A 64092-nucleotide genomic window follows, 5' to 3' on the forward strand; every position below is an offset into this window, starting at 1 on the left:
ACAGTATGACAAATGTGACAATAACTTCCCTCAGGCCACCAGGCAGCCCCCATTAGTTCCATTCTGGGGATCATTTCCTGCTGGTGTTGCTAATCTAGCTTCTCCATTTCCCCCAAACTTCCCCCTAAAAATTCTCCAATCCCTTAGCCTCTGAAGTAATAACCACTCGATAACCACTGAAACCATCCTGAAGGGGAGGAGGAACCCACTGACAGCTTCAAATTATCTCTGACTCCCCATTGACCCATTATCTCCCCTCAGACCTGCAGCAGGCCACAGTCTGAAGAGGAAGTCCCCCTTTCAACCACAGGTCGTAAGCTGGCTCCTTTCTCCCAGCATCCTACCATGAATGGAAGGAGGAAGATGGAGGACCTCTTCATTTCCTTCCATAGCACAGCTCACAAAGGATGCTGCTGTGCAAACTGATCACTTCAGGAGCAAAACAAGTGCATAGCCAACCTGCTCAGCAACCTGATGTGACAGCATGCTGATCTGGCACAAACCTGAACTGCAGGGCTAGAGGAATACCAACACCTGCATAAAAAGCATGGAGATATCCGTAAACAATAGACTTGTTTTGAAGATGCATAAATCTCACAGCATAAATACTGGCATCACTAGTTATTTTCTTAATGTTCACATATATGCCTGCCCAGTCCTTCACAAACTGGCCAGAAGTCTCTGCCTTCTCCTATAATGTTGCCAAAACCCTGCAACTGTCTTCCAGTGTTGAAGCTAAAAAGAAGCTAATGTCATCTAGGGAGCTTCCTCCCCCTTGGTGGGCGAAAAACAGCAAAACGCCATCTCTCTCTTACTATACTTATTCTGTCTCTATTTAAGCTCTTTGCTAAACCAGTAGTGAGGATTACTTCACAGTGTTTGGTGCTTTCTTGTTGGTGATTGAGCCTTTTTGCTGATTTGGAGCCTTTGTTTTGACTTGGTTGGGCTAAGACTGAGTAGAGTAAGGATTTTTATCTTTTCCCTGACAACAGTGAATTTAATTATTTTACAAGGCACAGACAATAGATACATAAGCAGAAAAAACATGTGAAAAGTATTTTAGTTTGGATCAGGAGTGCAAAGTGAATCTCGCAAATGTCCCCTCTTACAATACTTTGGTTTGCATCTGGTGAAGCAGATTTGGAGTTCATAAACTACATTGTTTGATGTTAGATGAATATAAACCTTTACAAGCTATGAACACATCTGGTCTGTTCTACTAAGGGATATTCAGTCCATTTGACTATACCACTAGTGTGAAGTAAACCAAAAAAAGAAACAAAATATAGATAGAGTGGGCATCAGGTCTTTAACACCGACCATTTCACTTTATGGATCTACTCCTATTGTTTTACATCACTTGCTACTGCTGACATAAACTTGGATGAATAGGGATCTTCCAACAACTCAACCTCCATGACTGCTAAATGGAAATGTTAAGTGAATTGTGAGTATGATGGAGTAGGAAACAGGAATTAAGAGCTACCCTTACTGTTTAGAGCAGGATGGCTTAACTCAGGGAGATGAGTTCATGCAATGAATTGCAGAAGAGCAACTAGTAAACTAAAATGATATGTGGGAGGCAGAAGGACTGAGCACAAGAAAAACAAAGGGAGAAAGGGAGAGAGAGGGAGAGGCAGTGAAAGACAGGGAAGGAAAGAACGAAAGGAGGAAGGAAGGAAGGTAGGAAGGAAGGGAGAAAAAAAATGTGGAAAAAAAAGCCAAGGGAAACAAAGCAGAGCAGAAGGTTCTTTTACATTCCCTGCTCCATCTGCTGGGGCAGCCTAGAATAGCTTGTCACATTCAAGCCGATTGTATTGTAGTAATTTTCTGCTGGCTTATATAACTATCTTTCTCTAAATAGTTATTTAGCAATATTAAGCAGTATCATTTTTGTAACCAGAGCAGAGCTTTGCTTGATTTCTCCCTGTTCAATGTTCAAATGCCTGTAATTAACCTTTTAAGTATAATAGAATAGTTTAGAAACTGTTGTTTTGTTATCAAATGATACTACTCAACCATGAGCTTAAAAGAAAAATGCTTGCTTTGAAAACATGCAAGTTGCTGCACTGAATGAGTAGTAGTAACTCTAGATTTTTTTATTCTGCATCTAGTATCCATTTTGTTCTCATGCTTGGGTCCCCAACTCAATTCTCTTTTGTCACCACTCTCATTTTTTGCTCTTATTTTCAGGTTGTTGTCTATGGCAGAAAAAGTAATTTACTTAGATCTTGCTACTCTGAATTGCTAGTCATGCAAACATAGATTTTGTGATTCCCTTTTCTATAGTTTTAGGGAAACCTGTCAAGACTGCAGCACATTATTAAAATACTCTCATTCAAATGAAAGAAAGGATGGTATTCTTTCCTGAGATTTAGTTTATAACACTTCATATTAGAGGAAAGAGCGTGTCATTGTATGACCCAAGTTTTAATAGAAAGACTAATAAATTTTAAATTGACATTCCAAAAGAACAAGGAAAATCCCAGAGAGAAAATGAATTGATATAGTGTAAGGAAACAAAGTTCAGTGTTTGATATATAAGCACATTCAGAGGATGCTCTGAGATAAAAATATAAACATATAAGCATACAAATATTAGCTTGTTCATTCAAGGAAACATCTTCCCCTATAACATTAAACTCAGTTTGAAATGCTGAGGGGCAACTGTCTTGAAACACGATTCAAATAAAACCAGTTCCCAAGGCTGCCTAACTTGCTAATCAATCAGTGTCGATTACCCCAATGCAGACACAATGCCATGCACATGCAGAATGCTTCATAAGGCAAAAAACCAACATGTCCAGAGAAATCACAAAGGTCTCAGAGGACAGAAGAGCCGTACCTCTACTATACTACATTCAGACAATATATAGGAAAAAAAATCGGTATAGTATTTTCCTATAGCTAGAGCTAGATGACTCACAAATTTTGCAGAAGGCAAAGTACAATGTAAGCAAAATCTGCCATTTGAACAACTATGACAGCTGCTAATATAGAGTGGTAGACTGCTACTGCAATAGTATTAAACTGTTATAGATTATATAGCTCACTAAATACTTCAATGGGTCAATGAAGCATTGTTCTCTATGGCATATTTAATGTCATTTTATTCAGATTCTTGAAATACTCGATCCTTGTTTAGGTACACAAGACTACCACCATTTCCACTGGCCTAAGAAAACAGAAGACATGGTGAAAAGAATAGTTTAGGGATTTACTGGATTTACTTTGGGTTAAAGTCTCTGCAAAAGAGACTACGTTTCTGGCAAGATCAGCTGATAACAGCAACTAGTTTACACTGTTGCTACAGAGCTCTGAAATGATGGTGAAAAGAAGGTGGGATCAGAAAAGGCAACAATCAAGCAGTATCACAATTCCATTCCCTAGTACCATTTTTTTTCCTTAAGGGGAAACACAGAAAAAAAAGGAGTGGAGCAGCAATGAGGTACTATACTGCTTGACTACCCTTAACTGCTCACTGCTGGCACAGGTCTGTGCCTGAGCACAGCCAGGAACCAGTACTGACCTTTGAAAAACAGAAGGGGTTAATGAGATGGATTGATTTCTGGACATATATTGTCAAGTCAACACTGATACTGGACAAGGATCTTCAATTTCTAGACTGTGACCCTAGAAAAGCCAGGTTTTCACCCCAGCCCTCAGGAAACTCAGCAATGTTACCCAGCATGGCTGCACAGGCAGTGATCCACTGCTTGCAAAATACCTACACTCTGAACAAACTGAGGTGTTCCTTCTCCAGAAACTCATAGTATAATAACTATCATAAACCCTACAGTTATGTGTAAAGACAAATATATTCCTTTAAATGGATACCATTATGTTTCCAAGGGGCACTAAGCATAAATATTATTAATACTTTATAGAAATAGGAAACACAAATACTGAGTAACAAAGTTCAATGACTGCTGTAGAATACAATATACAAGTGCTGCTTCAATAGGTTTACCAGTAGGTGGTGATGTGCAATTATTTAATCAGTTATTTCCTAGTTACAAAAGATTTTGAGCTACTAGCAGCTACACTGTGGGATTTCTGCATTTTTGTCTCATGCTTTCCTTCCATATTGCTCCATCTTTTGAAATATCTTTTACATGTTTCACAGCTGCAATGTGTCAGAAACTCCTCTTGATCTTTTGTGTTACTATACTGTTGCTCTCGCACTGCTTTTTGTGTTGTTTTTGCATTGTTTCTATATTTTTCATCTATTGATGAAAAATATTAACCATTCTCAGAAAATATGCAAGAGGAAAAAGTAAATCCTTTCTTCATAGGGTGTATCTCTTGTTGACTTCCACTAAATAAACCAATTTTATAGTTAGTTGTCTATAAATTTGCTGTTTATTGCCGCAGGTAATCGGCAGGCTGTTGTAATTTAGTTACGCCCTTCTGTGCTCCAGTGTACTCCTGAGTTATGAGGCTATTAGTAACTGTGGTAAAAAAGATACACTTCAGTTTGCCTATCTAGTATTGTCTGTTTAAACACCATGGGTGGATCATGGTGAATGAAAACCATATGGATATAACATATGAGTTGAAGCCAGAGTTTGGATTGATATTGAGTTGCTTCTGAGCAGCTGTGCAAAATAAGCCAGAAGTCCCCTCACAGACTTCAAGAATCAAAGTAACTCCTTTCCAAAAGCGAGCTGGGCATGTTTGCTTTACAGGCAGAGTATTGGCTCCATGGATGCAATTATGGCATCCATGACCTTCCATCAGTGAAGGAGAGGTGTGGGACAAGTGGCAGGCTCTTTGCATAGCCAATGAGCATACCAAGGAGAAAAAGCTTTTGGAGCCTTTGAGGGGAGAACATGGTACAAAGTAACTCTGCATCAAGGTAATCCTGACCAAGTCCTGGCCCAGAATACTCAACAAAACCCTTATATCTGCTGATCCTCCAACCAGCATGTGCAGTTGTAGTCACCCTGAGATGGAAGTGGACACTGAGCATGTCTCACCGGCTAAAATGTCAGCTTGCTGCTTTGTCTGCATTCATGTCCTCTTTGAGCTGCTCTTTTTTGGACTGCTTGTAGCTCAGCATTCATTAGGGCTTAAAGAAAAGATCAAATAATAGGTGTTAAAAAGTTAACCCCATGTCCCATTAACTTATGCTAACTATTGTTGAACTGTACAGCAGTACATTGGTGAGTTTCTCCACTGTTCTTAAGGGATCAACACCCAAGACTGGCATATTCAGAACTGTAAAGGTCTCATTTATTTAAATGTACATAGTGCTTTGTTCCCACCGGTATCATTGGCCTGGGACAACTGTTGAGTCCGAGTCATGTTGGTTCTTTTTTACTGACATTCCTCTTACCATTTATGCCAGAAGTCTGCTTCACAAAGCAGGACAAAGCTAGATTATGATTTTTTTGACTGTATCTGTACCCTCTTCGGGTTGCCTTTTCAGGTCTGGGGCAAAACATAAAGTGTTGCAGAAAATATACTGTCCATTGATCAGAGTAGTGGCCATCGTCTGTGGCTGCAGGCAGTCTGGAAGAACCACCTGGGCAGCATGGTGCCTCTGAGCTCTGCTATATGAATTGGAAGGCAACTGGCTGAGCTTTGGCTGGGGAAGTGGGACCTGTGTCCAGCCAGATGATATATCTCTGTCTTTTTGAAACTGAAGAACTTTAGAAAATGATATGCAGAGCTTCAAGGTGCCCTACTGATGTTAGTGAAAAATCAGGTACGTGTAAAATCCAGTGGTATAAATGAGTGGAGAATCATACTTCTCATCTGCTGAATTTCTGTAAATATCTGTGGCAGACAATGCTACTGCTTACACTTATTACAGTACATACATCATAGGCCACAGCCTACTATAGTACTGACTAGCTTTGGACTATAACTGGCTTATTTAAGAAACTAGGTGGGAGATAATTTTGTATTATTAAGCACCTCAAACAGTGTGAGAGTAACTCCGTTCTGTTGTTATAGTCATTTATCAAAGGTACTGCAAAATAGAGGTCTCTTAAATGGAAAAGAGGGGGTACATTTGATTTTGCTACCAAAAAGACCAACTATTTAAGGCAGACTACCAAAGAGCCCTTACTTATACCAGGTTACACTTTCAATGCTATTATGCATGTTCAAATCAGAAAAGAAGGCGGACAGATTTCAGAGTAGTCACTCCATTTGTTGTGGCAGCAGAATGGCATTTGTAAATGCTATTCTCTTCATACTGTGGTATCTAACCAAAATACATAAGGAAAAGGCAGATATAACTGACAGCTTTACCTGCTGCAACACATTACAGTATGAGGAGACACGGGTATAGATTGCTGGATAAACATTATTGTGTTGTTAGACACAAAACTGATAGACTTCCTGCTTTCTTGTTAAGTGTTATTTGGACATAAAAAGGCTGAGGCATATACATGTGCAATAGCGGAAGTAGACACAAACATAATAAAATGTTCATACTTGTTTAGGATGAAGAAATGAGAGTATTTTGTCAGAAATGACATCCAGAACTGAAATTTCCCGTAATGAGAATAAGCAGGAAATGAGAAAGTGAATTATATAAAATGATTCTGTCTACCAAGCTCACTGTGGCAGATGAAAAGGAATTTTTTTTAGGGAAATGAAAGAAACACATCCATCTAAAAGGGAATGGGATAGGAGACTGAATCTTGACCTGACATGCCAAAGGAGGTGTCTGTTAGATTAAATGAGGGCAAAATTCAACATAGTAAAAAGTACATTTTTCTCAGAAAAGAAATTAAAAATTGCCTCCAATCTAACTGTTTTGTATGGTTACTCTATGTCTTATTACCTACCTTGGGTTGAAGCCAGAGAAACATTCCCATCCATCAGATTTGCACTTTGATGCCTTCAGTGTTGTACTTGAAGTGGTAGACTTTGGCAAAAGGTCCAAGCCTTTACTGTTTTATCACCCTGCTGTAAGGACATCAGCAAAAACAGGTATAAAAGTGAACTTGAAAACAAACCAGAAGTTTTTTCTCTTAGAAACATTAGTACCTGAGATACTCATGAGACATCACTATATAATGTCTGAACCTCCTGCAGGATGGCTGCATGCCAGTACTATGGTGAAGCTAAAGTATGAGCCCTCACTACTTAGCAGCTGAAAGGAAAAAAATTTTCCTTTATGATAAGGGTTAAATCCTTATTGCAATAGAAGTAATATAGCCATGTCCTGTTTTCAGTGGTGATCCAACAACCCTCATTATGGTAAGTCATGGAATGTGTTCATTTCAATCAAGAAAAGCACTGTCACACAATAAAATAGTTCTCCTTTTTTCCCTTAACTTCTCTTAAAGTCTTTAATCGAAAGACAAGAGGTGATTTCTATTTAATAATCACTAAATTAACCCCAGATTACCCTCTCTCCCCTCTGAACACCAAGAGTACTCTCCTTCTCACAGCAGAGGTCTTGAGGGAAAAAAGCAGGGAGGAGCCTGACTTATTCTTTACCAAATAACAGTACACCCGGGAATACCTGTGGCACTGATTTTTGGGCAGCAGGAATACCTTCAGTGGTTATTTTATGCCTAGGTATCTCCAGCCCAGAGCTAACAGACTGTTTGTTCCAACCTCTCCCTTCTTGGCCCCTCAGGATCTGAACTAATTGTAATGTGATATACAGCTCTGCATAAGCTTTGTTCTCCAAGCAAATCATTTTTTTATGATCTTCTCACAGACATCTCTGTCCCAAACCTTTGACTCCACCTCACCTACTAAGAAGGCTACTCACAACTCATTTAAAGCCAAAATGAGTCTATTGAGAAGAAGAATTTAGTCAACACTGCTGTGTAATATCCTGCCACTGGATCTACTTGGAAGGTGCAGGAGATTAGGATAGCTATTGCTCTGATGTGGAGGATGTATCTTAGCTTGTAGTCTTCTGGGGGGGGCGGATCTCTGTGGTGCAACAGGCAGCATGTTTGGCTGTTGACTGAAAGACTGGTGGTTCGAGCCCACTCGCGGATGGTGCCCCCATGGTGGGGTGCCTGGGGGACAGTGCTGCTCCACACAATGGCTTTTGCATTAGGAAGAGTGTTGCCAGCAGATCGAGGGAGGTGATCCCGCCCCTCTACTCAGCCCTGGGGAGGCCTCATCTCGAGTACTTCATCCAGTTCTGGGCTCCCCAGGACAAGAGAGACATGGAGCTACTGGAGAGAGTGCAGTGTAGGGCTACAAAGATGATCAGAGGGCTGGAGCACCTGCCCTATGAGGAACAGCTGCGAGAGCTGGGCCTCTTCAGCCTGGGGAAGAGAAGGCTGAGGGGGGATCTGATCAATGTGTACAAGTACCTGAAGGGAGGGTGTCAAGGGGACGAGGCCAAACTCTTTTCAGTTGTCCCGTGTGACAGGACAAGAGGCAATGGGCAGAAATTGAAGCACAGGAAGTTCCACCTGACCGTGAGGGGGAAATTCTTCCCTGTGGGAGTGATGGAGCACTCGAAGAGGTTGCCCGGAGGTTGTGGAGTCTCCTTCCCTGGAGATATTCAAAACCTGCCTGGATGCAATCCTGTCTACCATGCTCTAGGTGAACCTGCTTGAGCAGGCAGGTTAGACTAGATGACCTCAAGAGGTCTGTTCCTACCTCAACCATTCTGTGATTCTGTGGTTCTGTAATGATGCACGTAGGCAAGGGAAAGACTTGGAGCTTGGGAGCTAAGGTAATAAAATGATTTTGAGTTTTAAAACACAGATGTATGGAATCAGAGGCACGTAGTGAGGCATGTAGAACTAAAATTTAGGGTGGTTTCTGAGATAAGAAAAGGAAGCTTCTGGATGATTTCTATCATTGGAGCAGTAGGACAATGTAAGGTTTGTGATATCTCTTTAAAGGAGACCTCTGAGCAAAAGTGACTGGTTAAATGGAGAATTAGAAAGGCCTTAGTAGTCTATGAACATGGAAAGGAATGCTGAAAGGAATGCACTAGAAAAATTAAGGAGCTTGGTCTTCTAGGTCTTCTGAAAATCCAATATGTTCCTCAGAGATTTTCTGGAACAGGACTAGAGGCCATATTCAAAGGCCATATAGTTGGCTGAACTGGTGCTATACAGTTTGGGGCAAAGACAAAAGGTTAAAAAAAAAAAGGAGAAGATAAAAGGTGAATTGGAGATGGAAGAGGATCCAAAAACATTGAGGAACAATGTGGTGGTTGAATTCTGCTTTTTTCTCTCCTGCTCTGTATCATAGAAAGCCCCATTTTCCCCTTTCTACTAGAGAAACTTTGTTAGAGAGAGTAAGTCCCTTTCTTTAGCAAGCTTTTTTTCCCCCAACCAAATCTTACCCATGCATATTAGAGCCTAGTTTATCCACAAGAAAGAGAAGGGAGGAGATGAGTAGGCTTGTAGCTGAAGTACAGCAGTAAATTTATCCACCATTTAGTTCAGCCTGTATCCACTGGACACCTGTCAGTAGCCATTTCATTTATTGCTAAACTTGAACTATAAACTGTAGTTGGTAAATCTCTGAGATAGATCAAAACACATCTGAGAGACCTTCAAATTATCAACTATTACAGCTGTTTGATTACTTTGGAACTGCTACTGATACGCGATATTAGCTCAAGGTCATGTCTGCAACCGTCTAGATCAACGAAACTCTCTACAGAAGGATGCCATGACAAAGACAAAATAGACTGTCCAGAAATAGTTAATTAATAGCTTGTTAAGTTGACTGAATTCCATTACATAACTGATGCACCTACTGCATATAAAAAGTGAACTGTCTTCTGTACCATTCTCAGCCACCTGGTCTTCTGTCATACTGGCAGTTACCACGTTTTCCACCTGGAAGTTTTTGGGCATTGATCTAAAATGTTTGTAACATCTTGGATCTGGGTAACAGTGACAATACTCTGTTGTGTTTTTTGGTTTATTATACGAAGGAGGAGGAGGCGGTAAGAAATCTTTTTAAAATGCATCTTAGCGTACTCAACCTTTATTTCTGTCAAATATAGTGTGTGAGATTAAAAGCAGTATAATCTAAGGAATATCAAGTTGACAGGTGCAGGATAATGCAGGCAACATTGTAGCTCAGACTTTTGAGAGATTTGTGTTACTTTTTCGTGTACGGGCTTTTTAAAAATAGTGAGGTAATGCTTAGACATAGGTGTAGATACAAATCTGTAAGTCTGTACCTGCATAAAGGAGGTAAATAAATATTAATATGCATGTTCTGATTTCCTAAAGTATGAGGCTATAGTTTTACCTGCATTATAATCACAGCTAATACCCACTTATTTCTAATATAGTCTAATACCTACTTACATCCCTAGCTACATGCTTTTAATAGAGATAATACTTGTATTGTATACTGTGTCGAATACCTATTTTTTAAAAAGCAGGAACTTAAGCATTTATCCTACTGGTTTGTGCCACCTTTACGGAAAGAAAAAGTAATTTGTGTACCTATTGTAACTTTATATTTTTAGCAGTCTTTTTTAAAAAATTTTCTTTAAAAGTTTAATAAAAAAGGCATAAAATAGTTAACTTTTTATCATATCCAATAGGATCATACTAGAAGAGCAAAAGTATTGTTTGGAAGTTATTTTATCATCCTTTTTTCAACTTACACATTGAAGTAGTTATTTGACTTTCAGATTAAAACATGTCATCTAAGCATAGGTTTAACTATAAGCATGTGCTTCATGATGCTTTGCCTGACAGACTATTATGCTTACTGAAGATCATGGCAAAATTCCCATTGTTTTCAGCATTGCAGGATCTACTCCAAATGGGACATACCAATAATAACAACCTTTCTACACTCAGAAAACTATTCCTCTTGGTATTCAAATTGAATTGCACAAGGACATATCAAACAATATTAATGGGATGATTTATTTATTTATTTATGGGTCAATCATGTATCTGTGCATGTAAGTTATGCCAGTGGAAACAATGTTGTATTTAACCAGATGAAATATAAACTCCTGTGGCAGGGGGGAAAAAAAAGGTGATGTAGACAAACTGTGTTCTATTATGTTTATTGAAATGCATAAAGTTATTCTTACTAGTATACCATATATCTCATAACAGACTTACTGTTCATGGTGGGGGGAAATTCTTTGTCAACAGTATAGCAGAAAACAAACATTACAAGAAGTCTAGCATCAGCACTTAGCTGGTACTCTTGGAGGAGACATATTGATGCACACTTTTAAATTAAACATTCATTTGCATTTTGTAGGCGACGAGGTGAACCACCACTTGAAAATGGGTTCCTTCCATACCTGGGCTGTGCCTTGCAGTTTGGTGCCAACCCTCTCGAATTCCTCAGGGAAAAGCAGAAGCAGCATGGCCACATTTTTACTTGCCAAGTAGCTGGAAAATACATTCATTTCCTCACTGACCCTTTTTCATACCATTCATTGATACGCCAAGGAAAACACTTGGACTGGAAAAAGTTCCATTTTACTACTTCTGCCAAGGTAGTATTTTAAAAATGGTTATAATATTTAACATGCGAAATACCTGCTATCAGATCAGACAGTACCATGTTAATCTGTACATAACTTCATAGCATAACTACATCTTTGAAATATAATTTGTTTCATATTTCTGCACTTTATCAGTTTAAAAGACAGTGGTCTTATTTTTTTCTCTCTTTTTTTTACAATGGAAAGGGAATTTGCGGTCATTTAGATTATCCAAGAATGACATTATCTAGTCACATAGTATCCCAGATTGCTAAAGTGAATATAGAGTTAGCATCCTATGCAAAATGATATGTAGCTTGCTGAAGGTGAAAACTTCTTCATGAGCTATTCACCCCTATGGAAGATTGTATGTTAATGCCTTAAAAAATGATGTAACATGATAAAAGCTCAATCAGATTTTTACTGAAGCAAGCAAAAAGGCTCCTGTTGATGTCAGTGAGATTTGAAGAAAGCCTTAGGTAACTATGTCTGTTTATTTACAAGCACCTATCAGAATCTCTTTTTGTTTGCCTACTTAACAGCCACTATGGTTCGCTGAGAAAGTACCAGTTCTAGTATTAATAGTCCTTGTTATGCTTTCCTCTAGTAAGCTATGAAGTTATACTTCGACTTTAATTTCTGTTAGACTTTTTCACCAAGGTTATGATAGGTCTTAATTACTGTATATACAATTTATTTTTTGACAGGCTTTTGGGCACGGTAGTATTGACCCAATAGAGGGAAACACTACCGAAAATTTTCATCAGACTTTCATTAGAACTCTTCAAGGTAATGCTTTAGATCCCCTCATTGAAGCAATGATGGAAAACCTACAATATGTCATGCTGCAATCAAGAACATCGAAACTCCAGCCTAATACCTGGGTGACAGAAGGACTTTATGCATTCTGTTGCCGAGTGATGTTTGAGTCTGGCTTTTTAACACTTTTTGGTACAGAATTTAATTCAAGTCATGATAAAAATCTGTCAAAGCAGGAAACTGAGAGAGCTCATATCCTAAATGCCCTTGAAAACTTCAAGGAATTTGATAAGATCTTTCCAGCCCTTGTGGCAGGCCTGCCAATTCATTTGTTCAAGAGTGCCCACAGTGCACGTGAGAAGTTGGGAGAGGCACTGCTCCACAAGAACCTACTGAAGAGGAACAAGCTCTCCGAGCTTGTCACCCTCCGCATGTTCCTGAACGACACTCTGTCAACCTTTGATGACAAGGAAAAAGCAAAAACCCATGTGGCAGTGCTGTGGGCGTCACAAGCCAACACCATTCCTGCCACTTTCTGGAGCTTGTTCTATCTTATTAAGTAAGTTCCAATGCTTATTTTCTCCAAATGAGAAAAATAATGTTTGTTATTTTTCAGAAACTAGGTCACTATTACAGGCAAATTCTGCTGCTTGATACCTCTTCAATGTCAAAGTCAAAAAGCTTGCTGATTACAACTGCAGTGGCACGTTGTTGTGGCCTTCCACAGAACCCCCCTCACTCACCTCTGACCAAGCAATGGTACCACAGAGGAATTCCACAGGATGTTTTTTTTTTTTAAAAAAAACACTCTAAAACAATATCTTGAGTCCTAGCATAAAAATAGTGTGTACAACACTTCATCAGTGAAAACTTTGGAGTAAATCTACACAGTGTGACCTTAAAAGTACTGGTGGCAGTCAGAATATTAAATTTATTGAAGGCTCCCAGTGCAATGGGAAAGTTTTAGACTATTTCCCTAGATTAGGCGAAATAAGCTTTAACCTAATTCTTCTTTTCACAACTACTTAATAGAAAAGAGTTTATACATTGACTAATCTACTGAATTTGAAGGAACTATGTAGACATACACCAAGAATCTGATGGCAACTCCCTGCCACTCTCCTTCCCAGCTCTGCAGCAGTGTTGTTACATGTGAATAAAGCTGTTGCAGCAGAATGAAGAGCCAGGCCCAAAACCTTGCATTCGTACATGGTGAATGCACAGTTTTGCATGGTTTAAGGCCTGCGATTTTGAGTTTCCCTTAAGATATATGTCAACATTCCTTAATAGAAGGCGACATTCAAAGCCTTATGTGGGTCAGAATTCTTGTACCTAATTTCTCAAGTTTCCAGACTAGACTGTCCTATGTAGTATTTTCCTACAATCTGGGGATGTGTACAGTGTAGACTGTGATTACTGGGCTTGTTATTCATGAGAGGAGTGCACAATTTAGGTAATACTGTTACATGTCCATTTTAGAATGAGTGAGCATAGATTGTAATCTACCACTGCATGACTAACTCTATGTACGTATCTAAATCTCTGACATTTTTACTTAGCCAGTGGATTGCATTCTATTCATATCTAGAATATCATTCTATTCATATGCTAATAATTGAAGTTCTCTGGGACTTTTCATGCCAAGAGCCTCACTGGCTTTAACTCTTCTGGTCTTGGAGTCTTTTAGTACTCTGATCGTGTCTTTATAACAATGGCAGTACTGCATCCCATATTGCTAATTAAACGTATTTCACCATAACTCCTATATTCTATGTTTGAAAGAAAGTCAAGAAAGTGAAGGATACTATGTTGATTTTAGTATTAGAAAGATTCTTTTCAGATAGACAGATAGATAGAACATTGCCAGTAGTAGTAGTACATCTCTAAGGAAAAATGATGTTGTAAAACTGATCTGGTTCCAAGCTTTTTACCTGCCATAAGGCTATTGCTTAACCTACGATCAATTGTTTCATTTCTTTTTCTTGGCATTGCTTTTACTGAGATCACTATTTATTTAATTGCTTTTAGTGACATCACTATTTATTTAACTGTGTTATGCACATTAGTTCTGTCCCACTCATCACTGGAGATAAAATCAAATATGTGGAGTTCTTTTCCACTTTTGAAGCTAAGGTATCTTTGCCAATAAATGAAAAACTGTAATTACATAAGTGGATTTTGTGGCAACATTTTCATTTTAGAAGGTTGTACTTGTCAGCTAACAAACTGAATTTTAGTCAGGAAGTAAATGAAAGGCAAAACCCCTTTTTATACTATTCTGAAGTACGAGATCATGTTATATTTTTGCTATTTTGATTTTAGGAGTCCAGAAGCAATGAGAGCTGCTACTGAAGAAGTGCAAACTGTTTTGGAAAGTGCTGGAGAAAAGATCAGCTTAGACAGAAAAAATATTTCCTTGAACCGAAAACATTTGGATAATATGCCCGTACTAGGTATGACTATTTTACTGAGCAGTACAAGAAATCACCCTGCAATGTTCAGAATCTCCTATTTTTTATCTTATAAAAGCTTATAACTAAATTATTATTAGCCAGTAAACACCAAAACAAAATTCTTAAACATTCCTTAGCAATGACTAAACCAACCAGTCTTCCCAATGTCCCAGGTAGTACTGAGAATATCAGAATTTGAATGAATAGTACTTTTTCCTAGGTTACGGCATGTATGAAAACTGCTACACAGCTTCATAGCATTGAAGACCCACAGCTAATTCACAGCAATATTTTTTAGTAATGACTTAAGATCAAAGAAAAGAGTGTTGTCAGATTTTATGTTCCAACTCTTACTATGTGAAGCAAGATGTTCTAATACCACTACATGTATTTCTTCTTAATGTTCTGCAAATGATAGGTACGTTTTTCCAAAACGTCAAAGTTTAAAAAGAAAACAATTTATGCTGAGATTGTTTTTGTTAGTACTGTTTTCTATGCATCTCCTCTAGGTTTCAGAAAGTCCTGTTCATTGCAGTAAAAATGTCTCTGACTTTCAAATATTTTGTTGCATCAACTATGATGATATTGCATCAACTGATGATGTTTACATCATTCTAGAGAAAAATAGGTTATGACCTAAGTGTTATCTGCAGAAAAGATAATAATGCTAACAACAAATGAGAAAGATATTTTCTTAGACATATGTAAAGTTATTGTTAAATTATATCTTTAAGTAAATGCAAGGTTTGATAGTAGGTTTGGAATAGTTCAAAACATTTGACCTCCCTCAGGGACATACGTATGTTATTTCCATGTTAATCTTTTTTTTCCCCTCTCCCTATAGATAGCATCATCAAGGAAGCAATGAGGTTATCAAGTGCCTCCATGACTTTCCGAGTTGCTAAGGAGGATTTCACATTGCACTTAGAGAAGGAGTTTTATAACATTCGCAGAGATGATATCATAGCTCTTTATCCTCAACTGTTGCACTTTGATCCAGAAATCTATGCTGATCCCTTGGTATGTGCTTATTACAATGCATTCAACTCCAGGCTATAGCAGGAAATAATATGCACCTTACTAAAACATTTATCAGTACTTCCACCATGGCTGGTTCTCTATTCTGCCCAAGACAGTCTATTCCTTTCCCTGGAGAGTCAATAGGCAAGAGAACTGTCCTGCGCAATGCCTGCTGCGAGGGGCTCTTCCTTCCCTGTCTGCATTTTATGTCTTAATGGTAGTAACCAGTTCTCAGAGGTATTCAAATATTAAGTACCTTTTAAATGGATTTTATTACAGACATTCAAGTATGATCGCTATCTTGATGAGAACGGAGAAGAAAAGACCGACTTCTACCGCAATGGTCGCAAGTTAAAATATTATTACATGCCATTTGGGACAGGAATTGCAAAGTGTCCTGGTAGGCTATTTGCTGTCCATGAAATTAAACAATTTTTGACTTTGATACTTTCATATTTTGAGATAGAGCTTGTGGATAGTAATGTGCAATGTCCATCTTTAGACCAATCCCGTGCAGGACTGGGTATTTTACAACCAACCAATGATGTTGATTTCAGGTACAGATTGAAATTTGCATGAAAATATATATTATATATGATACATATAAACTATATACTACATACCCACCTCATAAAACATAAACTTTGTATATATATTTTTTATATATATAAATGTTATAAGACTGAGAGAAAAATCTGAAGGAAGATGCTAATTTATCAGTCTAACAGAAAATGCATAAATTATACCATTATGGTACTGGAATGCAGTGGGGATAATGCCCAATGCTGTTACATGTTTCCCCTTTTACCAAATGCAAGTTGAGATCTTGAATTTGTGCAGCTACAATAGCTCTTTTCTTCTGCTAGCAAATACTTTTCCAGAGCAATACAGTTAGAATTTTGTCCCCTAGTTCAAAATAATTTTCAAAATTCAACGACAATTAAAATTTTGCCTCTTTTATAACTGAAACATTTGGGGTTTTTTCCTCTTCCATAGGTAAAATAACACTTTTATTTTAAAAAGGCAGACTGAGTGTGGGGAGAGGGAGTTGCCAGGGGAAGTATCTTTATGTTTTCATGAAAAACTAGAGAAAGACTTGAAGAAAATCTACAAACCTTTCACGTTCTAGTGAAGCTGCAAAGACTTGTATTATATGCATTGTAATATATTTCTTTTCAAAAAGTTGTAAATATATTAAAATAAATGATATTGGCTGAACATAACGTACCTTAGCCATTTGTCATTTCAGTGTGTTACATTCTCAATGTTTTACTTGCTAATTCAAAGCCAGCTGGGTCAGCTTTAAACCGGCCAGTTCAAATGCCAGTACAGAGATAAATTAATGGCCATTCATATGTTAACTAGTGAGTTTGGCTGGATTTTGCAGTCTTCTGTAAACTCCATACTTCCATGGTTTAATGTTTTCTTTCCATTCCCTTGGCCTACGTAAAACTGAAGTATTAAATAGGTCCTAAAGCTGATCTGACATTCAGCCACCCAAGGAATACCTACAGAATTGAACTGTGGTGAAGGTTAATAACACCACAGAATGCATCAAACAGAATAAAATCAAGTTTTGAACACTGTGGGATGGCTACTGGTGTTATCCCCAAATGCTGATGCTCTCAGAGACGGCACAGGAAATACAAAAGCAATGTCTCCATGTTTGCATTGACTATTTGGTACTTTTTACTCCTTCCCTTATTATATAATAATCCAGATCTGCTGGAATTATGTTTTCCTGGCTTTGATTTTGACTGATTCTATCTTATTTCCACAGCCTTCTCCACTACACTGACAGTGTATACATGAGGTCAGATGGTTGTATAGTGTGTTTTCTTTCCCAAGACTTACAAACACACTCTTCCCTCAACTACTAAATATTCCCCTTACTATATTTATTTTCTCTTCCCATTGTATACTGGTTTTGAAGTCAGTGCTAGCATTACTGTTGACAATCTAGAACAAGAAGTGCTTCATTGCAACTTGCATAAACCTCTACAAATTTCTAATGTAAATCATCTAAACTGATATCCTTAGAACTGTATTTGCAATTAAAATAGGTATATGCACTTTTTTTATTTGTAGTGCACATTGTTTCACATAATAATTTACTTTCCTTTAAGAATGATTTCTCTCCACATGCAAAGTACATGCACACACAGGCACACGGACGCAGACACAGACACACAAACACGCACACAGATCTTCCATGAAATTTTAATAAATTCAAGTTCAGTAGGAAAAAGGAGTACTCCTGCTGAAGCAGATATGACTGAGGAACGGTCAGGAGATCTCCCAAGGCATCTTGTGGCTGAGTCGTTATGATCTATCTCAGAATGTGCCCCAGAAACTTCTTCAACAAATAAAAATGCTGCATAAATACTTAGCTCAAGGATAGCTCTTTAGGCCTCCCAAAACTACACAGTCATTCTGGGCCAAAAGCCAGTATTATTCTAAAGTGCAAATTTCATCCTAGAAGAAACTGGAAATCAACTAATGTTAAATAAAGTGGGTGGTGAGACAAGGTCCTCCAAGTTGGCTTGACCATGCTATTGCAGTTAAGCAAGATACTGTAACATTTAAAAAAGAAAGAAGAGCAGGGTTCTGGGTCATCTGGGTAAGGTCTATGACCATATAAGGCCACAGCTGGGCTGTCAATGTTCATGAGCTGCTTAGGGGCTGGTAACACCACAAAGCCACTCGGACATCAGGTTCTAGCCAGACTCCTTTTAAGCAGCCAGCCAATTTTTCCGTAAACTATTTATAAATATTCATAAATATATCCTCTTCAATCTACATCAGAGGATTATAACTTTAAGCTTGACTAGAAATATTTTTACAGACATCAGGCGCAGATTAAATTTATATGTACTAGGACTTTATTTTATAAATCTGTCTTCTATCCACATTCATTATGCAGCATGGGATTTAAAACAATTATCCAAATATTATCCAAATGTTCTCTATTTTGCCTTTGTTACTTGCTTATGCTTTTATATATAAAAAACAAAAGCAGAGACCTAGTCTTTTATTAAAGAAAATTCCAACACTACATGTTTCTTTTCTCAACTCATCCTTTCAGTCATATTACGCACTTGATTTAAACCCTATTAAGAGCAAAGACAAAGACTTATTAAGACTTATTAAGATTTATTAAAGTTTATTAAGAGTATAGGGAAAGCTCCAGCTGCAGGCTAACAGTCTGTCCTGAACTCAAGTCTTTCTACAAAGGATTTATAACAACTTGATTTACAATATTATCTACTCCTCTGAGGCACCTGAGCCAACTGGAGGTTCATTCCCTTACAAATGCCATTATTCATTATGAAGACTATTTTCAAAACACAAAGGCAAGGTTCATGTAACACAGCCATCTTGTAGCAATAGGAATACAGATATGCATATTTTAAAATGGCCATCTCACATTGCTCTCCTACAGTGCTAATTCAAATATTTCCAGAAGCAATTGAGTCACAAGAACCTGCCACAGCAAGAGTATACGGAAGCAGATTTATTAAAATTTCTTTGAAATTTCTATTTTATTTGTGTACTTTGTATATTGAGGTAGATCATTTTTAAAGGAAAGCTGCTCATCATGTGCATCAGTATGCACTACAAATATAAAAAAGAACTGAAGCAGCTAGGCTATTCCCAGACTGACTAACCAACCACATTGCAGATAGAGGCAGGCACAAGGGTCCCTATCCATTCCACGCAAGTCCAATGCCTTCACTGAGGAAGTACCAGCAAAAAGCAGAGCTGTCATCAGACCATAAACATGCTACTCCATGTTTGGCTCAAGTGCTCCTATGGTCCTACCAAATCCCCTGCAGGAGCACAGCACTCACCACTCACCTTCCCACCACCTCTCTTTTGCTGGGATAGGAATTCTGAGTAGGAGCCTGGATCCATAATCTGTGAATTGCTATTCACTGGGAAAGAAACATAGAAAAACAGAGGCAAGCAACTCTTTTTGCCTCGCTCTGAAGTCCTGAAAACATAAGAAGCATATCAGCAACTCTTCAGAGGTCTTTATGGAGTTATGCTACAGAGCTGACCTAGTGTTATGTAGCTGAAAAGAGCTGGTATAATCTCCAGGAGTGAGTTAATATGATTTATTTCACATTTGCTGGTTTTTATCTAAACTGTCTTTTTTAAACTCAGGCAGTCATTTTTAAACTAGGGATTTTGAGGTTTATCACTGTCCCCTCCTTGGTTTTCTGTTTCCCAGTCACTCTTGTGCTCCTGCTGCAGCACTGCGGCTCCTTTCTGCTTCCTAAAGGCAGGGCCAATTTTTCCTTACCTTCTTGCATACTCACCACATATACATTGCAAAATCTGTACTATACTGAAGTTAGAAATTCAACGTAAAGAAGCACTGGGAGGCTTACAGTCTTCAGCTGCAGGTCTGCTCCTGCTTCCTGTCAGGATCTACTGCTGCCTTCCCTTTACAGCTAGGTTAGGAAACCCTAGGGCTAACTAGATCCTGTGGATTTCCTGAGAATTGCAGTTTCACATAAGCTACAGGAATGTCAAATGTACTCAGGACTATAAACTGCATTTTTATCATATGGGCTTCCTTTCAGCCCACTAGTGTGAAGCAGCCCTGTGAGGATCTGAATCACAGTGGGCAGTGTGATTTCTCTGATGTGATGATATGACTATTCTATTACATTTCGAATGTCTTCATATTATCATCATCATCATTAGAGTGAATTTTTACAAAAAAGCCTCAATGATATAGGATAATTCATCATATATCTCATCCTACTGTCTAGTGTAAGTGTACATCAAATACAGGCTTGAAGGTGGATGGAAATTCAAGTCAATTTAATTCCCTCTTGGTAGAAATTAAAATAAACCTTTAGATAATAAAACTGATCTGCAGCTGAGTTGCAGGAGACTGGGGAGGACCAAATTTCCCAGCAGCCTTCTACTACTCTCAAAATCAGACCGTGAGTCTGATATAGTACAGAAGAGGCATCAACAGCTCTAGTGCTTTGGTCTCTCTTGTACTCCACATTATTAATGCTCCTCCTTTCACCTGTAGTTACTCAAAAATTTTGAATTTTTTGTCCTACCCAGATTAGCTGAGAGACCATGATAGTAAGGTTTATAGGTGAGTTTAATAGGCCCGTCAAACTGAAGCAATTTTGTCAAAGACCCTTCTAAAACAGTTTGCACATGTTAAGAAAATGTAAAGGTTAATGCCAGATCCACCATTGGTATAAAAGCTCTTTGTACTCCTTCTTTAGAAAAGTTTGTACCTGAACACACTGTATTAATAGAAATGAGAGGAAAAAGAGTGCTCTCTTTCCACTCTGTGACAAAAGAAATACACATGAACAGTTCAAAGTTTTGAGCAGAGATTTTATTTTTTTAGCAGTATGGTTGCACATAAATGTTTTGGTTTGCTGTCATGGCTGCTAATTTTCTACCTTCAGTTAAACCTCTGTTACCAGGGTCACACAGATATAAGTGAGGGGAGAAGGCGGTACAAAGTCTGTGGCTGCTATGCCTCGGCTAATATAATCAAATACTTCATCAATCAATACTCATCTGCCTTGCCAAGGTCACGGACACCGCAAGGTTATTAGAGGACAATTCTGTTTGCTGACTCTCCAAATAGCAATACTTTTCTTAAGATTAGAGACAAAAAGCAGACCAAGAACAATTAAAAAATATTAGGCAGACCCAGTCTGGATGGAGTAGGCAGCCTACTGCATGGACGTGCAAGTATTTTACATAACTACTAGGTAAAATATATATATATAAATATGGGAAAAATGGAGCTAAGACTCTTTCTCCCAAGTGAGTATTATAGCTATTCTCTAGAGGAGTAAGAGTCAGCAGTAACTCATGAGAGAGGTGCAAGTATATTATGGATGAGGCACACTAAGGAGTTTAAGTGCATATGGTTTTTTGTACCCAAGATAGCTGGTGTCTCTGCACAGCAATCTTGGGAATAACACACAGGCAGCTGAGTGAGAGCAGGTGGCCTAAATCTGAGCAGAAAGAGGTATTTTGACTGAAGCAGATGGGGTGTGAATAGTGAAAATGTTTTACAGTTTTCAGGCTAAAAGAAATCTTTACATTTCCAACCATGGAGTTCTTGGAAGTGACTCAATGTCCTTCCTAATGAAGAAGGACGTGTTAGAAGACAAGGCACAGCTCTTACACTTCTGAAATTGTGCTGGTCACAGCTGCTATTCACCAGCTGCGACTCATCCACAGAGATACTAAATCAGACAACCTTCTGCTGGATGCTGGGAGACATGTAAAATTATCCTGGATGTGGTTTAACCAGCTCGTTCCCAGCAGAGTGAGTGTGAAGTAGCAGCAGACACGTTTGGAGGTAGCCAAAAGGGTTTAGGAGGACAGGGCATGGATGGGGATTTTGGTAGTTTTGGCTCTCAGTGGTTGAGGAAATTAAGGAACTGACCCCGTGAGCTGCAACGCACTGGCAATTTTCTCAAAGTACAGCTGCAGAAGACTGGGAACTGTTTTGATAGGATGAAGCTAAAACCAGCATAGACAAATTTTAAAAGGAACAAGCTGCCATTGCGCTGGGTGGGGACAGAGTCTGTGAGGCTTGCTTTGAGGTGATCTCCAGTGGTGGAGAAAGGCGAGCATGGATCCTGAGGGACTGAGGCTGAAAACGACAACTCTTCCCGGTCAAAACTAAAGCAGTCTCGTGCTCGAACAGAAGCAAAAATATAAGCACTTAGTAACAGAGCTGCCTCCAAGTTCAGACAGCCAATCTTCAATGTCCAAACGATATTTTTGGTGACTGCAATTTGGGACAAAGGTTTTCAAGTCCTACCTAATGTTTTAAAATCCTTTTTGGATCCTAATGTAGAGGATATCAGGATAAACTGTTGTTTATATTATTGACTTTTCATGTTAACAGTTTCTGAAGGGGGAAAAAAGAAGAAAAGACGATATTTTTCAGGAAGTATGGAATAAATTTTGGTGACAACTATAGCTTAGGTCAACAAGGTACTTAAAGATATCGTTCATGGTCTCAATGTAAATAGATAGCTGTAGCAGTATAAACAGGCATCTACTGTTCATGAGCAGAGTGCTGTCAGCAGGCTGAAGGTAGGGCCAAGGTTTGCTCCCATTTACACCACCACAACTAGAGTTATATCAACAGAGTTGCATAGGATGCAGAGGGGGTTGCACATAATTATGCTTGCAGTTGCTCCTTTTTAGCTAGTTGTATAAGGGAGGTTTGGTGGTAAAAGCAGGCATTGCCTCAGAGTAACTTTAGGATTAAACAATAAAAAGGTTACATATTATTAAATGGACTATTGTCAGTGTAAATACACACCTTGCTAACTGTTGTTGACTTTAGTTTGCTCTCTGCCAAGAGAGCCAACTCTGTGGGACAACACTTAAAATCAAATGATCTTCACGTGTCATGAAAAGAGAAAGAGGTCACTTCAGCCCAACGCATTGCAGAGCTACAGATTTTTTAAAAGTTCATTTTACATGATTCACTGATAAAAATTATCCTGCATTCTCCGCTTGTCTTTTTAAAGATAAGTCATTTCTGAAATACAATTCATCAACTAGAAGGATCCCATAGCGATTTTGAAAGATTAAATCATCTTGATTGATTTGAGCCACTCTTGTTTTGAAGACACTTCAGTGTGAGGATCTATATCAATATTTTTCAGTTGCATTTGTGTAACAGTTAATGGGAAGGAGCTCGGTCTCCAACAACTGCAGACTTTGGATGTATAAATATCCACAAAAACATCGTAAGACCACAGTTTGGCATCAGGTCAGACTAAAGGTCCATTTAACCCTAGCTTTCTGTTTCTAATAATATCCCACATGTGCCTACAAAAGCATATAGGATTAGGACAAACATACAATGAAACTTCTTCAGGTTCTGTGTAATGGATCAGTTCCCAAAGGTGCTAAGCCTTCCGGCACTAGCCCTTTTCAGGAAAAGGGCTGATTTTCTGTGAGGTTTTGGAGGCCTTTGAGAGGCCTCTGGCCTTGCATTAAATGCTGAAGTAACAGGCTGCGTGAAGCACCAGCTTGCAGGAACACAGAGCATCCCTGTGATTTGCCTATGCCAGATACAGCCTGACCAATCTTACTTTTCACTTGGTTTGTAGATGCTTCAATGTTAGCTCCTTTCTGTCTCTTCTCAGCTCGTGGTCTGTATGAATGTCTGGCCTGTATGTGTGGAGCACCTCTGAATGGTAAATCAGAGCCTGACAAAGAACTGGATATTAACATTTAGTTCTTCTGGCAGCTTTACCACTCACCTCTGCCAATTTTAGATGATCTCTTGAAGCATAGGATGAAGAAAGTTGCCCAAAGAGGCACATCAGCTGGGGAGAGATGATCTGGGCCTTGCTGACCTACTGTGCTCTCAGCTCTACTCTCTTCTTTAATGATAACTGTACTGCTCTCTTTAGTGGTGGGAGAAAGACCTCTTTGCTTTACATGACAGTTCAGCTTGACTGCTCTTTCCAGGTAAGTGCACCTTTCCTGAAGTTTCACAATCAAGGCAAGTTCTCTAAAAATACCTGCTCCACATCAAACTGACTTATTTCATGACTATGTCTTTTCTCAAACATAAGAACTTGGAGTAAGGAATAGCATCTTTACAAGGGTTAAAAACTACTGTTAAAAATTACAGAGGAAACCATTAACTCTGCAAACAATATTTAGTTATAGTGGTTCTGTTACTTATGCCTCATACTCTTGACACATTAGTTATTTCCATGCATTTTTCAGACAAAATGTGTAAAAAGAGCAAGACAATTGTTGTCCATTGCAGTTTTAAAATTGCACATCTGGAGTTAGAAGACATTCTCCTGTGTCTATAAAAGACTATCAAAGGACTTTTCCTGAAATTTGATGACATGATAAACCATGGACAGCTCTGCAGAAATCATAATCAGATGATATAGGTACAGCTATACCACAATCTAGAACACTGCAGAGTTATCTCTGACATTAGGTTCCTACTGGACATATTGCAATGCCAGAAGGTAAACACCTAGATGTAATTCCAAATACCCAAGCTAATTGCTGAGGCTTCTGGTGCAGCCTGAGGAGAGGTGGGGGCTGAGCAGCAACTGAATCTGACCTAAGATGTGGATTCTGCAGTTAAATGACACTGGCACGAGTTACATTCTTATTCTTTGGCCTCTCTGCTAAGAACATTTTTACTGTTGTTATTTATTATCAGTATTATTGCCAGGACCTCATAAGAATTACAAAAGCACAGAATAAAAGGACTATGCTTCTCCCAAAGAGTTCACAATCTAAGAAAAAGATAAGAGGCAAAGGCGAATAGGATCTCTCTAGAGGAGTGCAAGGAAACAGTGAAGCAGTGTTAGCAGCAAGCTACCTAGTGATCTGAATAGATGAGCAGCTTGGCTAATGTCAAGTTTACCACAGGCACTGAAAGCATCTTGATTAGGTCTGACCTAAAACACGACAACAGGACAGTGAATACCAGATGACAGATATGAAAGGAGTAAGCCATGATCTTCCTTGAAAGTGAAAAGCAGCTGTTTATCTTTGCTGCTATAAAGGAGGCAGGAGAAGAATGTGAGGGAGGAGGGATCACCAGCTAGATAAATGACCTTTGCAGCAAAATTATGAACAAATGTAGGTAGGACCAGAGGGCAAAATTACTGTAGTGACAGAAAGCAAGAAGTGTTTTGTTACAAGGATAGATGGGAAAGGAATAATTTAGAGAATAAAGGAATAATGCATAGAGAATAAGTTATGCATAAGCCAAGAGGTAACATTTTAATAAGAGGAGCAAAACTGCTCCTCAGAGACTGCTGATGGGTGACCAGGGTTGAGGATAAGATATTGGTTTTGAGGCTTGACCTGATTAAAAATATTGGGAAGATCCCTTGAGTGAAAAGGGTATAAATTCAAATGATGGGAAGCTAGAAAAACAACACTTAAGAAGCACTCCAGACTATAATAATAAATGGTGTGTTCAGCAAGCTCAGAGGCAAGTGAGAGGAATGACTGATCATGACATAACATGACATAAATTTCTGTTAGAGGGGGAAAAAAAAAAGGGAGCTGGGGACAACAGAGGTTAGGAAATGAGTGGGAGGCAGGAGAAGAAGAATGGACACGGGGACACTCATAAGCTACAATAGGATGAAGTCAAGAAGAAGAGGAGAGCCCAGTAAGGGTGCCAGTCAGTAGAAACCATGAACCTATGTTTCCAGAACAGATCTCAGACAGACCCTATTCCAAAGAGTGAATAACATACAGCAGACTGAATTCACAGGCATGTACTTATGCAAATATTTGCCAGCACTCTGATCAAAGTTATTAGGTGATAATGTTCAGCCCTGAACATTTTGCCTTGGAAGCTGGCCTTGAACAACATTTATTAAGGTTTTCCACTACTACTGCTATTGCTAAAGATCAGTACACCAAATTTCACTGCCAATTAACTTTGAACCTTTGTACAGAGGACTACCAGTAAGAATCTCCAGAAAATAATGTATTTTAAGCCTTCCAAGTAAAACATGTGCAACAATCAGCAGCACTGTATGGCCACTATTATAATTTATTTATTGCCAAATTCTGCTAGACAATAAAATAAAAAAAAAAAAAGGAAACAATTTTCACTGCTGGTTATGCTTAGTCATGGGAAAATTGTATTATTAATGTGGGTGTTTTTCCTACATTAACTGTCTTTTCGAATTCTTAACTTCAGTGTAGTTAGATTTTGCAATGCATATGCAGTGAGCGTACAAGAAGGAAAAAAATTGGGTACTACATATGTATGGAGTGAGATAGAAATAATATATAAGAAAAATAGAATATTAAATTGTACAGCTGAAGACTGCACAATTATTTATTTTAGAAAATTAAAATAAAAAAGCGCCCCATTTTCAGAGTGACAGAGTGCTAGAGCAGGAGTTAGCTCACAGATTAAGAAACCTACCTGTAGAACTGTACGTGAACTAGGTCTATAGTCAGTAGAGATCTAGACAATACAATCAGAGAGCTGAAAGTCAGCTGCTGCCTAAGTATGGGTGTCTACTTCAGGGTGAAATGAACAAAATGGTGGACTTAAATGACTGAAGTTGGTGAGGTTTGCCCACAAACAGGTGTCTAGAACCACTTGAAATGCCCTGTGGTACTCCATGCAATCTCTAGGGTCACTTCATAAAGATATGTTTCCTGTAAGTCAAATCTGTCAACTTCACGGCATCTTAGACACCTAAAGACTTCTCAGATCTCATTATGACAACTTAATCAAGCCCTGAATCTCCACTGACTAGAAGAGAAGCTTGGACACTTTTCTCCTATGTAAATGCATATAGGAGGATACTCATACGTCAGTGTCAGCCTCTGAAACTCTGAGAATGGGATTTGGTTCAAGGATTTTCAAAGGAACGCACACTTTGAATTCAGTTTTGGCCCATCAGCTCTTAAAAGAAATTTATATTTCTACAGAAACACAAGCTACTGATCACACAAAAGAATACATCTGTCCCAAAGACTTTTGCTCTGAATTGCACTCTGAAAGGGCACTGTGAAGAGATATTGTTCTTGGTTTAGGCATCACATCATAGATTTTGTGCACAAGCCAAGGGAGTCAAGACCACATGGATCTGGAAAAACATTTTGGCCACCAATGTTTTGTGGGGAAAAAAAAGAGCAAATTTTGGTCTATCAAAATCATTACATCTGGTTTGTTTTTTCCAAAATTGTTAGGGCTGGAAATAAAAACAAACCAAAATGGATTAATTCTTTCACTCTGCTCAGAATGAAACATTTATTTTCTTTTCTCTGTTTAAAAAGCTACTTCATTTCAAATATTACTTCAAATTAAAGCATTAAAATATGAAACATTATTTTTCACTTGATCTGCACCAGTTGTCAAGATGTGATTTGCTGAAGATTCTGGACTGTTTTGCTTCAGGTCAGATCTGCAGAATGGGCTCCATCCCATTCTTTCTGAAATTAATTATTTTCATAGCTTTGCCGGTACCTAGAACTTCTGCACTTTCTATTTTAACCATAGAACTGTTAGTTAACTTTGCGCTCATATACTGAAATCTACATAGACTCATACAGCTTCTTTTCCTTGAAAAGATTTCAAAGACATTTCTGTGGAGTTCTTTTGTACTAAAAGTTGCCCAAATCACTAGGGGATCAGTCTACTTCCAATCTTATCAATGTCAGCAGGAATTTTATCCAAAAATTCTATACGAAGAAAAACAATATGCAGTGTTCTTGAAAGTTGCCTCTGTATGTTTGACTAGGAGAGCAGAAAGTGGCTTTGTATATTTCTGTTAATTAAAATCCCCAGAGAGGCACGCGTCAGGATAGACTCCAAGAATGGATTTATATCTATTGCTGAACACACAAATATGGATCCATCAAACTACATAGAGACGTTCCATTCTATTGACATTACACTTTGGTATGCAGTCTCATGAATACAGTAGCCTTTCTGTCCAGATCAGTTGGTGAGATGCATGTTGCATAAACCCTCTACAGTAAAGCTTAGGTGCAGAGCTATATCTTTTGTTTATTTTAAAATGTGTCAGAAATTAAATCAAATTCCTATTCACAAAGTGAAGTCATTGATCGTCACTTTGTTTGCTGTGTATCAAGTCCCTCTTGTAAGAGTTGTCACGGGTGTCAATGATCCCAACAAATGATGCACATTTAAAATGAAAAGATAGAGATTTGGGGACTTCTGCTTGTTTTTCCTCAGCCAAGTCATTCACTACCTCCTACTCAGTATTTCTCACCTCCAACTCCACAGATTTAAATTCAAGCTGATTTATTTGCTCCTTGCTAACTCTGGAGAGTAGGGTGAAAGACCTCTGAGGTACAAATGAACTCAAAGAGATAGAATAATTTAGGTTGCAAGCTATGATTCATCACTCCTACTTTAACCCAGTCTCTGGATACTGCAACCAGGGAAAAGAAAACTTCAAGGGACAGATACAGTTCTCAGGAAAAGTTCATAAGCAAAGTCACATTTTTCTGCTAGAGCTTTTTTGGCTCTTCCTTACTTCCTCACTTAGAAGATTCTATTGGCTCACAGAACGAGAATAACCCTCTGTTAACTTCTGCAGGAATCCAGACTGATGGTCTGCTTTAGGAAATCAGAAGCAAAAAACCACCACCACCACCATGGTGACGATGAAGCTCTCCCACAGACTGTGTTATCTGCAGGTTTTGGCATGTCATTGGTTGACAGATCAGCTCCAATAACAACTAAAATCTCATTACTGGCATGAAACTATGAGACTGAGTCAAAAATACTGGCAAAATGCTCTGACCTCAGGTTAAAGCTGGTAAATGTCCCCTTAGTCAAAAGTAGTGAGGAAAGAGGGAGGCCCTAAGCAACTTTTTTCATCATCCTAACATTCAAAAGACAGAAAAGCAATGGGGGGGGACCTATAATAATCTACTATTAAGTGAGAACCAGGCACCCCCTACTATCTTGATAACCTTAACCCTTTGTCCTTACCATTCCCTTCTTATATCTACTATAATATTTGCAGCCAGCTTCACTGGAAACACCCCTCACATTTACAATATTTTAGTTTGTTCTGTGTAAGGGGAAAAAGCTCATGCTTCTAAAACAAATCCTGTATTTTCTTCCTCTCCCTATAGATTAAAGGGCTTTGTTCTGGCCAGAGAGGGGCTGAGAAACAGCCAGATACAAATACATTCAGAGTAACAGCAACAGAGAAGCAGCACACAAGATATTCAAGTTCTTTGATTGGGAAAATTTAGCTTAGCTATGGCAAAAAAGATGGATCCTTGAGATGCAATCTATTGTGTTCTAGCCTCAAGAAAGTAAGTTTTAGGTAGAAAAGAAACTACAACATGATCAGCCTAAGTAGCCACCCAAGCAAAGCATTACTCACTCTTCCTCATCAGTCTAACACATGAAGTAGATTAGCTGCTGAAGGTCAAATAAAGTGAATGGAGGCACTACGTAATAGATTTTTAACTCTGAAAGCATGGAATGAAAACGTTGTCAGAAGACTCAATTTCAGTTACAGATGCTCAAATAGACAAGAATACAAGGAAGAAGTATGATATTTATGAAAAAAGAGTAACAATCATTCAACATGGGAAATGTAAACTGCAAGCTCAAAGAGTGCTACCATAGCTGGGGTAAGACAGCAGTATCTTTTCCTGCCATGTGTGTAACTTTTGCTAGCAGAAGACTACCTGATACAGGATACAATCAACTTCTCTCTCCTCTATCAAGAATGACAGAAGAAGAAAGGAAAAATCTGCCCTACTGATTTGCTATTATCAGCTTCAATAGTGCTTGTAAACTTCTCCATGTAGAGGTAGACTAGAAGGAAAATTGAGATAATTACCATACTTGTAGAAATACTATTCAGTTGCACTATCTGAGCTTGCACATGCTACTATTCTAAGAAAATTAATAAAACTAAATGTGTATTTACTGGTGGCGTTGGCTATGAGTGAAGGCTATTTGGAAATCCCTGACTCCAGGTCACCTCTACCTTCTCTGCTTGCGCAGCAGACTGATTGGGTAATAAAGCCTATACAGCCAACTAAGGCAAACAGACCTTGCCAGGTTGGCCTGTTCTGACTTCAAGGGTTCAGCTAAAACTGAACTACCACTTCAAAAGAGAAAGAAATAGAAAACAAGCAATTCTCTTCCATATATTTTTCTCTACAATGAAGCTATAAATTGCATGCATCAATGCATCAGCTTGGAGATCCATGAAAAAGACAATTTAATTGCAATAATAACAGTTAATTTTGTAGACTTACTAGGAGCTAGAATTGGAGAAACCAATAATATACTCATTGATCTATTATTTTTTCAAAATTATATTGCAGTAAGGCCAGAAGATTGCAACACCCATTAGAAATCGTAAACACACAAAGAAACATGGCCCTAACCACAAAAAGCTAAGGATCGCAGCATTAAACCTGAAGCTAATTATTCTCATACATGCCCACACGTAGACAAGTTGTCTTTAGGGAATTACTTACGAGCATACAGGAACATTACATAGGAGCATAAGAATTTGCAGGCTCAAGCCTCTGACATGGAACTTAAAGGGATTTTCTGTACACAGATAACGTTTAGCTGTGTAAATAACAAGTAAAAGTTACTGAATGCAAGAGGTCAGTGCAGGTTTGAGGAGAAACATGGAGAATTAAAGTTTTTCCAAAATTTTTTTGAAATTCCAGTTTTCTCAAATTTATCTGTTGACAGTGTGACCTGCTCCATATCTGCATCATATAGGCAACCTAAACTTTACTTCTTAATTTGGAACACATGATATTACAAAAATATGGAAAAAAAAAGGCAAAACAATCCTCCAAAGGCTAAGGTATGCAACCACAGGAATACAAAAAGCACTATCTTAGTAAACCTCAAACATGATTAACATTCCCTGAGGGAGTCAAAGTTCAAAAGTGTTAGATAACCTATATAAGAAATCAAATGTGAACTATCAAGACAACACAGAATAGAAAACAAGCCTAGTGCAGCCTGGAATACAAAATGACTAACTGAATTTGCTAATAAACCAAGCCAAGAAATAATTCGTGAGGTAACTAACTGTGAACCTGAGGGAAAACAGCTGACCTTCTGAGAACCTTGAGGGCTGCAGTCCCTGGGCAAGAATTCTCTGCCAGCACCAGAAGCGGACTACAAAGAGAAGTTAAATTTTGATTATATGATTTTAATTGAGGCTCATCTATCAATATCCATTAAATAGAAGCAAGTGAAGTGCAATATTTAAAAGTGACATTGGGTGAAGTTTGAACAATCCAGATTTGCTTAATGTACCCAAGTTAAGCTTTTATTTATTTTACATTGTGGTTTTATGATAAAGAAATTGAAAGAAGAAAGGCTTTGAAGTAAAGTTTTGAAGTAAACTTAGTTTGTCCTCCACGTGAAATTATTTGGCAATTTTTAGACTTACTAGGAGCTAAAATTGGAGAAACCAATAATATACTCATTGATTTATTATTTTTTAGATCTAGCAAACAACAGGAATTGTATTTTTTTGGACAAAGAAAAAAAAAGATGACAATCAAAATTTTCAATATCAGCACCTAGTAAGACACTAAGAAATCCACAAACTAAACACAATTTTCACAATCCTACAAAAGTAATCTATTTTATTTAAACTTAACAAAATGCATGATATAGCAAAGTGGTTCCTGTGTGCTACCCTTTGGGAGTACTCAGTCACTAATATTTAAATGGTTTAAGAACTTACCTACATAAACAAATTAAGTTGGTCTGAAGTGAATTTATGAATATAAAGTAATAGCTCTTCCCAAATAATTCCCTAAAGGAAAGTTTAATTCCACAATTAAGACCATCTTGTTCAGTTTACCTTAGTCCAGTTCAGAATAAGATATCATCTTTCCTCAAAAAAGGGGCCAAATGTGCAGTTTATTAATCATAAGCATTTAACTCAAAACCAGGTAGCTACTAACAAATGGACTGGAACTGAATACCATTCCCACTTTTCAGTTTTACATGAGCAACTTCTGTTCATCAATTGTGTTAAATATTTAAGTTCGGCAGACTTTAGAGCGTCTGTAATGAAAATACTGAAGATGAATTTAACATTTCCAGCCTTTAGATATGCAAATTATTTCCCATAAAGAAATTTGGCATTTTGATGAATTTGGATATATTTCATAACTGTTTCTGCATCAAACCTAAGAATCTGTTTACTGTAAGTATGGCTAGGCAAGGCAAATTGCTTCTAAATATTAAGCCATTTAATTTTACCTTGTTGCCTAAGTAACAAAACCCCCAATAAATTGTGTTAATAATTAAGACATCTTACAAAAAGCCAGCATAACAATGAAGATTGAATGAAAATAGAACGCAGTGAAATTGACTTTCATTGTTGGTTCATTCAATAACTATAGAAAAAATGTGTTTTATTTTTGCTTTGAAAGTATTTGAACCACTTTTTTCAAGCTTCCAATTCTTAAGATGCTTTTCTCTTCTACAGACTTCTGTAATACTTTCCCCTCCACATCTTCTGAAGATAAGTGCTCAAGTCATCTCCACCATCATTTTCGTCCTGATAACCTACTTGTAATAAGCTCTTTCAACATATTTTCTTCAATCTTTAAATCTTTTTCATTGATTTTTGTACACAATTTCTAATGTTAAGAACCAGGACTAGCACACATAACTCATCAAGGATAGATACAGAGGTTAAAATCATCTCCCAAATCAAAAAGTCAAACTCTCTAAATCTCCAGAGAGTGCAAATAGTTCTGCTGCATTATTTTCCTATTCTGCTGTCCACCTACTTTTCAGAATCACAACTTTCCAGGCTAGTGTCTTCTGTAATTGGTGGTTCTAGACTTGTAACTTAATGTTTGTCTGTCTACGGATGCAGTTGATCTGACAGTTAGTTTACCAAATTTTCATCACGGTTGCTGTCTACTGTTATTTATCAATGCATTATGAATTGATGATTACCTGAATGAGACCAGTTCTAGTTCTAATCTCTTCAGGAACCCATTCTAACTGTAGCCATCCAATAGGAACTACAGAAATTTATTGCTTTCAGAATGCCAGGAATTCAGTATTCATTATTTCCAGACTTGCTGCTCTCACTCCCTCACCTGCCTGTAGAATGCTGCATGCCCACTCGAAGGCTTGTAAGCCTTAAATCATATGAGCAAGAGGAAGGAGCATCCCAGTCTACTCTCCTTGCAGAACAATGACATTTAAAAATCATTTGAGCTTTAGCTTTGTGCAAGCAGCTAAGCTAACAATAGCACCTCTGAGTACTTGCAGGCTCTTCCTTTATTATAGGAAGTTCATTTATTATAGGAGAGATCTTCACTAAGAGTGAGAACAGCATGACATAGTTGCTAATATATGCTAATTGTACAACTACTCTGACTTTGGCCTCTGCTCTTGTATAGAGAAGGGTTAGCATATAAAATATATGCATATTAAATGCCCATTCCTTTCCCTTTAGGCTTAAGAATTTGGCATGCAACAAAACCACTGCTTCATCACAACATAAACTGGGAAGAATAAAATGTTGCCTATGGTCTTTTAAGCTTAAAAGTTTAATTGCTATTGCACATGAAAAGAATTGATTTAAATCATGCAGATATTCAGATTATAAAACATAGGACTTCAAATACACGTTTAAATGTACATTTAAAATTTACTCATAAATATATGTACTTTGAGGTAAAAGTGTAATGTTAATCAAATATATTGACCAATGATAAGCAAAGTATAGATAAATAAATGCTGATATTTTCAGAAAAAAATAAATCAGTGAAGACAGTACTTTTAACATATATACTGGAACAAGAAATACAGCCCATTTACTCTCCTTCAGAGTGTGATCTACTCATCTGATATAAAGCTACAAATATTACAAATCTGTATACTATTAAAGCACAGTTGCCAGTTTTCCATGATGTAAGATTCCTACCTGCATACAGCAGTGTAGGGCCAAGTTATTTGAAAAAATATATAGTTTCAAAGATTAAACATGGAATTTAATCATACAGCTTCCAGAAGAGTATAATGAAAGTTGCACAACCAAATCCCCATTGAATACTACAAAATGCCTTTGGCCAAAATTCCAAATACAAAGACCTGACATTCAAGTCAAAAATACACGACCAAATAAAATATCTACATTTGTGCACCTAAGTGCAAAAACAGGTTCTGTGTTTGTGTACACAAATGTTTTTTTTTTTTGAGTTACTGAAGTAACCAGTCACATGAAGCGTTATGTAGCTGCACAAGGCTCGATTGCACATTCAAATTCAAAGTGACCACAGGCCAACTCTCACGAAATCTGAATCACAGTATTTCTCCAGATGTCAATGGTCTCTCCCATTTCTCTAACTCAGGGAAAAAAAAAAAAAAAGGAATCCTTATTTTCACCACAGGTAGAACAACTAGAATACAAATGAGAGCAATCTATTACATAGTCTGCAACAGCTGACCTTTGCATCTCTTGATACTGATTCATATTGGCCATGACACAGGGAAACGTACGTCAAATGTAGAATATAAATAATTATACTGTACCAACGAAACACTATAAACAGAATATACAAAACTTATATTAGGCCATTAACTATCTCTCAACCTACAAAATGGAATACTTTAATATTAATACAATTTGGAAGGTAAACATAACCTAAAAGCTAAGTTTTCAAATGGCTGTTTGTCAATGCAGCATAAAACATTTCTACAGTGCAAATCTTATCAGCTGAGTAAAAGATACTGTTCCCTTCAGAAAAATGCTCACCTCTCCCCCACCCAAAATAACTGAAGAGTAGAAAGTGATCTCTCATTCACATTTAGTACAAGGTACAGTTTGAAATTTGCTAACATAGGGAAGCTTAATTTTAACATTAAAAAAACTGAACAATTTGAGAAATTGAAATAAAATAAAATTACATATGGTACAGCTGGAAGATATTAAACCAAAAAATCTGATCTGTGGCAGTGGGGAGGGGAAAAAAGGACACTAATCTTTTGTTCTTTCACCTTTCTTAAATACTCTCCTATGACAACACAGCACACTCCCTACATTGTACAAATAGCTGTAAGATTATTTTAATTGCTGAAGAATCACAGTGTTAAGTATATCTGCTTCTTGTAGCGTCAGGTTTTCATCTGTTAGCTCTTTATTTGGAAAGGTAGTCACAAGAACAAAATCAGCTGTTGCACATGCTGGTCGGGACTGGATAATGAAATCTCGAATATCCTTAATCCTGTGGAAAGGATATGGACATGAAAACTGTGTATGATTTAATTTTTGCATAAATCTCTGAATATCAAGACGAGAGTACACAGAATTGTCTAAGAAACTAAACCATTTAAAATATCCTATTGGTTTAACTCTTCCACTTTGATCCAGATGACTAATTGTAGTAGCTTAGAATTCTGTTTCTTGCTTACAAAAACTGAAAAATAAAACCGAATTCGTGGTTTAATTTCTCAAATCATAAAAATAAAAGTTGTACAACAAAAAATTTGATAAGCTTTTTATTTTTCCTTTAAAATTAAACAAAGTCAAATAATTTAAATATTAGCTGTCAAAAAAACCATCCCTACTAATTAGTGTATGCTAAAGAGACTAAAGTATTAATGAAAGGAAGAATCTGATAATATATGTTGACAGTGATGAGAAGGTAGAGGGGAATAGCAATGTACTTGAAAAACACAAGGTTTCCCTTACTTTCAGTTAATAATGGAATAATTAATATAACTGTTCATAAGACAACCACAGCAACAGTATAACATAAGTCATTTATCTTTATAAGACAAGGATGAAAATTATATAGGATTTGATAGATTAAAATATATATATATATTTCTCACCAAAAATAGTAAGCTGAGTGTACTCTTTGATTCACTGTAACCAATAAGTAGGCATATTCATTGTAACCAAGTAAGCACTGACTAACTTTCTATCAGTCTTCTATATGGTTACTTATGATACACGCAATACACTTTAGTAGCTGATTTTGATCATACATATGCAAGAATAACAAAAAAAAATCCAAATCCAAGAGAAAGGTAATAATGATTAAATAAGCTTCTCTCAATATACCCCTGACTAGAGATTTCCACTCTTACTGGAAAGTTTACCACCTCTAGTTTTCAAGGGAGGCAAAAACCCATCATGGCTACCGATGCTTCCCAGCAGCTATATTGTTCAACTAAGTCATTTCTCCAGTAGATGCTGGGACGGAAAAGCCTGTACTATCAGGCCTGCTAAAATAGGACATTTACTGCAGCGTCTTCCTTACTAGTGCCATCTTAGCTAAAATTGGCTTTTTTTGGTCTGCATATGCTTTCAGGTAAAGATAGCTGCACTTTGGCTCTGCCTTTATTCTAAACCAATAAAAAACAGTTCAACTCTCAAAGTCATGTAATAGTGTTAACATGGGACTGGGTCCACAGTAAGCTCACCTTTGCAGCAGGACACAAACCTCAGTGTCAGCTGCCCTCTAACACAATGGTAAAGATTTAGGTCTAGGGCTGGCCTGAACCTACTTTGGAGCGTGGGTGGAATCACTGCACAAATCTCTGCTCAAAGTTCCCTCAGCCACACAGAACAGCAAGTGTAAAGCAGAGCTTTGCAGAACCTTGCACCAACACCACCTCTTCGGCAAATAAAATAGGTTGGCCAATACCACTCGTGGCAATGTCCCAACATTGATAAAACTGATGGCAAACTCCAATCAGTAGACTACTAACAGATCTAAAACCCCATCAAGTTCACACCCATTCCAGAGAGGAATCTAAAATCTAAAACAAAACAAAGGTTGGTTCTCAGTATTATCTCTAGTCTATACACCAGAATGACAGAATTGCAAATGAGCACATTATGCCTATATACCTTTCTCAGTACGGGCTGCAGCCTATACTTATTAACTATGCCCTGTTTGTCGTAGGCTCTCAAATATAATGAGAAAGTTGGTGTTCTTGAGTATGGGCCAAAGCACTTCTCTGCCTGTAGTATGGACTACATTCCAAGTTCAAACTACACTTCCTGATGTCTTACAATTAAGCATCCTCATAGCATCGTTCAAGTCAGTCCCAGGATCCTCCCGAGGAGGAAGGACTTGGGGTTATACAGACTTAAGGATGACAATATAGCAAGGTTGCCCATATTTGAGCTGCCCTAAGAACAGGACCTCATACCTAAACAAGACACTCATTATGGCTGGTCCTGTCTCTTTACAAATCACAGGACACATAACTGGTCAGGGAATTTTGACTTGAATCAAATACCTTGCATTTCCAATTACATAGACTTTGAAAGTGGAATTCTGTGCATCTCTTGTGAAAATGAACTGTAACACTTCAGCAGAGCTAGATTTTCTCCCTTTGGATGCATTGCTAATATTTACTTAATGATAAAACACAAACTTATCAAAATAAGCTACAGTTACCTGCATTGATGTGGCATCAATTTACCTGTGTGTATGGTTAAATCTTTGTATTAATCGGCTTCCATCTGCTAATCTAATTTGAATTTTAGTTGCTGGCATGGAATCATCTATGAGAACAGGTGCATTAAGAATGGATTTCTCCTCCTCTTCTGGGGAAGAAGGTGTGCTGACTATTTCAGGTGTAAGGCTAGAGAATTGGAGGGGGGAAAAAGGGAGTCATGAACAGAGCTGTCAGCAGAACTGAAGAATGTTCTAGCATCTTTTCCATTGGAATGCCTAACATATATAGTTAATACAAATGAGCAATGAAAATATTCTTAAAGTTATTTATGCATACCTTTCTAAATACAGAGACAGAAAGAATACTTTTATAGTTTATGATTTCAAATTTTTATATATATTTTCTTACAGCTGTGCAGATCATTATATTTGCATCTTTGTTTATGCTTATAGAGAATAAAATGAGTCCTTGATACTAAGCTTTATATGTTTTATCTTATAGATCATATTTATAAAATAATGACGTGCTATTATACTGGACTAAATTGACCCAAACTGCTTTAGTAACTGCTTTCATGAACACCATTTTGAGAGTCTGAGCATCTCATATCTTTTTAGAGCACATACAATACCAATGGATAACTGAAACTACCACATACTGAGACTGGAATTTTATTTAGTTTAGTATAAAAAATAAAGAGACTTGACTAGAGATAATCTTTTGGTTTCTACTTTAATTTCTTGCATCGTTAAGACTCGCAAGCCACCAGCACAAAAAAGCCACACAGCAGGTGCACAATTTTTGTTATACAGAACCTTTCTTATAAATCTTTCTTATAAAAAAATCTTCCATCTTCCCTATCTATTTTTTTAAAAATAACCTGAATAAGTGTCCAATTGAAGAAGTTACCATGTATAATTGCTTACTATGTCATCCCTACCACAGCCTACTGTTTTTTTTAGATCACTGATTGCAGGTTATTCTTGTCTCATTTTTTAAAAAGATAAGGCAGATTAAAGTAAATTAAATTACTTGAAAAGGCAGACCAGTAATACCTTTTTCTGTCAAACAAAGGTATTACATGAACAGAAAACTAGAAGTTAAGTGTGTACATTTCAACAACTAATAACAAACCCGCTGGGGAAAGGTGTTATGAAGCCTCTAATCTTTTTATTTTGAAAAGCTGATGACTGGTATTATTGGGGTCACATTTTTATGGGAGATGCACACATTAGGGTCACCTTTTGAATAAAGCCGTCTGAGATACACAGTCACAGGATCAGCTACACTACACACCTGCTATAGTTTTCAGAGCATCAGCCTACTCTTGTACCAGGATTACAAATGAAACAGAACTAGACAAAAAGCTTTTCTACATCATTAAACTTCAATTTATTTACTATATCCATAATTATATACTGTAGGCAGAGGTGACATTACAATTAGGGTAAGTCGAGAAGCTTCAGCCAGAGGTTAAGTTGCTTCCCTCCCACAATCCAGGCTTGGCTTTCTAATACTACTTCATCCAGGAGAGCATACACAATTTCTCTAGCTATCCAATTCTAAAAAATAGCTCCGACTATAGATTTTTGTGGCCTCATTCACAGTTTTAACTAAATCCTAGTGAGAATTAAGACATTTTAATATAACTTATGGTACACTTACATGCTGGATCAAAAAAAAAAAAAAATCCAAATGAGCTTATTGAATTAATTCCCTTTTTTAAAAAACAGACTTGCCTTGTATATGAGGTTACATTTCAGAACACAGTATTCTTACTGCTTCATTTTAGAGAAAAGATATTAGAGTTGCTTCTATACAAAATACCGTCATAAACATTAAGTCAAGCACGAGCATATTGCTGCAAGAGCATCTCCAATTCCTCTTGTGATGATCCCAGCAACAATGCACAGCATGCACCACACCTAATCCAGAATCAAGTATGTTCTCATTGGCCAACATCCCGTTACAATTAAGTTTTGCCTGTTTCTCGCTAAATGAGGAACAACTGTTTAAGTCTCATTCTATCTAGACAGAAATCTGTGCAGTAGTACTAATCACTTTTCAGATTCCTCTGCTCCCCTTTTAAACACGGTTAAAGTTAAAAAGTTATAGGCAAGAACTAGGAGAGAAATCCCATATCCATTGGAACGCAGGCAAAGGACAAGGCCTCTAGTCTGTGAGCGGGTCCAGGAGATGAAACAAATTAAATTAACTTACATAACAAATTAATTAATAAATTAACTCAACTTTTGTTAAGATTTTATATAAAATTCCATGATTACTGGTGATTGTCAAATTGGTCTGAAATATATGTAGTACAGAATAATTTTATATTGATTTTGTCATCTGATCAGTTTCTCCAGAAGTTTTCTAATGGATTAAACTGAGCTTGTGAAACAGCATATAGATGTAACAGAAAAGAAAACCTAGTATTTTTTTTTACCTTCCAAGTTTTTGCCCTTCTCCACTGAAAGCTTTGAAACGCAGCCTAGGCTTCACATATTCTTGTTCTTGGTGGTCTTCCATATCCAAATTAACCTGGCCACCATGAACCAGTCGTTGAAGTTCCACAGGAATTTCTCTTAATTACAGAAATAAGAAGTTTCTCAATTATGTTCTGAATTGCACTACAAAAATTACACAAAAACCTCACAGGATACAGTAAAAGTTGATACTAAGGTTTACATTAAAGGTCATAGACATCCAATTGCTTTATGAATTGATTTCATCCCAAAACAACAGATGAAATGAAAAACTAAAAGGCAAATAAAATCACCGAGCTAACAGTTGAATCCTAGAGCGTGCTGACCAAAAATGTAAAACTAATCACCATCCTTTAAAAGTAATATCCAGAGTTAAACAACCAGAATGAAACAGAATGTTCCAATTTTAAAAATATCTCATGAATCTGATGACAAATAGAGAATCTGTTTTGCAGACAGGGAAGAAGGAAAAAAGGCAAAAATCTGGTGTAAAGAACAATTTCTGGGAAAAAATCTGGAAGCTTTTAATAATTTTAACCTTGAGGAGAAAGTATTTTTTTCTCTTCAGTTGAAAGACATACCTCCAAAAAAGAGAAAAAAAGAAAAAAAAAAAAAAAAAAAAAAAAAAAAAAAACAGAACCGAAAAACTCTACAGATTTTAACTTACCCCCTTTTAACAGATTCAAGAAACTGAGCATTTGTTGGGTCTGAATAGGATCTCAGCTCTCCGTCATCTAAACTGAAGCCATTCCTCCACAGTTTTAACAAAATTTGAACCTATCAAGCAAAAACAGTAAAAAATACTTTTATATACATACAAATATTTATAAAATATAGATTTATAATTTAAATATTTCAAAATACATATTATATATATGTGTGTGTGCGTGTATATATATATCAACACATCTCTCACAGGTTTTTGGTAGCAGACTCAAACAAGAAGGCAAATGACAAAAGAGGACAGAACACTGCAGAATGTTTTAGACTATCATTGTTAGAATTTTCAGAAAAGTAAACCACAATTATAGGCTACTACTTGCACCAAGACCACTTTTACCCTTGGGGAAAAAGATGCTCTTACTATCCTTGACATGACAGATAATACATGGCGAATGTGTATTGAGCTTTACAGTGTTGCAACTACTTTTAAAAACAATAAATATCTGTTGTTGATAAACCATGAAATAAATCCATAAAACGACAAATTAATGGTGATATACCAGTTCTAGTAAAAACTGTTTTTTCCCCCCAAACCCTTACGTGCTGAGTTCTAATAAAGCTGATACTATCTCCATTCAGTTCAAACTCAAAGAATCCTGGAGATAGCTTCCTTCACTCCCTTCTTGTCTTGCCTGTTGCCTCCAGCCAGAACCTTTCACTGGAGACACTGCAGTCCTTGGAGTCTGCAGCTCTCAACACTTCTCCTCCCTGCAACTAATGCCTTGGAGCCATGCTGCACAACTAGGTTTCCCCAGCCAGTAAAACTGACTTTCCTTCAGAAAACTAGCCCTGCCCCCAGTTATAGTAATCCAGCTGTAATACATTTCTGGCTCTGTACAGCTGACCATTCTCAGAGGAACTGCAGAATGCGGCAGCTCTTAATGTGCCTGGACAGCACACCCCAGCCTGAATCACACCTTTTAGCCTCGCTCATTTTTGTTCCTGCTTCTAGAAGAGCTTAATAGGGTGAGAGTGTCAGTCATTCATTTAATCTCCTGTAACGGAATGGTTTAGTGAATGGTTTAGTGAATTCCGGTCAGTCACAGGCATGGAAACGTGCAAAAGATAAGAGTAAAGACAAGGAACGACTTTTTCTGCTTTGTTTCTCAAGTAGTGAAATCAGCATTTTTACAGCTGTGGCCTAGGAGCCTCTCTCTAATTAGAGCCTTTTCCTCTAATTTCAAACTGCAATAGAAGAAGAATCCTGCATTCCATGCTGTACTGAAAATAATTTGCTGAAAAAAGACCCTGGCATAAACTGTACACAGCTGATATAAAACTAAGACACAGTGAACATGCCATTATTATTAAGTAATCAGGTTCCACACTCAGAAAAAGTATACCTTACATTAACTTCAATACTGAAGACAGTTTTGAATTTGGATCATGTCTAAAGAAAACTAATTTCCATTAAATATTAACAAAATGCTTCAAGGTGCTAAAAGTTATTTTTGGTATTTATGATGAATTTTGTTTCTGAGCACTTGTCTCAATGAAGTAAAGGAGACATTCACAAAACTGCCACCATGCTCAAACTTGTATTTATGGTAGCTGGGACACATTTGGAGGAATAAAATCTTTAGTTCAAGCCCTGACTTGTTTAAATAAAATGAGGGCGGTATGTGGAAATCTGGACAAGCATCCCTCCACTGCTCTGGCTTTTGCTACAGGCAACCCCAGTTCAATTACCTGTACGGTCCCAACAATACCAAAAAGGTAATTGATGCAAAATAGAATTGTACTATTATCTCTATTATCTAACATTCAGATGAATTGCTTTCCTAAATCATAAATTTCAGTAAGTTGTTTGGAGATTGTTTGGTTTTTTGAATGTGATCTATACCAAGCACAGTAAAGATATCCAGCCGATAGGTATTTTCATATATTAGAAAATATATGCCTATTATTGATACATGACAAGAAAAGATTAGACGCAAGTTACTAGTTGCTGAGAAATACTTAATTGATGCAAATCAATGCTGTGAATTCATACAGGCCTTATCTCCTCTCCCATTAAATAAAGCTTTTAATTCTAACCTCTGCTTCACAACTCAGAAGATCAAAATGCTCCCAGCAACACAAATTTGCATGTGTGATCTAATCATCCAACCCTTTTGCCCAGAAATTCTCTCATGCAAATATTATGTATCAAATGAATATTTTGTCTTTGTGGACACTTTAACTTCTACTCATTTAGATATTAGTTTTTCTCATTGCCATAGTTACAATAATACTGTTTTTTTCAGGTTCTAAGCATTATTAATCAGACAGCTGTTGGAGACATCACTTTCTACTATTCAGCATTTTACTTACATCTTGATTTTCTCCATATATGTATTCAGAACGCTTTCGTGATGAGTCACCCAATCTATAGCCACCACCAGAAAATGACTGAAAAAAAAAAAAAAAAAGAAAAGAAAGAAAACCCACTCAAAAAGGCTTTCACAGCTGAATACCTGAAACAGTTTAAGATATTTACCTAGGTGCAAATAAAAGCATCAACAAACTTTCTTCCATGATAAAAACAAATGCACTGTTCTAAATTGTATGCTTTGTAAATGGATAATTAGAACTAGTAATCATAATCAGGCTATGCAGGTTTTATATGACATGGTTTGGTTTTTGATCTGTGCACTTTTTCAAACATTATTAATTCAACATATCAAAAGATAATTTGATTAGGATACAACTACAGTTGATTAATTTCAATCTTAACTAAAAATAAAGCAAATAGTCCCAGTCCAGCCTGATTTTTAAAGATTCCTCTGAAATCACCCCCCTTAACTTTCTAGGGCAAGCAATTTGAACACAGATAAAATATACAACTGTGTTGATCACATCTTCTGCTATTCTCAAACCACAAAAAGGCATACTTGCTCTCACATGGTTATATGAGTTTCAGAGCCTAATGAAAATACAGAGGAAAATACCTTTTTACTCATACCTTAGCTTTACTGAAATCACCAGATGCTCTTGAGGCTTCATCTAATGGGACAGCCCCATGTTCCTTTGCTTCTTTGAAGAGTTCAGCAACAATTTTACTTGGATTATTAGAAGCCCCAGAAATCTGTAATTCTCTATATTCTGAGTCACCTGAATAAAATCTTAAGAATGGTAATGTTCATGAGCGGCAATGCTTTATATACTGGACATCATTTTTCTCTCCCCCTTAAAAGCCTTAACGAACAGAGACAAATTCTGGCACAAAACCTCTCCATTCTAATTACAAAAGTGTTCCACTTAGTTCTGACCTTCCCAGTAATCCAAGCAGCACTGCTCCAGAGACTTTACACTCAGAAAACTACCAAAGTGCCTTCTGGAACAGACCCCAGAGGTTAGGAGCCAAGATCAAGCAAACACAGCCCTGATGCAGCCATGGCTTTACACACCTCATCCTATGTGGATTCCGTCAGCTCCTGGAAAGACTGATCTCCTCAGGGGGGGTCCTGTGCATGGGACTGTGCCTGGGCTGGTTAGAATACAGATTCACAATTAACACTGCCTTGGCAGAATGAGCATAAAACTGTTGTGGAAAAACCTGAACAGTGCCAAAATTTGATCTTTTTAAAGATCCAGTTCTTTCCTGCCAATATTTGAAATATTCTGAAACATTATTTAATTAACCTTTTGAGGCATTTTAAAGTCTGCAGAGAATGCTGTGAAAGCTAAATTGCTACCTTTTTCTGCTACATAGCCCTCACATTCAGAAGTGGGACTACAAATAGTTCTCTTTAAAATTACATTTGTTTGACTATGAAAATCAAGATACTCCAGTTGGAAGGGGCTATGAATGCCTAAACACCAACGATACTAAAGAAAGAAAAAAAAATACCCCCCCAAAACTATGTATAAATACAAAAAACTAGCAAACCTGAGAATTTGATTCCTCTTCGATTACATGCAGCTTTAACAGCTAATAATGTAAGTGGTTTCAGCCTTCCTCAAGTTTGTGACTTAACCACTCGGAGCCACGTAAATCAATTCATTCATTTGAAACTGTTACCACGGCCAATATCTTCAAAATTAGGTTGACTGCACCACATTCTACAACTACTCAGTAGCAGCAGTGGGTATGAAGCACATATAACCATGCTACTATTACAATGTCACATAACTGGCAAACCCTAAATACCATCTCTCCTCTCTATTTACAAGACTGTATTTATCATCCTGACTGACATTTATGTGGAATATCTTTAGATATAAGAATTTTAAAGAATTACGATGGTAAGGAGATGAAAAAAATATGAACTCTGATAAGAATTCAAGAATGAGGAAATAATCAAGTATTTGAGTAAGGGATATACAAAACCACTCAGGAGGTTTATGACAAGGCAAAAAACCATCTTCATTCCAAGTGTAAGTTATTCAAGTATAAATTGGCCTTAGATCACTAGAGCCAGATTCTGCTAAATTTAGTTTTTATTATAGGAGTATATAGCTAATATACTCCAACACCCTCTCTAATAAGAGACATAGCACCCCTTTAGTTACTATCTACTTTAGTCATTTTGAAAAATGGGGAGAAGGAACAAATCAACATCAGAAAAAAAAGTTACTTTCACAATTGTTAAATGACTATTGTTTTTACAATACCTCTGGTTTTCTTTGTCATCGCTCATGCTTCTCTCTGGTTTTCTCAGACTTCTAAAAGAATCAATTTTAAGACTGCCAAGAGAATAAAACAAAATATTTAAGCATATCTAGCAAATGCACTTCGCAGTGTATCAGAGGTAATAAGTACTGCTGAAACTTATTTTTTTTTTCAAAAACTAGGAATAATATTTTTTTTAAATAACATGAAGCACTCTTTTTTTAAAAAAAAAAAAAAAAAAAAAAAAAAAAAAGAAAGTCCTCCAGAAGATGCATCCCAAGGATGGTCTCCCATATCTGTTCATGTAATGAAAGTGAGTTTATTATTTTCACATCACGCTTCTTTGGCCAAAGTACATACTCATGTATACTTACCACAGAATAGGAGGGGAGAGGCGTGCGTATGGCACAGCATTTTGCAGTATCCTGGGGAATGCAGAACTCTGCTTTATGATACTGGTGGTACCACAGATAAATGTAATATGCAATCTGAACAACTGTTGCAGAATCTAGTCTACCAGTATCAATTACATTACAAATCCCTTCTACAACATTTTTAGCTGATTTTGTGAAGGTATTAGTCACTACTGCTTTCCTTTGATGATGTCCTGGAAATCCCTGTCGATAAGGACCCTAGAAACATTTTCAAAGATGATTAAATGCAAAATCAGATTCTGTCTTATGATAGGGACAGATCAATGAGCTACCAGAGCACAATCTAGATAGTTTGCAAACCTGTAGTGCGCCAGGAACAGCTGTACAGATGTACACCCCTATCCTACATTACTCTATGATAAAACTCCTCAATACAAGATATATGAAAAAGTAGCCAACTATTATGGGATTTGAACATACATACAATCTGCTACTCAATCGCAGCTCTCTAGATTTAGGCAACTTGTTTGGCTACTACACCTTGTTAATCAAAGTATCAGTGTTGATGAAACAATGTAATTTCATATCCTAATGAAGTATCTGTTCCTTATTACTTTCTCAGAAAAAATGGCATTGTTACAGATTTAGGTCGTGGACACAAGCATTAGTTTAATCTCTTCCGTTTTCTTCTCTTTGTACAATTTGTACATTGTAAGTTTTGTGAGACTTATATTTTTTGTGCTAACAGTCATAACTTTGTTGAAGGTGCTGGAGTTTATATAACATGATAGCTTATATAACACGGCATTTATTCCAGCAGAGGCCAGAGACATCCTTCCCTACCTGTGATTTTGGAAGACCAGATGAGCAGATGACTTCAAGAGCAGCACTATGCTTCCTTGCAGTTAATATGCTACTCATCTGAGAGTAAACTAAAGTCTATTAAATAAATAAAAAAAAAAAAAAAAAAAAAAAAAACTTATTCTGAGTATCACACAGACAGCAGCCATTTCTTCTTTCAGACTGCTTCCAGCATGAATGCCAACAAAGAGGGAATATTTGCCAACAGCTATCACATGGAAGTATTCCAGATACTGTACTGTAGCTGTTTCTTGAATTGGAATATAAAGTTGTAACTTCATGATACGTACTGGCAAACACAGTGGTTTGCTTAATTTGTTTTTAAACACAATTGAGTGATTAGTCATCTTAGATAATTTTACCACAGAGAAAATAACCTATTAATTTCCAAGTGACAAATCTTGCACTAAAATCCCTCTTTCTAAAGATCTGCACTTGCAGTTGTACTTGAGGTATAGCTCTGATGATGGAAATCTATGAAACAGAGATCCATACTGGCAGCAGTCGCTGAAACACAAGCCAAATGAAAGACTTATTGTGGCCTCGCTGGTACTAATGATTTAAAGACTTCTTTTTTTACAAAGAGATGAAATAAAAATTCATTAAGAGCCGCCAAGACCTCCCTTTAGGAATTTTAAAACTGTATCGAGTCTTTAAATGCTATGCAACTGCAAATACCGCATGTCAGCAAAACTTGCCTTTTTGCCAACATGCCCTTACTTTCTGCCCAAAGGCACAGAAAAACGAAGAAGTTCTGCTTATTCTTCTCATCACTCATAACATAGTGAACCTAAATCATTTTTCTAACGAAAATGATTGCCTTATTGGACTGGTTACTTAAATAGCACTGACCTAAGTACAACGTGAAAGCAGCTCACTCACCCGGTTTCACACAATCCACAGATTTGCTGAATTTTGAAGAAGTGGACAGCTGCAGTATTTTTCTGGTACAGCAATTTTTTTTCTATATATGTGAAAACAGTAACACTACATTTGACTTACAGCATCTTAATATTATCTAATCTTTTCTAAAGTGGGTTTAGAGTGATTTGAAATACAGCATGGAGGCTCCTAAAAGTAAAGTAGTCTGAGACAGCAACTGATTTTAAAGGGATTCACAATTCAGGATTATGAATTTCTATTTGATCTCCTACTTGTACAGAAAGACTAGTATGATGACAAATTTCAAACGTTTATGAGCTGATACAATACCTAATTAACACATTCCTGAAGTACAAAGCATGTCTTACCTCTGGTGTACTCTTGAGTTACTGATCTTTGTAGTTGTTGCTTTGTCAGGACACGGTGAGTGCCTTTTAGCTTCATCTTCATACAACCCTGCCAAGGCCAACTGCAGAAAACAAGAATCTTCTTAAAAGCCTGTAACTCTAAAATTATATACAGCAGAAATAAGACAAAGCTAATGCAACAAAGAAAAAAAAAGAAATTAAAAAAAGAAAGATATCCTCATGAGAGTGAGAACCCCTACTACTTCCGTAAATTCAGTTTTCTGCCTTATGAATAAAATGCATGACGTTCAACATGATCATACAAGTGTACTTGGAACTTGTACTATGCATTTACTTAGTCCACACTGCTTCAATACTTACATTCAGCCTGTATTAGACTCAGAACTACAGGAGAGACTTGTATATGTACATCTACACACTAATATTATGCTGAAATAAAGTTGCTGTGCATCCCTCTCTTAAAACTGAGAAGTACAAAATGAAATTTATAAACATTTTACACAAAAGTGAGAAAAATGCAACTTGAATAAACTTGTACTAGAATGAAGATTCAAATTCAGCCTTAATAATTTGAATTCAATATAGCACTGCAGATACTTTAAGTGAGTTTTCCCCAAAGGTACTGCAAATGCTGCCATACCACTGGCACACTCATTTTTAAGAAATGCTGTGGGATGCACATCTAACATGCTATTTTTAGCATATACTTTTGTTCTGAATAATATTCTACTTTGTTTCTCAAAATTAAGGAAATTTTGTCTTCACAGTGCCATAATTTGATTTTTTTTTCTTTTTGGGTTGGGCTCTGCCAACAATATTAACATTTTATCATACACACCAGAATAGGTACTACAGGGCTACAATTTCATTACAGTTTTATGTACAAGCAATAAACATTAAAATAAAATGAAACATCATCTGTCTTTCAAAACAAGCTGTTAAAAAGGAAAGCATATTAATACTGTATCATTATGAGGCATTTTCTGGGAAAAAACGAACTGAAGAATTGTAGCTATTAAGAAAAACTGAGTAAAGAAAATGCTTAAGAAATTGTCTAAGATATCTACTTTCTCTGAGAATACAAGCATCTTCTAGGTAGGTAAATGAGGAAAGTCATACACAACAGGTCCATATGCAGATGGTAAAAGGAACGGGCAAAGACGTATTCTGTACCACTCCTAATTCAAAGACTGTGGGATGCTGAGGGGGAATAGTCAAGGTTCTGTGCTTTCTTTATACCACATCTCTTATTGCCATCATTAGACATCAAATATTGAGCTAGATGGACCGCAGCTCTAAGAAGAGCATTTCTTTGCTTCTTAAAGTTTTATTACGAATCATCTACCCCAAAAGCCTGCTTACTTCTATTTTCTGGTTGAAAACCTTATGAACCAAGAATATTAACACATATAATATAACTGGCACATACTATAACAAAGTTAATCTCAACAAGAAATGCTGAAAAACCTGAGTAATAACTATATGAGAAAAATGGATACAGATTTTATGTTTTTACATAATTATGTAAAATTAAATAAAACAGGAACATAGTTGCTGCAAGTTTCACCTTTTCTCTAGTCAATTTATTGCTAAAATATTTTGAACCTTCAGCCAATCTGGAAGTCACAAGAGTGAATGTCACTAAAAATGCTCACAGATGAAAATTTAAGGACCAACGTGGTGTTACATCTGTGACCACACTTTGTCAAAACTGTTCCTGTAGAAATCTACAAAAAGGTCTTGTCCATGCATTTGGGAAGACTGACATTTTCATGCAGACACACCTACTAGACGATCAGAAGAAGGTAAAAAAAAGTGCCGAAATAATTGGTATTACAAATAAAACCCATTAACTAAAGTCTCAGGAGAGCCCTTCGAGCTTCGTGGAGAGACAACCACCACACACACAAACTCCTCATCCCTTTCTGAAGTGCCTGCTCTTCGCTGAGAAGCTTCTTGCTCTTCCCAGGCTCAAAAGAAGGGAAAAAAAAGAAAAATAAAAGAGGGAAGTTTCCTTAGAGCCCGGCCGCCGGGCCCGGCGCCCCTCCCGGGCCTCCGGAAGCCGAGGCGGCCGCCCCGCGGCGGGACGCCCCATCCTCACCGCTCACCTGCAAATCCCGGGCGCTGGGCGGGCGGCCGCCACTCCGCGGCTCCCGGCCCCGCCGTCCGCCGCCGCCGCCCGCCGGCGACACGTCGCCGTCCTGCGGCGCAGCAGCTCCCTCGCCGTCCGCCATCTTCGTCGGCGGCCGCCACGCCCTGCGGCGGCCGCGGCGGGGGCGCGCGGGGCGGGGCGCGGCCGCGCTTCCGCCGCCGCCGGCTGCCGAGGCAACGGCGGCGGCGGCGGGCGGGTCCCGGCCTGTGCCGCGGTGCCCGCGCGCCCCCGCCTGGCTGGGAGGCGCGAAGCGCGTGCGCGGCCCCGGCGCGGGGCGGGAGGCGCCGCTTCGCCCCCGTCATGGCGGGGCGCGGTGAGGCGAGGGGAGGCGGGCTGAGCTCGGCTCGGCTCGGCTCGGCTCGGCTCGGCTGTGCGCGGCGTTAAATGGCGGGCCCAGGGCAGAACTGCAGCCTCCCGTCAATAGCGGTTAAATATTCAGGGCCCTTCGGTGAAGCGCTGGAGCAGGCTCGGAGGCAGAAGGGGCATCAGCCTGGCAGATGCAGCAGTCAGTGCTAACGCCGAGCACACAAAATGGTGGCCTCGGGGGTGCTAGATTGGTTTGACAAGTGTGAGGTTTTGTTTGCTTTCAAACTCTTAAAGATCGGGGTTAAAAGCTTTTTCTAAAAATGGGAACAGAATGTGTGACATCATATGAGATGAAGTGCTCTAAAACTTAACAGAAAAAATCCTCATTGGAATTGTGAAGTGACAGCTGGGATCACATCCAGTTTCATGCAGACTGGACAATTAACCCCCAACTGAAACATTAAGGGGGAACATTCAGCTAGTACATGGCTATGACTTGAATGCTGGACTGAAATACTAAAGCATACAGCTGGATATGGCTCATGCTCAGCTGAAATAGCCAGCTAATGTTCCTCATTTGCTTTCAACTCCCGTTCAGCTGAAACATCTACCACTTTCTCTAATGAATCTGGCTAGACCCTGTTTACGATAGCTTACATTTCAGAAACGCTGGGAACTGTGGTTAACAGAGCTGAAGGCACACAGACATTTTAAGAAACACTCTTAAGCAGTGCACTTAGTTTGTGCCTTCATAGCCAGACCCTGAGTGAGCACACAGAGCGAACCGTTTCAGCTGATGAACTACAGGAACAAAATTGTGGTCCGTTACCCAGCTCCATCCCAAGAGTCAATATCTGCTATACCATTGGGGTAGCGTTGTTATAAACAAAAATGTAGATACAAATGGGTATTTATTTTCCTCAGAACTTTCAGGTGTTTGACAAAAAACAATAGTGAGGATTGCACATACAAGACAATTCAAGTAGCTCACATGTTCTCAGCTATGTTTTTGGATCATGTCTGCTGTAATGACTTCTTACTCTGTTTTATTACAAAAGAGTAGGAATATGATCCAACTTCAGTTGGCACCTGTAGTTGAAGCCTTTCTATGAATATGCCAAGAATAAAAATGTAGTCACGTGTTTCATTCATCCTTCCTTGGATTGATATGTAGTATGCAGTTGTCATCTAAATGAAATTGTCCTGTGGTGATACAGACTGAATTAGCAGAGAGAATGTATAAACTGTAATTGCTTTAAAAGCCAAATAACTTTATTATGAAATCAGTTTTTTATAATTAGATGTCCCATATTTTGACAGCCCTATCTTCCTTAAACATTGGCATTATTCATGTTTGTCTATGATTGCCTCCTCTTTGTTTAAGACTGCCAACAATGTTTCAAGAGATCACCTGAATACAGATTAGCACTTAATTTTTCTCAGTGAGAATTTATATTGGCACAGACATCTGGAAATTTTAATCTGTCTATCCCAAGCAGTCATTTTAATTTGCATAACATTGTTATTGTGATCAATGTTTTCTTGCACAACTATAGATTTATAACAATTAATTACTATCTAGTAGATATTGTTCCTTAATTAGAATTGCTCCTGCATTTTTTTTATGTCTGAAATACTCTTCAATTAGCCTAGATATTTTCCTTCTGTAAATTAAAATGAGCATCATTTACCATATTCTGTTTGGGAGTAACTCAGGTGAAGGACAACACACCTTTTATTTTCCAAATCTCAGTGCAGTTGGTGCTATCCAGAAGTAACCCTGGACTTCAGGAGAGCAGACTTTGGCCTCTTCAGAGACCTACTTGGAGGAATCTCACTGGTTAAGGCCCTTGAAGGAAGGAGGTCCAAGAGGCTGGCTAGTATTCAAGCATCACTCCTCCGAGCTCAAGAGCGGTACATTGCAAGGAGAAAGAAGTTCAGCAAAGGGGGAAGGAGACCTGCATGGGTGAGCAAGGAGCTCTTGGCAAAATTCCAAAAGAAGAAGTACATAGAATGTGGAAGAGGGTACAGGCTACTTGGGAGGATTATAAGAGTGCTGTCAGAGTATGTAGAGATGCAACGAGGAAGGCTAAGAACCATTTGGAATTAAGTCTGGCAAGGGATGTTAAGGACAACAAGAAATTCTTCAAATATATTTCAAATACATCAGTAGCAAGAGGAAGACTAGGGAAAATGTGGGCCTGCTACTGAATGGGGTAGGGGCCCTGGTGACAAGGGATACAGAGAAGGCAGAGTTCTTAGCTTCAGTCTTCTCTGCTAAGGGCAGCCCTCAAGAATCCCAGAGCCTAAAGACAAGGGAGAAAGTCTGGAGAAAGGAAGACTTTCCTTTGATTGAGGAGGATGGGATTAGAGATCGTCTGGGCAAACTTGACATTCACAAATCCATGGGCCCTGATGGGATGCACCCCTGGATACTGCGGGAGCTGGCGGATGTTGTTGCCAGGTCTCTCTCCATCATCTTTGAAAGGTCCTGGAGAACTGGAGAGGTGCCTGAGGACTGGAAGAAAGCCAGCGTCACTCCAGTCTTCAAGAAGGGCGAGAAGGAGGACCCATGCAACTATAGGCTGGTCAGCCTTACCTCCATCCCTGGAAAGGTGATGGAACAGCTCATTCTGGAGGTCATCTCCAGACATATGGAGGAAAAGAAGGCGATCAGGAGTAGGCAGCATGGATTCACCAAGGGGAAATCCTGCTTAACCAATCTGATAGCCTTCTCTGATGGAATGACTGGCTGGGTAGAGGAGGGGAGAGCAGTGGACGGTGTGTACCTTGACTTCAGCAAGGCTTTTGACACTGTCCCCCATAACATCCTCCTAGGCAAGCTCAGGAAGTGTGGGTTAGACGAGTGGACAGAGAGGTGGACTGAGAACTGGCTGAAAGGCAGAGCTCAGAGGGTCGTCATCGGTGGTGTGGAGTCTAGCTGGAGGCCTGTGGCTAGTGGCATTGCCCAGGGCTCAGTACTGGGTCCCATCCAGTTCAACTTCTTCATCAATGACCTGGATGAGGGGACAGAGTGCCTCCTCAGCAAGTTTGCTGATGAAACCAAGGTGGGAGGAGTGGCTGACACACCCGAGGGCTGTGCTGCCATTCAGAGAGGCCTGGACAGGCTGGAGAGTTGGGCAGGGAGGAACCTCCTGAGGTTCCACAAGGGCAAGTGCAGGGTCCTGCACCTAGGGAGAAATAACCCTAGACACCAGTACAAGCTGGGAGCTGACCTTCTGGAGAGCAGCTCTGCAGAGAAGGACCTAGGAGTGCCGGTGGATGACAAGTTGACCATGAGCCAGGAATGTGCCCTTGTGGCCAAGAAGGCCAATGGTCTCCTGGGGTGCATTAGGAAGACTGTTTCCAGCAGGTCGAGGGAGGTGATCCTGCCCCTCTCCTCAACCCTGGGGAGGCCTCATCTCGAGTCCTGTGTCCGGTTGGGGGCTCCCCAGGAGAAGAGAGACATGGAGCTACTGGAGAGAGTCCAGTGTAGGGCTACAAAGATGATCAGAGGGCTGGAGCATCTGCCCTCTGAGGAACAGCTGCAAGAGCTGGGCCTATTTAGCCTGGGGAAGAGAGGACTGAGGGGGGATCTCATCAATGTGTATAAGTATCTGAAGGGAGGGTGTCAAGGGCCAGACTTTTCAGTTGTCCCATGTGACAGGACAAGAGGCAATGGGCTCAAACACACACAGGAAGTTCCCCCTGACCGTGAGGGGGAATTCCTTTTCCGTGAGAGTGACAGAGCACTGGAAGAGGTTGCCCAGAGAGGTTGTGGAGTCTCCTTCTTTGGCGATCTTCAAGGCCCGCCTAGATGTAACCCTGTCTACCATGCTCTAGGTGACCCTACTTGAGCAGGGAGGTTGGGCTAGATGATCTCCATTGGTCTCTTCCAACCTTACCCATTCTGTGATTCTGTGATTCTGTAAATTAATATTGTCAGTCCTATTCTATATTTATTTCATTATGATGCTCTAGTAGACATCTTGTCTCCCTCAAGTTAGGACAACTAATGAGTACAGGGGCAAAGTACAGAGAAAGATTGAGGTTTCAGAGGTTTAACAGTTGGTCTGCAGTGGAGCAGGCACTACAAGCTATAAAATAGTTCTTAGAGACTGCAGGACAACGAAAAGCAGTAAGGTCATGCTTACATTGATGTGAGAGCATGTTTAGAAGCAGCAAGCCTGCAATGGGTCTCCTACCACAGCTGCAAATGAAGAAGTTATAAAGATAAAAGTATTAGACAAATTGTTCTGCAGAACTAAGGAAGCCAAGTTCCCCAAAATGTGTATTCCACATTCCTTATTTTCATTTCTCCCTTTATACCTTCTTCCATCATATCCCTCTCCAGTTCCTCAGTGCCAATGCTATGAAAATACCAGGTACTTTCCTTCTCCCATGCTCCCTACAGCTCTTTCAGCATCTCCAGTCCCCTGCAGCATCATTAGCTCTTTTGTGTCCCCAGACCCTTTGCACTGCTATGTCCCGTCTCCCTTACCTTGTCTCTGAGCTACCCGTTTTAGCCCATTAGCTTGGACCAGGGATATCATCTGCTTGTCTGGAGCTGCGTATGTCCTACTTGACTGTCTGTCCGTCTCCCAGTAATATGAATAGACTTCATTATCCCTGCATTCCCAGATGCATAAATAAGCTTTCTTTGCTTTACTTGGGCACCTATTTGCACGTATTTCTTATATTTATAGGAAATCAGTATCTTTGAGGCCTTTACCTCTTACTTTGAGGCCTCTGCTTCTCAGTTTAACTCAATTGAAACTGGCTAGTGGGGTCATCAAGGGTAAGAGAAAGGACTAACGGATGGATAAGAAGGTGTGCTGACCGTGTAATCACATAAGCTAAGTTTTCTTCATAAACTAGCCTTAAAAATGTTCATGTGGTCACAGCCTCTGGCAAATATGACACAATCTTTGCCACTAAACAAACAATGATGTTGGCTCCCCAGTAATGTTTCAATAAACTTTCTACCCTCAGCACTCCCATTTCTTGTTCTTCTGTTTAACTGTGCAGCCCTTTCTCCATGAGCAGATATTACACGTAATATTATTTGTATATAATTAATCTAACTTTTTATGATACAAAGAGCTGAACATCCAACTTAAATGAAATAGAATAGTATGATCAAGGTTAGAGTAAATAATAGGTATAAAGGAAATCCATGACTGTAGGCCAAATCCTGCATACCTTATTCCTACTGATAGTACAGAGAAACATCTGTCAAAAATAAAGTAGAATTTAACTTCAGTTTAGCAGAAGATTGATATATTGTATCATCAAGTAATAGAAATAGACTGGACTTGATGGCCTTGGAAATGCCTCCTGATCTTGCGTTCCTGTATTTCAAATGTTTTTAACAGTGGTATATATCTCGTGACCCTCCCCAGCATTCACTACAGAAAAAAAACCATGCATCTATCAATTTTTCAGTATGTCTAATATATGTCGATACACAGACCTTCCGCAGACACAGCTGCTGACATCAGTGCTGCATAAACCACTTTGGCTTGGGTAGCTGACTGATTGGTAGAGCATCTATTGCAGAGACCTCAGAAGGGACATTCACCCAAACAGATGCCCCCCCCCCCCTTTTTTTTTTTTTAAGCATAGGATGAATGATATCTCTTGAGACCTGTTGCTCTGACTTTGGGAGAGCTGAGACACCCTACTCCCAGCGTGGCATCAGCTTGCCTAATAGCTTGTTGCTCCCAAAAAGTGAAGATCCCTTTTCTTTCTTCTTTCCTGCCCTATAGCTTTGTGTACTCATGTGAGCAAACTTAATGTGTAAACTAACAGAAAACTAACCCATCAAAAATTAGATTGTAGAATCATAGAATTGGTAAGGTTGGAAGGGACCTCTGGGATCATCTAGTCCAACCTCCCTGTTCGAGCACAGTTACCTACAGTGTGTTAGCCAGGGTCACATCCAGGCAGGCTTTGAATATCTCCAGAGAAGAAGACTCCACAACCTCTCTGGGCAACCTCTTCCAGTGCTCTGTCACCCTCACAGTGAAGAAATTCCTCCTCACGGTCAGGTGGAACTTCTTGTGCTTCAATTTATGCCCATTGCCTCTTGTCCTGTCACACGGGACAACTGAAAAGAGTTTGTCCCCATCCGCTTGACACCCTCCCTTCAGGTACTTGTACACATTGATGAGATCCCCCCTCAGTCTTCTCTTCCCCAGGCTGAAGAGGCCCAGCTCTCGCAGCCGTTCCTCATAGGGCAGATGCTCCAGCCCTCTGATCATAGATAGTTCCTGCCGGGAACTATCCGGGTTGAGTAAACTGAACTGAAGGGATCCAGCTCAGTGACAGGAAAGAGCAGTTTCAGCTGCAGTAAGGGATCCACAAAACTGGAATGCCTGGCAGAAGAAGGGTTGGGACTGGAGGGATCTAGCCTTCCTGGTGACTGTAGGGTCTAGTCAGACCCTTTCAGCTCATCGGTGGCATGAGTTGGGATGCGACTAGGTCAGGTGAGTTGAATCTCTCCCTTGAGATGCTGAGACTATTAACAGTCACATGTGAAATAAAGTATATATACTAATCTTTTCAGGATTGTTCACTGTGCCAATGAATCTCATTTTGTTTCAGTTGCAAAAAGATGATGAATTAGATTACATGCACAAAAATTGTGCAAGCCAGAAGCCAACTCCTCTTTCTACCTTTCTATCAGTAAACTGTCTGCCTCAGGGCAAGTTTTGTCTAAATCGGGATTTAAAATGTTTTGGTAATTTACTTATTCTACACTCACTACAACAAATAATGTTCAGGACAAATTGTTTTATATGATATCAACAGCGTTTAGAAAATAACAATCATTCTTTCTAATGTCCCCCAAGTATTTTCAGAGCTCAAATAAAAAGTAAAGGGAAAGTAAAACTGAGAGCACTACCAAAAAAAGGCTATGATCCACCCATAGGTGGTGCTGATACAACAGTAAGCAGTAACTGGAGGCTGAATTTTAAAATCAACAATTCAAAACATTATCTCTGAGCAGATACCTTTTCTACCTCACTTTCTAATTTTAAATATTGTAATTTTATTGCTGTGGGGGTTAAGAGCTGCAGCGATGTACCAAGGCTACACAGTATTAAGTTCTATATAAATATAAAACAAGAAGACAATGTATAGCATTTTGTTCTTCCACTGGTTTAAGCAAACAGGTTAGCAGTGTGTTTTGTAGCAGTCATGGGAATTCTCAGGAATTTTGATAAAATGGTACCAGTAGATTGAAGGTCAAGTTGAGATGATTTCTGTACCTTTTAAATAGTTTACACCTATTTAATATACCTCTATATTATCACAAAGAACATGTGCTTGGAACTGGAAGTTGCGTTACATAGCAGGCACTTTAATTCATAGAGAGATATTCTCTGTGTAGAATATCCTCCCTACCACTTTGAATTATGAAACTGAATTATTTATCTGTAAATTATAAATGAAATGTATATTCTCTGCAAAATGCCCTCCATGTAAATATCTCAACGCCTCCTCCAGTTGTAGAAAGCATTTTTGTTTAGCTGGGAAAACAGTATACACATCCTTGGGTCTCTTTTTCCTCCTGTCTATCAGTGCATGGCTCTACCAGAGCTTAATGTGAAATGTTTGTTGGGTAACATCATTTCCAAATTCAGTCAATGCATCACAAGGAATTTAATCCCAGGCAATTCTAATTTATTCTTTAATTTACTAGTTGTAAATTTCTGTAGCTTATAAGTAAAATTATGTGAAGTTCTCCTGCTTGCATTATTTGCATTGTGTGATATTATGGAGTTTTATTAAATTCCTGTTTCTGTTGGAAATAACTGAAATTTCTTTTCTTTTTTTAAGAAAGGTTCTGGTTGTGGAGTGATGCTTGGAAACGTATAGCTAAAAATAATTGTACACTTGTCGAACAAAGTGGAAGCCATGAGGAAGGAAAAAAGAATGAAAGGAGATGAATAACAAGAGGCAGCTGTTGGCATGCTACTCAACAGCCATGACAGTATCTTCTAGACACTTACAATCAAATGATAGAAATCTGGAAATACAAACCTCCTCCCCATTAATCCGCATTAGCAGGGTTGGCCCACAGTCGAGTCACAGAACCTGTCACACCTTGCAGGCTGAGAGATGATGAATGCTGCCTGTGCTGTTACGATGCATTTGAACTCTGGAAAAAGAAATCACCTGAAAAATATCTATGAAGAATGCATCCTAGAAAAAGAGACAGCTCCCATGGGTTTTTGAAGTGCTCTGCAGAAAACAAAACTGAAGGAGTGGTAAGAAAGGTCACTTGATGTGGTATAAGATAGTAGTCTGCTGCTCGTAGGTCTCTGCAAACTAGCACAGTAGGAGTCAACTGCAACTCATTTTTGGAAGTAAAAGGCTTTTCTTACATTCATGTATTTTTTTCTAATATAAGTGTTGACCCTTATTGAAATCCAGATGAAAAATTAAAATCTGGGAAAGTATTCATGAGTGAAATGAAATAGATCATTTATTTTTAATGATTTTTGGTTGGTTGATTTGTGTAGTTTGAGATAGCTTGAATTTTGAAATAAGTAGTAGTTTAGAAGAGGTTAGTTGGAATCTCCCAATTGATAATGATGCTAATAGATATTTTGACAGATTCAGAATGTTTTTTCCTCAAATGTTTTCAAGAACAAATATGTGTTGAAATGAAAGCCCTTTCCTCACTAACATGTCATTTTGACAGTCTGCCATTTTGCAGTTAAAGAATCGCTTGACTGAGGAATTTCTACCCAACTATTTACAATAGAGTAGAATAAGGCAATTCTGCAGTCCTGTTGCATTGTTCTTCTTCCCCACAGCTGACTACCAAAATACTCTTGAGGTGCTCCAAATTCACCTAGTAATTCACGTCTGAGTGAAGATACTATTTTGTTACCTTGCTGTGGCACTGTATTTCAGATTGTCCAATGTGAAATTATATTCCTGTCAAATAAACCTGTTAATAACATGTGGTCTAGCCAGTTAAAACAGTATGATTAAAACAGTCCTAGGATGGACAGTGACTGAGATTTGTATTTATCCTGGTGACATGTGAAGGTGGATGTCCTTTTGGAGAGCCCTTTATCAGGGAAGAGCTGCTGGCTGCTACAGAACAGACAAGCAGCATTAGCAGGACTTAGATTATTAAAAGAATTGCTGAAGAGTTGAATCATGCTTTTGTACCAAGTGGTCATTTAGGAGCTACAAACTGTTCACAGGTCAGCCTGATTTCAGAAAGTAGGTTGTTGGAAGTTTCCTTTAAGGTGTTTATGCAAACTTTGATTTTCTTCTGACTTGTTTTGCATTTAAATGAAAATTACTTTATAACAGAAGTCCTGAACACTCAGCACTTTCTGATGTATTATGAAACTCTATGTGATGAGTCACTAGCCAGGGGCAAAGCTTTCATGAGCCAGACACACAGAGGCAGTGCATGACATTGGAGCTAAACTCCCTAGAAAAAGTTTTCCTGTGAAATGTTTTATGTAGTCCTAATCTTTTGTGTGGCTGGACAAGTAGTCAGTTGCTCTAGAGCATTTTTGGCCTTGTTTGAAATTACTTGGTATTACATGGCATCAACTCCTTGGTCTATCAGCTTTTTATCCAATTTGCTGTCAAAATTTTGAAAGTTTATGGGCTCCTGGGAACGTTTGGTTTGTTAAGGGATGCTTTTACATGTCTCTACACTTGTGACTGTGGAATTACATTCAATATGACTAGCATAGTTACCTTACAAAGTAGCTGGCATTGGTCCAGGAAGATAAGATATTAGGAAGCCTCGGAGCTTTCAAGTATGTTGACACTGGTCTAGCAGAGCTGGGGCAAATGCTGTGAGTGAGCTGTGTTTGGCAGGATACCATTTCCAATAGAGAAACAATAACCAGATAGAGATCTCGGTTCAACAGAGAGATTCATTCTGTAGTGATAGCACTGGCACAGCATGTTTGTGAAGCAGTTAGATATAATCACATTTGTATCAGGAAACAAATGAAGCCATTTTTATTGTGAAATGAAAGGGGGAAAAGATGGTGGATTACCCAATAGAATATTGCTGCATTAAGTAATTAAAAATGAACATATTTTGGTCTTTAAGGTACCCTTTTGAATTTCTTTTATTATTATTGACATTAATATCAATTTACCTGTCTAAGTATCTCCTGAATTTTCAAAACTCTTCCACTTCCCTCTGAACATGATGGACTGTTGGGTTGAACTGTTGAACTTCTGCATCATTTCATTCATCAGAAACTATTTTCGATACTAAGTGATGAGACTACAATCTCAAGTTAAATTTGTGTTGGAGTGTAAAGGCTTGACTGCATGGAAAGCATATGCTGGTTTAAGGTAAAGCGTGGATTTCATAGAATCATAGAATCAGTAAGGTTGGAAAGGACCCCTGGAGATCATCTAGGCGGGCTTTGAATATCTCCAGAGAAGGAGACTCCACAACCTCTCTGGGCAACCTCTTCCAGTGCTCTGTCACTCTCACGGGAAAGGAATTCCCCCTCATGTTCAGGTGGAACTTCCTGTGCTTCAATTTATGCCCATTGCCTCTTGTCCTGTCACACGGGACAACTGAAAAGAGTTTGTCCCCAACCCCTTGACACCACCCTTCAGATACTTATACACATTGATGAGATCCCCCCTCAGTCTTCTCTTCCCCAGGCTGAAGAGGCCCAGCTCTCGCAGCCATTCCTCATAGGGCAAGTGCTCCAGCCCTCTGATCATCTTTGTAGCCCTACACTGGACTCTCTCCAGTAGCTCCATGTCTCTCTTGTCCTTGGGAGCCCCCAACCGGACACAGGACTCGAGATGAGGCCTCCCCAGGGTTGAGGAGAGGGGCAGGATCACCTCCCTCGACCTGCTGGAAACAGTCTTCCTAATGCACCCCAGGAGACCATTGGCCTTCTTGGCCACAAGGGCACATTCCTGGCTCATGGTCAACTTGTCATCCACCGGCACTCCTAGGTCCTTCTCTGCAGAGCTGCTCTCCAGAAGGTCAGCCCCCAGCTTGTACTGGTGTCTAGGGTTATTTCTCCCTAGGTGCAGGACCCTGCACTTGCCCTTGTGGAACCTCAGGAGGTTCCTCCCTGCCCAACTCTCCAGCCTGTCCAGGCCTCTCTGAATGGCAGCACAGCCCTCGGGTGTGTCAGCCACTCCTCCCACCTTGGTTTCATCAGCAAACTTGCTGAGGAGGCACTCTGTCCCCTCATCCAGGTCATTGATGAAGAAGTTGAACTGGATGGGACCCAGTACTGAGCCCTGGGCAATGCCACTAGCCACAGGCCTCCAGCTAGACTCCACACCACCGATGACGACCCTCTGAGCTCTGCCTTTCAGCCAGTTCTCAGTCCACCTCTCTGTCCACTCGTCTAACCCACACTTCCTGAGCTTGCCTAGGAGGATGTTATGGGGGACAGTGTCAAAAGCCTTGCTGAAGTCAAGGTACACACCGTCCACTGCTCTCCCCTCCTCTACCCAGCCAGTCATTCCATCAGAGAAGGCTATCAGATTGGTTAAGCAGGATTTCCCCTTGGTGAATCCATGCTGCCTACTCCTGATCGCCTTCTTTTCCTCCATATGTCTGGAGATGACCTCCAGAATGAGCTGTTCCATCACCTTTCCAGGGATGGAGGTGAGGCTGACCAGCCTATAGTTGCCTGGATCCTCCTTCTCGCCCTTCTTGAAGACTGGAGTGACGCTGGCTTTCTTCCAGTCCTCAGGCACCTCTCCAGTTCTCCAGGACCTTTCAAAGATGATGGAGAGAGACCTGGCAACAACATCTGCCAGCTCCCGCAGTATCCAGGGGTGCATCCCATCAGGGCCCATGGATTTGTGAATGTCAAGTTTGCCCAGACGATCTCTGATCCCATCCTCCTCAATCAAAGGAAAGTCTTCCTTTCTCCAGATTTTCTCCCTTGTCTTTAGGCTCTGGGATTCTTGAGGGCTGCCCTTAGCAGAGAAGACTGAAGCAAAGGCGGCATTCAGTAATTCTGCCTTCTCTGTATCCCTTGTCACCAGGGCCCCCACCCCATTCAGTAGCGGGCCCACATTTTCCCTAGTCCTCCTCTCGCTGCTGATGTATTTGAAGAAGCCCTTCCTGTTGTCCTTGACATCCCTTGCCAGACTCAATTCCAGCTGGGCCTTAGCCTTCCTCCCCGCATCTCTACATACTCTGACTGCATTCCTACAATTCTCCCAAGTAGCCTGTCCCCTCTTCTACATTCTGTGTACTTTCTTCTTCTGACTGCATTTGGCCAAGAGCTCCTTGCTCACCCATACAGGTCTCCTGCCCCTTTTGCTGCACTTCTTACTCGTAAGGGTGCACTGCTATTTCAGGATTTACATATGTGATCTGTGACTTGAGAAGTCAGTATTTATCAACTGAGCAGTGAAACTATTTATGTGTGTTCTTAGTGTGTAACAAATGCAAGATAGCATGACTTATCCACATAAAAGATCATTATTACCTTACACAAAGTGCAAGCAAAAAGACAGGGAATTTTGATCTAGGTATGACACTTTAGATGGGGTTAAAAATAAGAGCATTCGGAGAGGCATTATGTACCAATCGTGTTTAATCATCAGAATAATTATGGTGTTAGAACTTTCAAAACTTTTTCACAGGTAAACTTGTCTTCAGGCTATAATGTGATCTAGATGGGTTAACTATTCCAAGATAGTTAATTCTTGTACTTTATGTTACTACTTAAGGGGAATTTATTAGAAATTGACAGAGAACTGTGCAAAGCCAAAAATCAAAATCTGAGCTCTATGAATGTTGGCAAAGTTGTGTTTCACAAGCAAATTTTCTTCCATGTGTTTTATATGTTATCAGAATAACACCAGTATTTAATGTATTTACTGTCACAGCTCTGAGCAAGGTCAGCATACCCATCAACCTTGCATTAGAAATGAACTTTATAACACAGACAGGCTGATTATCTTCCAAGTTATTTAGGTGGCTACAGATATTTAGATATGACTAATGGGATTTGGTGTCTAAATACACTGAAAAATATGACCAGAAATGATTAAGATTACACAGCAAACCTATGATGTACTCTTGAACTAAATTTTCAAGTTAGTACTCTTTGAGGAAGTTCTGTTCCAGAAGCATACTTTTGCTAATTTTTGCAATGAATTTATTTCCATCAACTTCTGACATACTATAGATTTATGTTTTTTTTCTTTTTAAAACTTTGCTAAAATTGAAGATAGAACAACATTCTTCCTGTTATGACAAACTGTCTCCTTGTATCCTGAAACTTATTTCTAAGATCATATTTCTAAATTTGTTCATCTTCTGAATATATATTTAACTAATTTGTTGGTAATTTTCTGTGACTTTGAGCAACTATGGGATGAGGCCAATAACAAGAAGTAGCTAGAATTTTAAATATAGGCTAGGGACTGGGTCCCTAGTCTATATTTATTTTTGCACTACAAAACAATTTATTATTGCACTGCACTGTGCAATACGGGTCAGTTAAAAATTAAGACAGAATGGAAGTAAATTGCTTCCTTGTTCATGGTTTAAGAAAAGGAAAATGAATCTGAAATTGAAGGGTTTTTTTTAACAAACCAGTGTAATAAGGCTGAATAAATTAAACTGTCAGACTGTAGTCATTACACGTCTCCCCGTGTGAAGTGTGGAAATTGGAAGCACTGTGCATATTATGTTAATACTGTTTACTCTACTTGGTATCCATGACA

General features: G+C 38.6%; 2 protein-coding genes across 3 annotated transcripts; one reads left to right on the top strand and one right to left on the bottom strand.

Moving 5' to 3' along the window:
• Positions 1-9818: 9818 nt before the first annotated feature.
• Positions 9819-16233, top strand: LOC134136624 (cytochrome P450 7A1). Its single transcript, XM_062568538.1, has 6 exons — positions 9819-9901; positions 11194-11434; positions 12130-12740; positions 14504-14634; positions 15479-15654; positions 15934-16233. Exons 1-6 carry the CDS (start codon positions 9819-9821, stop codon positions 16231-16233), a joined length of 1542 nt encoding a protein of 513 aa, XP_062424522.1.
• A 17747-nt stretch (positions 16234-33980) lies between these two features.
• Positions 33981-50160, bottom strand: UBXN2B (UBX domain protein 2B). Of its 2 annotated transcripts, XM_062570345.1 has the most exons (9): positions 50018-50160; positions 47910-48010; positions 45427-45498; positions 43775-43934; positions 43144-43221; positions 40775-40884; positions 40068-40205; positions 37646-37807; positions 33981-35430 (listed from the first exon to the last, which is right to left on the bottom strand). In XM_062570345.1, exons 1-9 carry the CDS (start codon positions 50141-50143, stop codon positions 35268-35270), a joined length of 1110 nt encoding a protein of 369 aa, XP_062426329.1. In that variant the 5' UTR covers positions 50144-50160; the 3' UTR covers positions 33981-35267. The 2 variants fall into 2 exon arrangements, with proteins under 2 accessions (XP_062426329.1, XP_062426330.1); XM_062570346.1 differs by lacking the exon at positions 37646-37807.
• Between the last annotated feature and the right edge of the window lie 13932 nt (positions 50161-64092).

Source organism: Rhea pennata, chromosome 2 (assembly GCF_028389875.1).
Source record: "Rhea pennata isolate bPtePen1 chromosome 2, bPtePen1.pri, whole genome shotgun sequence".
Lineage (NCBI taxonomy): Eukaryota > Metazoa > Chordata > Aves > Rheiformes > Rheidae > Rhea > Rhea pennata.

Excerpts from the sequence above, each read along its gene's own strand:
- LOC134136624 (XM_062568538.1), top strand. The coding sequence starts at position 9,819 with ATGTTTGTAACATCTTGGATCTGGGTAACAGTGACAATACTCTGTTGT. Across the intron at positions 11,435-12,129 it reads ATTTTACTACTTCTGCCAAG|GCTTTTGGGCACGGTAGTAT; the intron begins GTAGTATTTTAA and ends ATTTTTTGACAG. Across the intron at positions 15,655-15,933 it reads AAATCTATGCTGATCCCTTG|ACATTCAAGTATGATCGCTA; the intron begins GTATGTGCTTAT and ends ATTTTATTACAG.
- UBXN2B (XM_062570345.1), bottom strand. The coding sequence starts at position 50,143 with ATGGCGGACGGCGAGGGAGCTGCTGCGCCGCAGGACGGCGACGTGTCG. Across the intron at positions 43,222-43,774 it reads GTGATTTCAGTAAAGCTAAG|TCATTTTCTGGTGGTGGCTA; the intron begins GTATGAGTAAAA and ends TTTTTTTTTCAG. Across the intron at positions 40,885-43,143 it reads TATATGGAGAAAATCAAGAT|GTTCAAATTTTGTTAAAACT; the intron begins GTAAGTAAAATG and ends TTTGCTTGATAG.